At 37.8% G+C, this 72,089-nt stretch overlaps 2 protein-coding genes and 1 long non-coding RNA gene across 5 annotated transcripts; 2 read left to right on the forward strand and 1 right to left on the reverse strand.

Annotated features, from left to right (window-relative positions):
- Positions 1 to 29,427: 29,427 nt before the first annotated feature.
- LOC137959064 (uncharacterized) lies at positions 29,428 to 44,804 on the reverse strand. Of its 3 annotated transcripts, XR_011114038.1 has the most exons (6): positions 44,703 to 44,804; positions 43,700 to 43,822; positions 43,403 to 43,471; positions 42,310 to 42,410; positions 41,772 to 41,872; positions 39,511 to 39,819 (listed from the first exon to the last, which is right to left on the reverse strand). It is a non-coding gene; the product is annotated as an uncharacterized lncRNA (long non-coding RNA). The 3 variants fall into 3 exon arrangements; XR_011114037.1 differs by lacking the exons at positions 39,511 to 39,819; positions 41,772 to 41,872 and adding an exon at positions 29,428 to 29,726; XR_011114036.1 differs by lacking the exon at positions 41,772 to 41,872.
- Positions 44,805 to 44,848: 44 nt separating this feature from the next.
- On the forward strand, positions 44,849 to 46,394 carry LOC137959063 (U-box domain-containing protein 14). Its single transcript, XM_068806343.1, has one exon. It carries the CDS (start codon positions 44,925 to 44,927, stop codon positions 45,843 to 45,845), a length of 921 nt encoding a protein of 306 aa, XP_068662444.1. The 5' UTR covers positions 44,849 to 44,924; the 3' UTR covers positions 45,846 to 46,394.
- Positions 46,395 to 56,422: 10,028 nt separating this feature from the next.
- LOC137959334 (ferredoxin-dependent glutamate synthase 1, chloroplastic/mitochondrial-like) lies at positions 56,423 to 61,563 on the forward strand. Its single transcript, XM_068806739.1, has 2 exons — positions 56,423 to 56,793; positions 61,210 to 61,563. The coding sequence occupies exons 1-2, from the start codon at positions 56,512 to 56,514 to the stop codon at positions 61,561 to 61,563; spliced, it is 636 nt and encodes a 211-aa protein (XP_068662840.1). The 5' UTR covers positions 56,423 to 56,511.
- Positions 61,564 to 72,089: the final 10,526 nt, after the last annotated feature.

Raw genomic sequence — 72,089 nt, forward strand, 5'->3', positions numbered from 1 at the left:
CTTCTTCTGCTTGCTCTTCTCCCTTCTGAGGTTGTTGTCTCTACCGTATGAGATTCATAGCCACCGAGACCGCTTCAAATTCCCCGAGCTCCGACCGTCTGCGACACGGACATGTTTCTCTCTTTCTTTGATTTGGTTTGACATCTCCTTTTGCATCTGCTAAGAGAGAGCTTTCGAGCAGAAACCAAGCATTAGCGGGACAAACTAAGTATTGGGTATTCTCTTCTCTTCCCAATGTTCTTTGCAGATCAAACAGAAAAAAAGCTACGAGAAACAGTCCCTTCATTTTTTCTTTTCGAAACAGTGATTTTATTGCAGTTGATGTCTTCTCTTTCATGCTGAAGCGAGCGATGCATGCCTGTTTTTTTTTTTTTTTATCTCGAATCATTTCTCTTCCTTTCAGTCCGGTGGTCAGATATGTTCTTGAGACAAATACAACGACAAAGTAGGGACAATACCATTAAGAAACAATGACAGTTTTACCGTGACTACCTAGCCAAAAACACATGTAGCTGGGGTTGGCAGGACGCTTCTTCTAAAATATATCCTCTGATTGATGATAACGATGATCTTCTTCTCTAGTCGGAAACAGTGTGGTGGTCGCCCTCGCTGTGGGCACCCACGTAAAAACGAGAAGATCGACGACAAGGATGGCGATGCCGGCGATGAAACCCAGGCGTAGCGTAGAGGCGACGCCGAGGTATGGGAGCGGGAGGGTGAAGGCGCAGACGGAGAGGAGCACTGCACATAAGCCGCCGTAGCAAGGTGAGCAAAAACTAAAATGATGGACGGTGAAGGACAGAAAATTATACAAAGTGGATAACTCAGGTACGAGTCGGCCGACTCACTGTATAGAGTAATGAATAATCAAGACCTGCAACCGATAGTGGTACACAAACCTCACAAGTCACAGCAATTCTCTCCAAAGTTTGATCTTAGCTGAGCCTGCCGTGCAACCAGAGAATGTGGGATGGTCTAAGGTACTTCTGTTGAGGCATACGTTGATACATGTAAGATGCTTGTGTAATAAGAACACTGAAATTAGTCCAATTTATATACTCTTTTCCCCTTATTTGTTCTCTAAAGAAGCTGATCTAACAATTGGATGTCAAGTGGTTAAAATATAAAAAATCCAATATGATCAACTACTAACTTAATGCCTCTTCATGATAGCACTAGGCAATGTGGAAGCTGATCTAACCATTGGTTGTAAAGTAGGTTAAAATATTCAAAAATGGAACGAGAATATTTTCAAATTAATTAAATATTTTATTTTAATTATCTTAGTAAGGGATAGCTACCAAATGCAACCATCATAGATACCATCTCCCTTTAGCATACTAAGATAGGAAAAAAATAACCATATAAATTCATTAAAAATTTTCAATTTATAAATAAATTAAAAAATAATTTTTTTTTCTTCCCATTCCATTGGGTTTGTTAATCCAACCTAAAACTCAAAGGGAATTGAGGTTAGAGAAGAGAAGACAAAAAATCTTAATGGAATTGTGGGGAAAGGTTTTAGGGTAGGGTATTAAACCCACAACCTTGCTTTATAAAGTGTCACCTTTGCCCATTAGTTAAGTTGCCTCCCTTAAACTTACAAAAATATTCCATTTAACTTAATAACTAATGGACCTATTAGTAGAGAATTTTAAAACAAAAATAAAAGATATAAATAACCCTACAAATAAACACCCTTGTGTACATAAAACTAAATCCTTGCACTTATTGGCCTATTGTAAAGATAGAATATATCAATATTCCATGTCTGAGAAGTTGCCTTCTTCGGTAATATGACAAGATCTTCTTGGGTTTGCTTTTTGAAAGCTCATCTTCTCACATTCCTCTTCAAGTTCATCAACCTATTCATTTTCTACCTTAATTTTCATTTCACATTTCATGCCCCATCTCTTGCTCTAAAATAATATTTGGGTCTGCTTCAAATTCCCTAGTCTAAGGGAAACTCATCCTCAGTTTGGAATATAAGTAACATTACTTTCCCCATGGCAGGGATAAATGTTTAACATTAAAGATATATTTTTTTGAAGTGGTGGGAAATTTTATTAAAAGTAGAAAAAAAAAAGATTATGAGGGCCCTCCCTTAACAATGAGAATTGGAGGGATGCCTCATTCTTGGCAAGTGTTAGATTTAGGATCCCATGGTGCTCATAGTAATCGAACAAAGTTAAGAGAGAAGAAGGTAACGGGAGAAAGAAGGAACGAGAGAAGAACAAGTGGAAGAAGAAGATGGAGAAAAGGAAGCGAGAGTGATCGGTTAAAAGGGATTGAGAGAGGAGGGAAGGATGACTAGGTTAATTGATGTCCTAAACTTCCCCCTCAATGTATTTATATTAATGAGAGAGAATAATTACATCATCACCTTTTACCCTAAAATGGGAGAGAAAGGGACAAAAATCAAAGATAAATTACATCATGCCACTATACTTCGAGCTTAACTTCCAACACTTCCCTTCAAGTTGGTGGAGAGAAAACATCGTACATACCCAACTTGCCACATATAGTTGTTTGAAACTTGGATGTGATTGGTTTCGTAAGTATGTCTGCCACTTGTCCTTGAGATGAAACATGTCTGAGAGATAAAATACTGACTTATTTTTTTTCGTATAAAATTACAATCTACCTTAATATGTTTTATTCTATTGTGACAACCAGATTTGAAGCAATATGAATGGCTGCCTGGTTGTCACAATATAATTTCATAAATGCTTCTTTTTAGAACCCCAATTCAGTAAAAATGGATCTCATCCATAGAAGCTCACTAATTGCATGGGTCATAACTCTGTGTTCCACTTTTGCACTGGATTTCACAACAATATTCTGCTTTTTACTTTTCTATGTAACTAGGTTACCTTCAACTAACGTACAATACCTAGAAGTGTTTAAACAAATAGTAGCTGTTAAGAACTCCCATTGCTTTTCTTGAACCAAGATGTCTGTAGAGTAGAGTTGTGCAATTTTCCACTCGTGAATCAACCCTCTAAATTGAGCCAAGTAGTCATGTAGATTTCCCCTTGTTTTTTATTGAACATGTTTTGAAACACGTCATACAACTTCAGTAAATTCTCGATACTGGAATACAACTTGGAATAGGTATCCCATATCTACTTTGTAGTCTTGAGATGAATGATATTATTAGCCACATGCTTCTCCATGTTTTTTATTAGCTAACTGATGTCCAAAGTGTCATTCTTGAGCCATTTAATACATTAACAACCCTCCTCATCAACTGGTGGAGCTGGTTCGGTTAAATGTCTTAAGAGGTCTCGAGTGATGAGAAACCTCCGAACCGATTGGGACCAACTCGATAGTTAGACAACCCTCTCAATGGTATGTGGTAATCTTGAGAAGTTCATTTTTACCACTCATGGAAGAACCAAGACCTAATAATTGAAGCTAGGAAACTTCAACCATGCACTAATTCAAAGAGTTTATTACTCAATGTGTGGGCCCACATAATTCAAAAAAATCTTGTATCTTTCTTAATTAAGAAAGGAAATCAAATCAGGCTTAAAATCAGCTTCTTTCAAATAATGGAAACTTTCCTCTTTGGATAAAACACCACTTGTACCAAAATAATCACCATTTTTGACTTCTCTTCTTTCCTTTATTATTTATGGCAGTGAATATTAAAAAGGCAAGTGAGATTATATATAAAAAAGATATGTTGGAAGATGGGCCCACACCCACACGTCCAAGTGTGGTAGAAGATAGGCTCAAACCCATAGACCAAAGAGAAGGCCCACAAGCCCAAACGTGATGGTATGACAGTAAATAAAGAGTAATCTCATAAAGATGACATCAATACAATTAGTTTAAATTTTAGGGGTATTATTATTACATTACAATCTTATTCATCTATAAATTGAGCCTTAGGGGAGGGTTAAGACATAAGTCCATAACCTCTTTCTTCCTCCTGTTTTCTCCCAACATGCTATGACCTTTTTTCTCCGCGAGCTAAATCCATGGAGTCCTGAAAATCAACATGGTATCAGAGCATTGATTTTTAAAACTCGTAGGTATGCTTTTTTAGAATTCCTATCTTGTTGTCTCGGTTGCTCTTTTAGAGTTTGCCTAACCTTGTGATTTTCTTAACTTCTTCCAATTCCAAGTTTTTATATTAGAATTAATAGAATTAACTCGATCAGTAGCTTTCAAGCCTTCAAGGTGTTGGTTATATCAATCACAAATCGGTAGAGGCATGAGACAGAATCGAATGGTATTTTAACATCTTTAGTTTCAACGAGAGAGACTAGCCACTTGGGCCCCGCATAACATGATTGCTCCACCCATCAGCTCTTATCATTTAGCCACAAATTTTCGAATCTGAAAGGTGAAGGGCCCCATCGCCCAAAGTGGGTGTCCAGAGGAATTGGTCAATGGTCTAAGGTGGTGCGGTCCTCAAGCACCCCACTAGTGGTTTTCTCATAAAGTTTAGCCAGTTTGGATAAGATTGGAAGGGGAGGGGGGGGCTGGGGGGGGAGGGGTTTGAGGTTAGTTTGTTCCGGGGATAGGTTATCTCAGTCCCATCGCACTGGAGGTTGGCAGTTACATTCAACGATAGAAAATGTTCGGGTCGTCCAGAGTGGAGAATATTGGCATAATGTGGTGAAGTTTCTGTTGGTGGGGCGATAGTCTGTGAGAGGGCAGGTGGTGGAGGCAATGAAGGCGTGGGGGGTGATGAAGGTGGAAATAGTTAAGAGTGTCGGAATAGTGGGTGGGAAGGGGAGGAAGTTGGGTGTTTGGTGAGGTTGGGGATCGGTTGGTCGTCTGAAGTGGTGCGAGCAATCAGAGCTGTCGCAGGCGGTTGAGGCAAGAGGCAGTATGTTCTGGTATGTAGAGACGGGCTATGATAGTGTTTCTGTGACATTGGATGATTTTGCATTCTCTCTTGCCACCATAGTTCATTGTAGAGAAGTAGAAAACGAAGCAACCCGTGCAGAGCTCCTTTGATCGCCTTCATGGTTCTGAGTTGGAAGTCAGAAGCTCGAATTGGTTGCCAAAAGCTAGAACCGCCGCAATGGGAATAGAGATGAAGGGGCGCTTGTCTCTTTTTTATGGTGATGTCGTTCCAGAGTGGCCATGGTGAGGGTAGTATTTTCTTATTCAAACTGTAAGCCGTTTTCGGCTGGTGGGTGCCTCCTTCCTTTCACAGGGTTCCAGTCGCCGTAGATATCTTCTTCTTCGGTCCTCAGAACGTCACTATGCCAAGTCTTCATCCCCTTCTCAATCGAGCCGCCATGTCCACTGTCTTCCAAGCAGAGGTAACCAGGGCCCACAGTCATTCCATTGTCGTCATTTCGGTTGATCCTATCGAGGTTGTCCTGCTGGCATTCATGCCTTGCGGGTGGTTCGACGTTGTCTCTAGTCGCCTTCTCTAGTCTACTCCCCAAACATTAAAGATAGTTGAAGTCATCAATTCAAGGGGCAATCTCGATATGTGTTTTCATTAATTTTTTCAAGAATCTCACGTTGTCCAAACTTTCTAGTCAATAGCTTTCTAGGACCATCAACTGAAAACTGGTTAGGGGACCGGACCATCCAAACAAGGTTTCCCACTTTATTTCCACATTTCTCTTGTGCTTTGGCCAATAGTATTGGTTAACCATCAAAACCTAATGTCTTCTCATGCAACTCTTGTAGGGTTAATCATCTCCAAGAACAATTAGGCAACAATATAAGTAGAAGAAAAATATGAATCATCCACATATGTGTTCCTATAGTGTTCAAATCTAAAAACCTTCATTTTGCAACCTCAAGAGCATCCGATACTTTATTTTGTTCCTCCGTCTTGTGTTTTAAGTGTAAAATTAAACTATTACAAATAATTAACCTGTTTAGCATATCTTGCACTTAGGTTTTTTCTATGGAGCTTAGGTGTTTGAATACCTAATGATAATAATAAATGGCAAACTCTTTGTATACCAAATAGTGGTGTTGCTTCAAGGACTTCACTTCAGCAAGCAACTCTATATCATAGGTGTTGTAATTCACCTGAGGTCCACAAAGCTTCTTATTGAAATAAGCTCTGGGCTTCTTTGTGAGCAAAAATAGTTACGGGAGTTGTGTCATAGCTCGCATGTAAGTTGAAGGTGAAGATTGAAGGAGATTCATAAAAACTTTCCCTTATTTTGAATATCGTCTTCCATTCATCCCCTAGTTTGATCATTATCTGATGGTATCCTCTTTTGAGATAAATTTTAGAAAGGATTTGTATCCCACAAAGTTGATCCAACATGTCATCAATAATGATCTTATCAATAGCTCAACTATTTTGACTAGTGTGATAGTGTGACTTGCTTGGTAAAGCAACCTTTGGGACAAAAGTCAACCTTGTATATCTCTATGTGGTGCTAAACGTGTAGGTAATTCATTAGAATTGGTATTTTTGAACTCTTCTAGTAGTTCCCTAACTTCATTTGAAATTTCATGCTTCGAAGTTTAAATTTCCTTCATAAAAAAAAGTAAAACTCAATATCATCCATTTCTCATTCAAAGTCCCTTTCTTTTTATACATTATATGCCAATCCACTTGAACAAGTTATATGTTGGAGACAAGAGGTTGTAACACTATCTTTAATCCATCTTTCCAAAAGGTTTGAGAATTGCTCCTTCCTTTGTGAACAACACTTTTATCATATTTGTTGATTTTCAAAACTCCATAGATTAGCTCAAGGAGAAAAAGGGAGGCGGAATGTTGGAGAGAAAACAAGAGGAAGAAAGATGTTATGGATTTATGTCTTAACCCTCCCTCTAAAGCTCTATGTATAGATTAATAAAATTATAATATTATAATTATGCCCTTGAAACTTAAACTAATTACATCAACGTCATATTTATGATATGACTCTTTATTTACTATCATGCTACCATTGTGTGGGTCTTCCTTGGTTTGTGGGCTTGAGCTCATTGTCCACCTCTCTTGCATGTGTGAGCCTTCCTTGGTTGTGTGGGCTTGAGTCCATATTCTAACAAAATTGGACACGTGGGCCTTTCTTGGTTGTGTGGGATTGAGTCCATCTTCTAACAAACTTGGACGTGTGGGCCTTCCTAGGTCGTGTAGGCTTATGCCCATTTTCCAACACTTCCCCATAAGATGAGGGTGAAAGAACATCATAAACGCCCAACTTGCTGTAAATAGTGTATAGGATCTTTCAGTATTAAATGACACTCCATCATATCTTCTAACATTGCCCCTCAAGAAACCTAGTTGGCATAATAATGGTGAGAGAAAAAATCACTCCTAGCCATAATAATGGATTGCCCTAGTAAGGTTCACTTAGAAGCTGCATAGAGAATATTGAGATATCTAAAGAGGTCACATGGGAAGGGATTATATTCAAACTTCGTGGTCATTTGAAAATATAGGCTTTCTCTAATGCAAATTAGTTTGGCTCTAAACTTGACAGGAAATTCACCACTGGCTATTATTTGTTTTTGGGAGGTAATTTAGTTAGCTAGAAGAGCAAAAACCAAAATGTTATGGCCTGGTCTAGTGTTGAAGTTGAGTATAGAGCCATAGCTTATACAATCAACGACTTGATGTGGTTATTTATCGTTAAAAAATTGAATATACAAAGAGATGATAACTATGTGATGTGATAATCAAACAATTATATTCATTGCAATGATTCCAATATTCCATGAGAGGAGTAAGCATATTGAGGTGGATTGTCTTTTCATCCATGATGTTGTGATCAAAAAGGAAATTTTCAGTCCATCTGTCCGATCTAGTGAAGAAATTGGAGATGTGTTGATAAAGGTTTTGGGTAAACACAAATTTGGGTTTTTCTTTAGCAAGCTGGCCCGCATGGACATGTATGCTCTAACTTGAGGGGGAGTGTCAGGAGAATAATTGAAGGGTAGTTGGGACATTTTACATTTAACTATAGTCTCTAGAGTAAATACTATATTTTTTTAGTATATTTAGATTTGTCTCTAGTTCAATTTTGTTGTAATTTGAGTAGGTATAAACATTACAAGATATAAGGGTTTAAGTGATTGGAAAGAGATAAGAGCATACATGTACTTATGCATGACTTAAGTTATAAAGAGCATGGGGTTGAGCATGAACCCCAACGAGAGTTATTCCTGAACTCTCTCTTCTCTCCTCTCTCTCTCTTTCTCTCTCCTTCTCTTACCTCTCAATTTCTCTCTATATACTCTTCAATTTTATATTTTTTTTCACTTATAAATCAGCGCATAATGTCCAAGTAATAAAAAAGTACTTTGACAAAGCAATTGACCAAATAGAACAAGTAAAAGCAGGCTTTTTCAAACATGTTGGCTTGACTCAAATTTGAGAGGAAAAATTCGATTTGAGTTTATAGGTACCCGAGTTGGTTCCTATGTCCAGGTCGGAAAACCTTGGTTACAGGGAAATTGCAACTCTAATGAGGAAGAATTCCGTGTACTCCTTCTGGGTATCAATGTTTACCGTCAGCATTTTTTAACCTTGTGATGGATTGGCGTTGGGCTTGGTCTCATGATATGCATAGAGCAAATGGTTTAGCAGAATTCTTGGCTCATTTGGGTACCTCACTTCCACACCTTCTTGAGAGTATATCGTACCCATTGGATACCAGACTTGTTTAATTCGCTTGTGCATGGCTTCTTTACCCTGGTGTTTGTTTCACCTCAATTCATTTTTTGTACTTCTTTGTATTTTTTATTTTGGTGCTTTTCTTTATGTGTTTTGTGTTCTTAGTGGCTAGCCTTTGCTTTGGTTGACCTTTATGTCATTTGTTCATGTCTTCCTCTCTTTTCTGAATGAATTTCTCATTATAATCAAAGAAAAAAAAGAGAGTTTTCATCAGGCAAAAGCTCCTCCTCGATATCTTCTTACTTACGAAATGATTAGTGATTTATCTATAGGTCATTTTGGATTTTGAATCATTTCTTTTATAGTGCTAACTCAATGGCTGAAAATCTAGCTTTGTACTTATGACGAGATTCGTGATTTATCGAGTTCACTTCAGATTTTGAATCAGATTTTGTGTTGTGCTAACTTAGTGGCTGTAAATCTAGCACATGTAAGAATTTTTTCACTTCACAATCAATCCTTCAAAATTCTTTTACTTTGGATGTGCATAATTGATGTTTCTCTTTTCCAAATTTTTATCTTTTTATTCTAGAATTTTCTAGTTCTCTAGACATCACATTTCATAAATTTTAATCAAAAGTTAGAGGTAAAAGATGTTGAATTTATGAAAAAGAGCAAAACTTCACTAACATGTTGTAATTTGAGTATATGAGCCGAAATAAATATAATCTAATTACAGTTAAACTATCCTTATCCAATTTAAGAGCGAAAGAGAAGGGTGGTCAAACATTATTTAGCAGACCCCTGACATCTTGTATTTATACACACAAATATCCAAACATGAACCAGTTAATTATGTAGAACTTAGATCTATAATAAACTATGCCCCTTTGAAAGCTTGAAAGAGATGACACAAACAATTAATGATCTAGTGATGGGGTTTTATACATCCATCTAACCGCTAGTGAGACTCAAGCATTTCTGGTGGTTGGTAACAGCGACATCCATCGACAACCTCCTCTTCAGGGTCAATAATGGCTTCGTCAACCGGTATTTCTTCTAAATTCACTTTTGTGGTGATGGTGGTACAACATTGCTGCATTGGAGATAGTGCCAGAAAGACATTTTCTCCTCTTTTATAATTAGGGTTTTAAGTGAAATTTTTTGAAACGATAGAAATAGTCAACAATTCTAAAAAATACATAACTCCTAAAATACATGTCTAAATTGAATAGAAATTGAACTAGTGATAAAGTAAAACATTGTCTACTTAATAGCTATACTATAAAACAAAATCATAGGACAAGGGAACTTATTGTGGAGATCCATTGACAATGGAAACCTATTGTGGAGTAGGACAAGGGAAAAGTTTAGAAAGCTTACCAATCTTCCTAGTAACATGTTTGGAAGCCCTTAAGTTAATGATCCAAGAAGGATAAGAGCTGCAAAGAAGAGTAGATGACATACTTGTGGTGACCATGGTGGCTGAAGAGGTGCTAGGAGAGGTAATGAGCATATTTTCCAACCTAAGAAAGACTTCATAATTCTCTTCCTCTTTTCGTTCACTAACTTCATATTTACCAGCCGACCATGAAGTTTCCAACACTTATCTCATTCATGATTAGACAAGCCACATAGGTGCATGAGTGGGAATATGAGGAATTAGACATACCTCATATATTGTTGAAATTATTAGGAGATCCTTTTCCTTGAGACAACATGGATATGGTTTATAAGTGATTTTGGTCTTCAATCCTTGACTCTTCAATGACTAGAACTCGATACATGGAGGCACAATATAATCAAAGGAAGGTTTAGTTGTAGAACCGAGGATTTGATTTTTTGCCATTTCTAAATATGGCTTCATATAGACTAGGCAAATTGCTCCAACCAATTCTTCCCATTGTTTTTTCTTGAGTAGCCAAATCAGAGGAGTATGGTTGAGCCGACTTCCGAAGTTGCATGTATCCTCAAAATTTTGAAAAAAACTCGTTGAGGTTGCCTTCTTGTTTTGTAGTGTACATGGCATGACAAATATCATAAAGTCTTGGAAGACTATCACTACTTTGTTAGATTCTAGGGTTTCATGTCTGAAAAAGGCTACAGTAAGAGAGAAAAAGAAGTAGAGAATAAGAGGAAAGAAGGAGAGACTGGGAAGAAGAACTTGAGCCTTAGGGAGAGAGTTTCTCATGCAACAAGGATGTTGAAGAGTAGATATGGAAGAGTCTTACATGATTCTCACAGTAAAAAGTCTCATAAAACCATAATCAATATAGTGGAGTCTTATAGGAGTCTCAAAGGAGGAGGTCTCACAGAAGAGACTTAGTTAAAAGTGTTTTAGTTATATTAGTCTTTTATTTATGTTTAGTTTTTCAATTGTTTTAGGACTTATCTTTTATGTTTAACTTTGGGTGTAACTGGGACAATTGTAGTTTAACTGCAATTTGATTCTACCTGTTTGTCTATTATAAATGGAGGCTCATTGTACTCAAATTACATCAAGTCAATGAAGTTTTTCACTTTTTCAAAAATTTAACGTGGTATCAAAGCGGGTTTGGTGAGTTGACTCAATCAACCCATAGAGATAATGTAATATTTTTCTGATATATTATCTCTAGAAGTTTAGGTTCATATTCTATCTTTTTTCTTTCCTTCTTGTCCCAGTACCCATTGTTTTTTCTTGGCATTCACACATCCATACTGAACCTTTCAAATTACAAATTATATATTGATATAAATATCTTCGAATTTACTTTCCAACTCAAAAATAATTTAGCAATCAGAGTTTTCTGCAAAGAGAAATCGATATTTGAAGTACCAAAAGTCCAATCACAACAGAGGTTTTTGTAGCACAGAGAACTTCGATTTTTAGGCATTTTATGCCATCAAGAATGAGACTTTATATAGAGAAATAGATGTCAAAAGAAATGTTGATTTTCAGGACTCTATGGATTTAGCTCATGGAGCAAAAGAGAGAAGGACTCATTGGGAGAAAACAAGAGGAAAAAAGAGGTTATGGACTTTTGTCCTAACCCTCCTCATGAGGCTCAATTTATAGATGAATAAGATTATAATATCATAATAATACCCATAAAAATTAAACTAATTATATCAATGTCATCTTTATGAGATGACTATTTATATACCATCATGTCATCATTGTGTGACCCTGTGAGCCTTCTCCTTGGTTTGTGGGCCTTGAGCTCATCTTCCACATGTCTTGGAAGTGTGGGCCTTCCTTGGTCGTGTGGGTTTGGGCTCATCTTCCATCACTCCCCCTCAAGCTGAGGGTGAGAGAACATTATGACCGCCTAGCTTGCAGCAAATGGTGTATAAGATCTTCCCGTATAAAATGGCAGTCCACCGTATCTTCCAACACTCCCCCTCAAGTTGGTGGTCTCGTTGTTCTTGTACAAGAGACCCTACTGACATAATATTAGAGGGATTAAAATCACTCATCGCTCTATACTCCAGTCATTTGGTTATAGTCAAAAAATACTTTTCGCTCAATTTCACAGGCAGAAAAGTAGCCCTACTATGGGGCACAAAGTCTACCCACTTTCTCAGGGTTGCTAAAAAAACACCTCTTGGGTGAATAGACTTGACTCACGCTAAATGTTGGGCACACTCCTATCCTTTGTAGGTAGTGGTTCTATAGGCATTGCTTGGAAGTGTAGTAATAAATTCCTCTATCACGGTATCCCTCCACAGGGCACCGAATCTCAAATGGTAGGAGTAAAAATGACAAATAAGAGGGGGTAAAAGGTAATCACTGGAAAATAACATTTCGGGGCCACCATGTGCTTTCTTCTTCATCAGAATAACCAATGCTAACCACAAACAGCAATAGAGAAGTCCTTCAATAATAATGTCTCAATTTGAGAAACACAATAGCAACAACTGAAATGGGCTTGGGCCCAAATAACTTGTACCAAATAAGAAAAATACTTAAAAATGACCTGTAAAATAATCCAAAGATAGTCCATCACTAAATAAGGAAGTTGCACTACATAATATGTTGTAACCGAGTAATAATCCTAGATAATAATCCAATCGGAGAAAAGGATTAAGTTGAGTTGAGTCAGGGATCAAACCAATATGGTCGAGTTGTAGAAGAAATAGGTATAAAACTTGGCACCCGGATCCGTATACCAAAGGCAATAAGCAAATGGGCCGAGTCAGATTGACCAGACTGAGTTGACCTGGCTGAGTTAACCCAGAGGCCCATCCCAAATTTACTAGCCACCTTAGAAAGTTGAAGGTATGCTAGATGATGATACCCTAGTTAAAAAGGAAGCATAACTCGAAGACAATGGTTGAGTAAATACAAAATGTGCAACAGGGTTATATATGCATGATTGAGGTTCTTTACGAAGGGCAAAGTTTTAGTGTCATCAGAAGGTCTATACACAATAGGAGAAGGAGGAGGAGAATGTACCTTTTGAACATTTGGAGAGTCCACTAGTTAGTGATCTACAGTCGAAGAGAGAGGAGTCTAAGGTGTTGATGGTACTTCTTTCTTCTAAAACATTGTGATCCAATGAGATAATCAGTAAGGACATCTCTGAAGAAGATGGAAAATCAAAAGGGGAACTATCCGAAAAATATAGTTGATCTTCAAATAATATAACCTTAGCAAAAATAAAGGTTTTCCTCAAGTTAGAAGAGTAACAGATATAACCCTTTTGGTTTTTTTAATAACCTGAAAAGATACACTTGACTGCTTTGGGACTAAACTTACTTAGCAACCAAAGTATGCACAAATGAAACACACCCGAGCCAATGGAAAAGGGGGATGCATTACTAAACAGTTTTGATAAGGGTATGTTCAAGATTAGGTATGGAAAAGTCCTACATGACTCTCACAGTATGAAATCTCATAGAGTTAGAATTAATATGATGGAGTCTAAGAAGAGTCTCAAAGAAGAAGATCTCATAGAAGATTCACAATTAAAAGTGTTTTAGTTATATTAGTCTTCTATTTATGTTATGTTGTTCAATTGTTCTAGGATTAATCTTTTAGTGTTTAACTTTGGGTGTAACTGGGACAAGAGTAGTTTAATTGTAATTGGGTTCTACTTGTTTCCTCTATTACAAATAGAGGCTCATGTAATCAAATCAAGTCAATTAAGTTTTTTTATTTTCCAAAAATTTAACACGGTGTATGATCATGTAACAAACTTGATGCCATATGGCTAATTAGAAAACAAGTTGTAACTACAATATATGGCCAATAATATTGTTGGACATTTATAGATTTCATGAGAGTCCTAGCCACTTTAATGAGATGTTTATTCATCTTTTTGGAAACATCATTCTATTGAGGTATGTGGGCACAAGAAGATTGATGAATAGTGCCCTTCTATTGACAAAAAATCTGAAACTAAGGTGAAAAATATTCTTTAGGATTATCAAACCTAAAAAAGTGAATCTTCTTTTGAAATTGTGCTTGAACCATAACATAGAAGTAATTAAAAATAGCAAACATTTTAGATCAATCTTTCATCAATTATAACCATGTAACTCTACACAATTAACCAAAAATATAAAAAAATACTTAGAATGTGAAATATTTGGGACATGAAAAGGTCCCCAAACATCAGAATTGTTGACTTCAAGACTCCATAATATTAATGTCTTCGATGTTGAGTTGAGGAAGGAGAGAAGGAAGAAAGAGGAAGGAGAAGAGGAGAAGAAGCGAAGATGAGAGATCTCGTCCAAGAGGGAGAGAAACAAGAGAAGAGCACGTTGATGAGAGAAAAGGGAGGAAGATTAGGGTTGTGGACTTGTCAAAACCCTTTCCCTTAATCTCTATTTATAGATTCTAAAGGTACCAATATTGCAACTATACCCTTCACCTAGAAAGAGTGAATAAGAGACAAAAAACACAAACTAATTACATCAATGACACTCCAACTTATTCATATATTCCAACACTCCCCTTCAAGCTGGGAAGTAATAGTAGTGATTGTAGTTTGAAACAAATAAAATAGATGTAGTAATAAGTTTCTCCATCACGGTGACTCAAGGATAAGAATGAAATAAAACATATAGTCTCAAAAGATAAAAATGGGTGATAAAATAAAAGTCAAAACCAACCTTAAAGGATTTCAACAAAAATAATGATAATAATCACGAAAATGGGTAATTCTTATCATTCACATGATGACAATAAAAACCCAAGGGTACCAATAAAAATTCACATTGGACTTCACCCATGTATATAAAGGACCAACTAAAAAATCTCACCGAAAGGGTTGGCCAAAGGGGGGTATGCAAAGTCCGGGTGATCATGTGCTTTATTTTCCTAAGTAATTCAAATTCTTCATCATATGAACTAATGTCGATAATAGTATGCAAATAATGAAACCAAGGCAAACAACCGAGGATTTCTTCTTTAATAATAATGCCTCAATAAAAGAGACAATAGCATATGCAGTAGTGAACCAATGCCTAAAGAACAAATACCAAATATGTTGTTATATAGCAACAAATAATCGGTAAATAGTGAAAGTCCTTAAAAGTAATAAGGACACATGAGATAATCTACAGTGAGTCCATATTTGAACAAGGAAGTTGTGTACCAAGTAATTAGTTGGTATTTGAAGGACCATCAACGGTCTTTTGTGTGGAAATGAGGGAGTGAACTATTGTCATTAATCCCTTAATCATGTCAAATTTACCATGGATCACCTTAGCCATGGGAGTAAGACAATTGGAAGTGCAACTAAATACTTCCAAGGAGTAAATTCCATAGTCCAAAACAGGTGCTAGAATCATCAATAAATCACCCAAAATTTTAAAGGCATGTGCTAGAATTTTCACTAATCAGGTGTAGCAAGGATAAGTACTCTACATCTTGAAGCATAAGAACAACATCATGGAGCTACAGTCTGTAGCTGGTTGGAAGGAAGCATGAGACAACAACAAGTGCAAGCTTCTTCAAGGCAGAGAATTCAACACATAACTTATCTTCATGACAACAGTAAATAGCAGCAAATATAATAGCAACAATTTGACAATATCAAATCAATCAACAGGATTGCACATGTGCTATTGTAACTGAATTACCAATAGCAACTGCTTTCCATATCAAGGCAGGCCCTCCAGGTAGAATTTAACTCATTCAATTGCAACACGGAGGAGGATGCAAATGTAAAGAAGTTGGTTGTTCAAATTATTAGCAACAAAAAATCGCATATATCAATAGTATAATATCAGCAGTAATACCAAACTAGTAATAACGTGAGCTTGGTCTCAATGTAACAGTAAAGGAGAGTTTCCTAGAATCCAATTTAAATAACTTTTTCAAAGCTTTAGATAATCAACCTTTCTGGAAAAGTTGCAACGCGATCAATTGCTGATTCACCAGCAAGATAAAACAATCAAGAACAACAACATGTTGGAGTTATCCTCATGTTGGAATTCAAAAGAAAGGAGCAGGCAACAACTACTTCTCATATCAAAACAGGTGACGGATGCAATATCTGTCTTGACACGGAGAGATTGTTGAGATAACATATGTAAAACTCCAGAATTTATCAATGATCGGAATCTGGAATTAAGAAGGTTTCTCAATAGCTCATTGTACTTGAATATTAACCTCTACAACTGGTAGAATCAAGAGGTTAAAATAAAAAAAAGTCTCTTATTTTGATGGTCCCCAATGGCTACTACAAAATAGAGAGGATAGTGAGAAGAAGCCAACTATTGAAAGATAATCTCTTGATCTCTGTTGTTGCAATTTTCCTGTTGGAAGATAGGGCTTAAGTCCACACGACTAAGGAAGACCTACGTATCCAAGTGTGTTTGAAGATGGGCCCAAGCCCATAAGACCAAGGAAGACCCATATATCCAAGAGATATAGAAGACGGGTTCAAGGCCCACAGATCGAGGAGAAGGCCCATTGGCTCACATACAACGATGGCGGGATGGTAAATAAAGAGTCATCTCATAGATATGACATTGATATAATTAAGTTAAAGTTCCAGGGTTAAAACCCTAAACCTTAAACCCTAAGTTTATGGTTATTATTGTAATACATTAATTTTATTAATATATAAATAGAGATCCAGGGGGAGGGTTAGGATATCAAGTCCATAACGTCTTCTTCCTTTGGTTTTCTCTCAATGAGTCCCTTTATCTTTTTCTCCATGAGCTAAATTCATGGAGTCCTGAAAATTAACACCTCTCAAAAGAAACCAGAGAAGAAAGCAAACTCTGAAGCTAAGCTAACATCATAGCAGAGAACTTAGAGAAGATACGTGATCTGATTAGTATAAGCTACTGCTAGAAGAGTCACGGAAGCATTGTTGTAACTATTCTCAAAATAGAGAAGAGTAAGTATTCAAACAAACTCGTCTTCTTCCTTCTACTGTTGTTAATCGACGTGTAATGTAGAGGTGAAACAGTAATGCTACTGCAGAATTGTTGTTAGAGGGCTAAATCACTGCATGGTCTTTGCTGTATAAAGTCTTCAATGTGTAATTACAGAACTGGCACTAGTTCTGAAAAGCAAGATGAAAATCTAAAGGTAAAGCTTATGACTAGACTAGTATAGGCTGAGCGAGTGCTAGTTTATCCATGAGAAGATAATTATACCAAGTGCTGCTCCAACGTGCTCTTGACAGAAAACAGAAATCAGAAAAACTTTTTAACGTGTTGAAATGTTAAAAAGCTGCAAGGATTACTTAAAAATAAAAAAAAGACACCCACGTTGGGAGTCTGATCCTAGACCAGATTCCATAGATACTTTTTGTAATTAGCAGCATTAAATCAAGTAACTAATTGTTTAGGAAGTTGCCTTAATTTAGAGTAGGAAAGCTTCTTCTCATTGACAAATTAATCAAGGAATGTTTCTAAAAATAAGTGATCTTCTTAATATTCTTTCCAGATATTGTTTAAGCAAGAAATGTACAACTTTCCTTGGATAGAACATAAGCAAGTTTCTGAATTGTGTGAACCAATAATAGCAAGTATCTGAAAATAAAGCTCTGAGATCAAACCTGTAGAGTCCACCTGTTGGAGCCAAGAAGTGAGCAAGAAGAAACCACTTTGGTTCTGATTTTTAGAACTCAACACTCTCCCCTTTTTCCACTGAAGGACATTCAAGAGCAACTAGAAAGAGTGACTTCACCCTGTCACTCGTCATCCACATTTCAACCTCTTAAAATAGCAAATTAAACTACTGATTTACCAAATACAACACTTTGAATCCAGCCATGAAATTCCAGAAATACAAATATCGGTCTCTTTTAAACCAAACAAACAGTTGGTATTCTCATGAACCGAGTTATACAAGCATAGATTAGAATCTCTTCAAGTTTTTCTTCATAAATCTCTTAAAAGAAAAATAAGCAAAAACATCTCTCATACATCCACACATTCAGGTAGAGAGGAAAGAAAAAGAGAGACATAAAGCTTGCTTATCTGTTGTCTTGGATCATTCCAACATCAAATCGAAGGGAGAAAAGCCTTAATCCAAGCACTTGATAATGGAGTCTCGAAGAGGCTGCTCTCATACCATGTTGACTTCAAGACTCCATAATATTAATGTCTTCAACGTTGAGGTGAAGAAGGAGAGAAGGAAGGAGGAAAAGAGAGAGGAAAAAAGTGAAGATGGGAGGTCACATCCAAGAGGGAGAGATATAAGAGAATAACACGTCGAGGAGAGAAAAGGGTTGTGGACTTTTCCAAACTCTCTCTTTAAGTTTTATTTATAGATTTCAAAAGTACTAATATGGCAAGTATACCCTTTACCCTAAAAAGAGCGAATAAGAGACAAAAATTATAAACTAATTACATCAATGACACTCCAACTTATTCATATCGTCCAACAAGAATGAACTAAAGAAAACAAACTATATGACACATTGATTTGTTTGAGTTGAAAATTAGCTCGGTGATGTTTCTCAAACTCACAAAGCTCACAAGCTATGTAGAAATAGATTTAACTAAAGGAACTAATGTTTTTAAACTTGAAGAAGCAGGTCGATAGTAAGGAGAAAAAGAAGCTAAACGAGCGCTAAAGCTGCAAGTAAGCACTAGAGCTAGTTTACTTGCCGTATCCACAGTTGCAGCCTCCGCTTCCCTGCCTGGTACTTGAATTTTGTATTCTGTAGAAAAGGCTACCCTCACAAGGAAGTAGATTCATCTATGCATTTACACATAGAGAAATGGATTCACTAGATTTACCATGTGAGGAAGGGGCATTATTATAAGATAAAGATTTTTGCTGAACGATAGCTTACCTGCTTGGATTGCTTTTCGTGCTATTTTATAGCATAGACTGCTTTTCTTGCTTGGCGGTTTTCTAGTCGTTGGCATACTCACATTGGGCTTGTGTGGGTTCATGGACCAATTAATCCATGGTGCATATCCACTTACCATGAGATCCCACTTTGGTGATCGGCTACCAAAATTCACCAAAGAAGTCATTCCTACGCCTTTCAATAGTGAAATAAGCTAAGGAAATTGGGACTAAGCCTACTATCACCATATTAGAACCCTTATTAATAGAGTTAATAGAGGGGGAAGCAGGGCAAGACCAATCGCCTTGTAGTTGCAAGAAAGCCAAAGTATGCCACTACACTAGAAGCAAACGATTTGATAGTAAAAGCAAAAAATACATGCATAGATAGTGGTCTAATGACAAGGTCTGACTACAATGAAGGGCTACAATGAAGGGTCACCCAGTCGGTTATGCCACTGGAGTGCCTATTTATTTGTGGGTGTTGTTTTTGCTAGGATTTAATGATCTAAGAAATAAAAATCTCCTCTCTAATGGTGGCCACCAATCATCTATTTCGTCTTGATGTCATGAAAAACACAATGAGAAGGATAATTAAGTGACAAAACAATTTAATTTTTCTGTTAGTTAGCTCATGGACATAAGCCTCAATGGGAATTGAGTAACAATTAAAATATTTGAAAGTGAGAGAGATGAACATATAGTAGAAGTACCGGTATCCTAAATCTTTGTATGAGACAAATTGGTCCATAGTACGAGACAAGGAGGATAAGTTTACAACTTTATCAGTAAGGTGTTCAGAGGCTCTGAAGTCCATGATAGGATCATCCATGAATGATTTAAGTTTTCGTATAAAATCATGTTCCTCCTCAATAAGTGTTGAGTACCTAAGGGTAGTTCATAGTTGGTGGTTGTCAACTTAGAAAATGAGCCCTTCTAGGGGTTGAGGACATGGGTCACAATTTTCATAAGCGTTTTGAGCTTCATGCTTAGGTACTTGATTTTGATCTCGTACGATCTCCTAGCTATCTGCCTAAAGACCAAAAGAAAGGCGTCCTGGATGTTTTGCAGCCAATCTTCCTAAAAGTGGTGTGGCCAACTCTCCTTCATATATCGCTTGTGACCCATGAAGGAGGTGCGAAGTATCTCGTTGAGAATGCTTGAGTGGAGGGAAATTGACGTCTTTTTTATGTAAGAAGTGATCTCAGGATTCCCCGGTGACTCTTCTTCCACTTCTGAATTTGCGTAAAACATCTTCATGAGTAATCGATATATATCTTCATTGCATTGCAATAGACCCATATATGATCGGAAGGCCTCCTCAAAGCCAATAATTTCTCTTTCCGAGGTCAACTTTGCTTGGCTTTATTATGATCTTTGAAATAAAGTTCTTGTAGTACTTAACCTTTTGAGCTTTTGTGCGAAAATGCTCCTTCTGGTTAGGATTTCCTCGCATTCATCAGTTTCCCTTACTGGATGATGTTCCTTCTTTTGCAATGCATTTTGTCCTAACTATGATTAAGATTTCGATTTTTGAGTAAAAAAAATGAAATGGGACTGCCTCTAGGAGGTGTGAACAAATCCTTTTTGTGATTTTGAGGGTTTAGGACCATGGGAATCAAAGAAAATCATAGGAAAGGGGTTTTGGGAACAAAGACGATTAGGCCGAAGCTTTTAAAAGACTTTGAATAAGAAGAAATTAGGGAAAAGTCACTTAATATTCTTCATATTCTAATTTTTCATTGTGAGTGATTGATCAATCCTAATTCGATTGATCGATCAAAAGCTTAAGTTGATCGATTAATCTAGTGCATTGATCAATCATGTTCTTCAAGTTATAATAATCGATCATACCTAATAAAGAGTAAGTCAAAAGTGATCTTTTGGCTTTCATATCAATCTCATAACATGAATTTTATGAGATGTTTCATTTTAGCTAAAATTTATCAGCTTATTTAGACAAAGCTAGGTTGCACATGCCTAGTTCTCCTCAAAGCTTAGAGAACCGATCAAATCCTAATGGCTTTGTGAAAATATCTGTCAATTGATTTTTGGTAGGAACAAATTATATTCTAATTACTTTGATTTTGAACCAAATATTAGATGAAGTTGTGTCTAATTTCAATGTGTATGGATTGATAGTGGTGAATTGGGTTCTTACTTAGACTTATAGCTAGCGGTGGCATCAAGTCGAGTCAAGCTTAGAACTGGCATAACTTCGAGCTTGGCTTGACTTGAACGGACTCGAGCTCTGGGTCGAGTTTAGAATTGGACTCAATCTCAAGCTCAAATCAGGTTCGAGTTCCAACTTACATTTAAAACTTTGCATAAACTACATGTCAAATAAGTTATACATGAATTTTGCAAGAAATTGTGCTTGATCTCTACATAAAATTGTTCATAAACTTTGCATAATTTTTTTTATAAACACTACATAAGATTGTGCATAAAGTCAATTAATAATCAAATAAAATTTTAAATGAAATAGCGATATCAAATTTATGATCACCCAAACAAAAACAATAAATCAATTATACATTTGGATTAGTCAAACAAAAATTAAGAAACAAATATTAAACTTGGATTTTGTAATTTTTTGTTCACACTCACAAAATTTAACTAGTTTTAAGAACATAAACCCATTCCTAAGAAACTAAAATGAAAAGAAAAACTCTAGCAGCACCAAATATAGTTCAAGGTTTTATTTATGGTAGTGATTGGATTCTGACTCTCTCCTTCTGATTAGTTAGGGAAGATGGGAGAAGTAGGGCATGGAGAGGAGGAGAGGCTGAGAGCGAGGCTGCGTTTGTTGCCTGCCAATTTTCCCATCTCAAAGTTTTGAACTCTATCTGTTTCACAAAGCCTGAAAACTCCCCGAAGCGCTGACATTTAAGTTAACGAGCCGGCTTGCGAGCTCGCGAACCAAACCAAAGCTTGATCGAGTTCAGCTTGCTTAAATACAGTTCAAGCTTTGATTTATGGCAGTGATTGGATTCTGACTCTCTCCTTCTGATTAGTTAGGGAAGATGGGAGAAGTAGGGCATGGAGAGGAGGAGAGGCCGAGAGGGAGGCTGCGTTTGTTGCCTTCCAATTTTCCCATCTCAAAGTTTTGAACTCTATCGGTTTGGCAAAGCCTGAAAACTCCCCGAAGCGCTGACATTTAAGTTATTGAGCCGGCTTGCGAGCTCGCGAACCAAACCGAGGCTTGATCGAGTTCAGCTTGCTTAACTAAAAGAGCATGACTCTTATCTCAAATTCGATTTGAGATCAAGACACATCTAGCCAAACAGAGTAGGGGATGAGCTGAGCTTAAATATTTCTCGAACCGGCTTGGTTCGATGCCAGCCCTACTGATTGCACTTGTGTTGTTGTAATGGACTAGAATTTTGTTTTACTCTTATTAAATTTATGGAAAAGAGAAATACTTCATTAATTTCATTAACTTATTATAATCAGAGTACATGAACCTCTATTTATAATAGAGGAAGGTAGTAGAGTCCAATTACAATAAAACTACTTTTGTCCTAATTATACCCAAACTCTAATACTTAAACCATAGCATAATTAAATAACTCTATATAGATAAAAGACAAACATAACTCAAACTAGAACTCTTATAAGACGTGACCATAAGATAAAGTTGTCTTTGTGAGTCCTTCTTGATCTTTCAACTTATGTGATAAGAATGCCAACTTCTGGTAATCATGGTAGGTCCTACTTCTTATGTGTTTGGGCCCATTTTGTCGGCCTTCCTTGGTCGTGTGTACCCATGTTATAATACTCTTAGATATGTGGGCCTTCCTTGGTCGTGTGGGTTTGGGCCTATCTTCCAACACTCCCCCTCAAGCTGGGGGTGAGAGAATAACATGAACTCCCAACTTGCTGCAAATGATGTATAGAATCTTTTTTTGTATAAAATGGCACATCTTCCAACACTCCCCTCCCGCTGTTGTGTCTTTCCATGAGGTCATGCTGGCATAATATAAGTGAGAGTAAAAATCACTCCTAGCCGGTAAGACATTGCTCCATACTCCAATCCTAATGTTGGATGTAGGGCACACTCCATCTTCTGTAGGTAGTGTGCCTATCGGCATTGCTCTGAAGTGTCCACCACCATGTCCCTCCACAGGACAATGTCTCTCAAGTGGTAAGACTAATAAAAGCCATTATAGGGGGTTAGTGGATTTATTTATCATGGTGTCCCAATCTAGATACTGACTCTCATGGTATCCCAACCATGATATTTTTTAGAGTTAAATTTATCATGATGTCCCATTCCGGGCACCGACTCTCATGGTGTCCCAACCGTAATATTTTTTAGAGTCAAATAAATTACAGTATGAGAAAAGGTATTGAGGCCACCTCTTCTTCAATAATAATGTCTCATCCAAAGAGACATAATAGCAGCAGTGGTAATGTAACACGACCATCTTCCTACACATATAACACAAACCAAAATAATAAACCTTGTAGAAGGACCCATGAAATAATCATAATCTGATATAAATATTTTTTCTTAGATGCATAAGCTTCATATTTTGTGCTCCCCCTTTCTTGAATAGTTTGGTCACATAAACTTAACCACAACATATGGAATAAAATACCTCTTTCTTGTACTTCTTCTATTTCTCCCCCTCAAGCTGGGAGGTAATGGCAGTGATCCCAGCTTGAACCAAATATCATAGATGTACCAATAAGCCAAATAACAAAGATGTATAAATAAGCCCTCAAACTAGGGATAAGTGAGATATTTTTCTGATATATCAACACAAAAAGTGATGCAAAACAATGGGCTTAAATTTGGAATGTTCTATGCAATAGAATACCAGCATGACCTTTGATTCTTCCAATGCAAATATATCTTAAATTATAGATCAGATTGGCATGAAATGTTTTCCTTCTAAAACTAGACTTAACTAAATTTCATCAAAGTATAACTTCTCTTCATAAAATATAATTATCAGAAGATAAATAATCTGATAGATTTCGGTCTCTATCATCTGGTGATCATTGACTCTTCCAAGATCAATATCACCTTATAAAAAACTCAGATTGAGAATTGGTTGAATAGATAAGAAAATAGACTTACAGATATTGCTTCTTATATATAATTATTCATATAAAGTCTTGTCATTGATAACATAAAATACCTCGAAAGTTGAATCTTTCTATTGCTGCTCAAACCTTTTTTTTCAATCTGACCTTTGCTGTTTCAAATATCGATTTCTCTTTGTAGATAAATTTGATTGAAAATTGGTTGTTTATGTAAGAGAATTAACTTGCATATTTTTCTTTTGATATATATATATCTTCATATAAAGTCTCGTTCTTGATATCATAAAATACCTCGAAATTTGAAGCTTTTTGTTGTTGCTCGAACCTCTTTTGTAGTCTGACCTTCGCTAATTCAAATATCCGTTTCTCTTTGTAGATAACTCCGATTGGAAAAAATCATTTGTCCTTGGAAAGTAGATTTAACTATATTTCTGTAAATATATAATTTACAATATGAAAATTTTAGTATAGAGGTGAAAAACGCAAAGCAAACTATGGGTGTAGAGACTGAAAAAAAAAAACTACGAACCTAGGCTTAGGGTTTAAGGTTTAGAGAAAAGGATCTCTTTATCTCTGTGGTTGACCAAGTCAACTCACTGAACTTGCTCTGATACTATGTTGAAAATATGGAAAAGAAATATACTTCATTGACTTTTTTAACTTATTATAATCAGAGTACATGAACCTTTATTTATAATAGAGGAAAGTAGTAGAGTCCAATTACAATAAAACTACCTTTGTCCCAATTACACCCAAACTCTAACACTTAAAGATAAGTCCTAGAATAATTAAATAACTCAATATAGATAAAAGACAAACATAAGTCAAACTAGAAGTCTTATAGGATGTGACCATAAGATAAAGATGCCTTTGTGAGTCCTTGATTTTCCAACTTATGTGATAAGGATGTCAGCTTGTGGTAATCATGGTGGGTCCTACTTCTTATGTGCTTGGGCCCATCTTGTGGGCCTTCCTTGGTCGTGTGGGCTTGGGTCTATCTTCCAACAACACTAAACCATAATCCTCTATTTATTGTTCTATCCAATAAAGTTGTGATCAACAATTTCCAACCGCTATGTATTCAATGTTGGTGGTAGATAGGGCAAATAAATGTTGTTTTGTGAAAAACCAATAGACAAGCATATTTCCAAGTAATTGACACCTACCACATGTATTTTTTTTCTGTCAATTTTGCAACCTGTAAAATAGACATCGGAGTAACCTACCAGATCTATGGTAGAGGAATTAGAGTATCAAGGTCCTAAGTTTGGTGTTCCAAGTTGGTATTGGAAAATTCTTTTCACTTCTACTAAGTGAAATTCCCTAGGATTTGATTGAAATCTTGCACATAGGCAAATAAAAAACATGATCTCTAGTCTACTAGTTGATGAATATAGTAGGAAACCAATCGAACGTCTATAAAGCTTTTGATTTATGACCCTTCCTGAGTTGTCCAAGTCAAATTTCAAGGACAGATTCATGGGTGTGCTAATTGACTTAAGATTTTCAATGTTGAATCTCTTCTTATGTAATCTTTTAGTGTATTTGGACTGATATTGAAGGTTCCATTTTCAGTTTGCATATTGGGCCATAGAAAAAAACAAAGTGTAGTGGATAGATTGAATGTTGAGGCATAATATAGGGCCCTAGCACATGCAGTAATTGAATTATTGTGGCTCAGATCTCTTATGGCAGAAATTGGTTTCCAATAACCAAGCACATGAAACTACATTGTTACAACCAAGCTGCTAATCATTCTGCAACCATCCCTGTTTTTCATAAAAGAATAAAACTTATTGAAATTGATTGTCATTTTGTTAGAGATAAGTTAGAAGCTGATGTCATATTTATGCTCTATTTTCCCTTAAAAAATCAGTTAGCAAATATTTTCAAGAAGCCCATTGTAGTTTATCCATTTGTTACTACTTGGTCAAAGCATGGAATATTTGATGTTTTTACACCAACCTGAGGAGAGTGTTGAAGTACTCATGACATATCTTATAATTAAGTGATTAAGTGGCATTTTTTATTATTACTAAGTTGTTTATGTTTTTTTTTGCTCATTATCATGTATTAGGGTTTCTACTCATCATTATAAATAAGAAATGTTGGGAGGGCATGCTCATTGACACAAAGCACCTCTTTGTAAAACCCTATCTCTCTCCCCCTTCTCACACTTGTGCTCTCCTCCTCTTAGCTTATTCTTTCCTTTTTTTCTTCTCTTCTACTCTTTAACTCTTTTAACACTTTACTTCAAATACAGGCTGATAATACTTATTAACATATTTCTTACATGGGCATAAATTATTCCACTTGAATAAAGGCATCTACCCCTCCCTTATACTAGTCACCAAATCTACAGACCCCATCGTACATCCCGTGCTTGTCCATGTTAGTTTGACACCTATAAATTCATCAAAACATAAAAATCAACACCAATGTCTATATAGAGGACAAATTCGAGATATACAATAAACTTTAACCTATATTCAACTTATTGTTCACTTAAATCCGTAGCTCCACCTCACCCATTCGAGACTTGGCGTAGTTTAACATTACATTGTTATACTTTAAAACAATTGTTAAAATTTTGCCAACATATCCCTACGCCCCTGATACTATATTGGTACAGTTTGTTCACTTGTATGCACTAAACTTTGCTACCAAAACATGGTGCATACTAGGTCAACAAACAATATACCATAACAAATTCGATTTTCAGGAATATGCAACTAAAATCTATAGACAATTGTCTTAAATCATAACATCAACAACATTAAACAACATTACAAATCCCCAACTATCTTATAAGACAATCAAAAGCTTATACCAATATATTCAATAGTTCTTACTTGGTTATTCTATGTGGGCCTACATAACCCAAAGAATGTTTGACATGAAAATATACTTTGCAAACTTTTGATCAGCTACATTCCATCTAAATAATATGATTCTAGATGATAACTTTATAATACATATGAAATCAATTATACCGTTACTACTTCACCATGACCCATTACAAATCTCAACTTAGTGAGACTGTATTGAGGTTGACTTGCCCTATGACTTGTAATCCTACAATGCCTTTGTAAACTTCCTAGTTTATTAATTGCTTACAATGATGCTTGGTCAAGACTTTTCTTTTATGTTTAATTGGTTGTCAAGTTTTTTTTTTTAAATAATTATGTTGTTAATGCAATTATTGTAGCACATTATGCTGATATTAAAGTTGACTTTTTGTATAATTCTTGATTATGTGTTGAATTAGTGTGAATAGTTGTCATGCTATTTTTTATTACTTAATATAGTTTTTAATTTTAATGATAATTATCATGTGAATCTCATTATTAGAGTACATTGTGCTCATATTATTACAGTACATTATTTACTTTTTTGGTATTAGTAGAGACCTCTTGGTAAAACTTTAAGGAAATTAATTCTACTCAGGTAAACATTTAAAGAAATGATTTATTAGTTAATTAGTTGTTTAATTGGAAAATTAATTATTTAATCATTGGTTAGTTAATTAAGGAATTATTCAATTTCTCAATTAGTTAACTAATTGGCTAATTATTTAGTTAATTAATTGGTCGATCAATTATTTTTAGTTGATTGATTAATTAATTTTTTTTATTATGAGGTTAATTGTTAAGTTATTTGGTTCCATAATTGGTTATTTTTTATTTAATAGGTTAGTTAGTTAGTCAATCGATTAATTTGTTAACTAATTGGAAAATTAGTTATTATTTAGTTAATTAATTGGTTAATTCATGTTTAATTAATTTTATTGTGTATTACTATGTGGATTTTTAATATATTTATTTTTTAACTATTATTAAATTAATTGGTTAATTATTAAGTTTATTTCTTCATTATTTGGTTAGTTATTTTTCTATTAACCAAATATTTAAGATGCCATGATGTGAAAACTATTTTATTTTTATGTAATTTTGGAGAAAATATGATGGGCAAGGACGATCCACTTAGTGTGCGAAAAATGTTGCTATAAAAGTTACTTAGTTTACACAATTATAAGTACAAACAAATTAGGATTAATAAGAAAATCGAGGAAGGAAAGTTCAATCTCCGGATTGATCATCTAATTCAACCTCTATGAACAATTCTTGTCGATTTAATAGTCTAATTGATAATTTAACTTGATCTCCTTGTTTGACTAGTGATTTAATGGCTGAATAGAGTTCAAATGCAGGTTTAATATTTTTTTTTTTGTAAGAATGAGAATAAATTATATGAACAAGTTCAAAATAAGCACACAACCATGAAAAAACACGTATATTTTTTATTTACGATGTTCCCTACTAATAGTCACCTCCAAAAAAATCTTGCTAGGAAAAAAAATCCATTATTCTAGTATTACTAGAAAAATACAAAGAGATTTCGACTCTCTTAGGCGAAGTATAATAATCGATTACACTTTAATTTTCCGATAACTTGACTAATCATAGAGTTTTTTTTTATAAAAAGAACCCCTTTTGTTTTGATCAATGAGTGAGAAGATTGAGTGATCCTTATTTTTCTTTTTTCTTTTTTTATTTAGTTTTCGATTATTGCAGTTACTTCTTCTTGAAAGACATTTCATGAATGGTGTCATTCATATAAGAGTGACATATTTGTGATCCAATTGAAACAAATTGGGGCTCTAATAGGTTGATCTTCTTTTCACAATATACCATCTAAGCGGTTGATAGTGGTCCTGCACTTCAAACTATTATGCTCATGGTCGTTTATTTTAATATCTATAATTATCATTTAAGATATCTCTATTCTTTGTTTAAATATTAAAATTAGAAAATAGATTTATTTATTTATAAATCTGTTAGATATTATAACCTTTAAATTGATACTTTGCCTTCAACTCTCAACCATTGAAAAGTGGAAGGTACTATTATCATTGTTAATATGGACAAAGATATCGAAAAGGTACACACTTCTAATTTGTATTTCACATAATATATGTTTAATTCCTATGTTAATTATTAGCTAAATTTGTTTGATTTTTATTTTATTATTTTAAAAATTTTATATTTAATTTTTTTACATAATTTTTTTATATTTACATGTTAATTTATAATTTGATGTTTTTTATTTAAATGTATACGACAATTTTAGCTATTTATTTCATATTTTCTTGTTTATTTTTATTATTTTAATCCACTTTCTTTAAATTTTATTTTGTAATATCATTTCCTCAACTTCATTCTTCACGATAAACTATTTTTAGGTTAACAATATTATCTTAAATAAGTTTTTACACATTATAGATTTAATTACTATTCTAAAGCTTACGCAAAATAAAAAGGAAATAGTTCTAGTAACAACAACCAACCATAAGTATTTATTACTCACTATTTTTCATAATTTTAACATCATGATATTCATAATATTTATTTAAAAATAATTATATATTATTTGTAATATATTGTTTACATATATACACCGCCCATGCAACAAAACTTGATAATCTACTTGAGAAGGAAGATGGATCACTTGCACAAATACCACAATAAATAAATATAATACTAAAAATAGGGGTGGCATCAAGTTGGGCAGAGCTTGAACCTGCATATGTTTGAACTGGGCTTGATTTAAATATTTCGAATCAAAATAACGAGTCTTATAGCAGGAGAACGTCCCCCTCTTTTCTTTCTGTTTTCTATTTAAACATACGATTAGCTTGAGGTTGCACAAGAGAGCCCATGGGCTTAATTACAATTAATTACAATCTAACCCATCTACTTGATCTACTCCAGAAGGTAGATGGATCATTTGCACAAATACCACAATAAATAAATATAATACTAAAAATAGGGGTGGCATCGAGTCAAGCGGAGCTTGAACCTGCATATGTTCGAACTGGGCTTAATTTAAACATTTCGAATCAAAATAGCGAGTCTTAAAGCAGGATAATGTCCCCATCTTTTCTTTCTTTTTTCTTTTTAAACATAAGATTAGGTTTAGGTTGCACAAGAGAGCCCATGGGCTTAATTACAATTAATTACAATCTAACCCATATAACTTATTAGCCTATATACATGTAAATATCTAAAAAACTAACATTAACATAGATTCCAAAATATGGTAACATCCCCCCTCAAATTGATGCGTATAAGTCAACCAGCAACAATTTGCCAACTAAAAAATTATGTTGTGTTGAGTCATGGCTTTGGTAAAGACATCAACCACTTGGAGATCCGAAGAGATGTGAGGAAGAGATCACTTGACGCTCCAAGGTATCACGAATAGAATTACATTCAACCTCAATGTATTTGGTGCGTTCATGGAAAACAGGATTGGTAGCAATCAGAATAACACTAGTGTTATCTGCATGAACAGGTGTCTAGGTGGTCTGAGGGAACTCAAGTTCTTCAAGGAGACCGCAAAGCCGTATAATTTCATAACACGCAGTAGACATGGCTCGATCGATGACTTGGACACACGATCTTGTTTCTTACATTTCCAAGAAATTAAGGCATCCCCCAAAAACATACACCACCCTGTAGTAGAGCGATGGGTATCAGGGCACCCAGCCCAATCAGCATCATTGTAGGCAACAAGTTGAATAAACGAGCCTGTAGGAAAGAATAAGCCACGAGTAGGAGAACCTCGAAGATAACGAATAATGTGTCGGACTGTAGCAAGATGAAGATGCCAAGGAGAAGACATAAATTGACTGATCTGATGAAGGGCATAAGAGATATTCAGACGAGTCGTGGTTAAGTAGATGAGACTCCCAACTAAACACTGATAGAGAGCAGGATCATCAAGAAGGTCCCCTTCATCTTTCTGGTATTTCACATTTACCTCCATAGGAGTAACAACAGAAGTGTCCACCAAACCAGCTAAGGTAATAATATCTTGGGTATACTTGTGTTGATTTAGGAAAATACCTTTGTCCCAATGATGTACTTCTAATCCTAAGAAGTATGTGAGTTGTCCTAGATCTTTCATATGGAAGGTCGAATGTAGAAGCCGCTGAAGCTTAGTAATCAAGCCAGAGTCAGTGCCAGTAAGGATAATATCATCCACATAGACCAAGAGAAGGACTATGCCCAATGCCGACTTGTGAAAGAATAGAGAAGTCATACTGGCTTTGTGTAAAGCGGTGGAGAAGAAGTGTATCGCGAAACTTCTCAAACCACACCTGGGGAACTTGCTTAATGATACGGTCTCGGATCTGACACGTGGATTCTTTGGGAGGATCTGCAATTTGCCATGGGTTACGGGTCTTCCAAGCATTACCATAGGGGTAGTAGGAAGAAATGGGGAAGACGAAAACGAACAAGCCAAAGGGAAGCTTGATACCCTAGAGCTCGTTGAAGAGAACTCTAAGCCTCTTACGCTAAATTTAACCTAATTCTTAATACTTCAATGCTTCCTTTTCTTATTACTCTTACCCCTTAAATGGGGTTCACCCTGTTAGGGTTTAATAAAATATTACAGAAATATCCCTATGAATAAAATATTCCAAAAATATCCTTATTAATAAATAATTCCAAAAATACCCCTATGCCTAAAACTGAAATAAAATAAAGTAAATTAAATAAAACAACTAAAATAATAATATTATTGCGTGCATAACATTATACCCCCCTTGGAAGACGAGCTTGTCCTCAAGCTCGGAAGTAGTGTTGGTATGCCGATGTCTCCACCGGTGCCGAAGTAGCATCCGCGATAGCTATGACCCCTCTTCAGGACAATAATTTTTTTTTTTTTTTTTGGGCCGGTTCGAGTTAACCTGGGTTGACTCGGTTCAAGAACCCGGTCCGGCGTGCGACTTAGCGGACCAGGCCGATTAAATTTTCCTAAGTTAGGAAAATTTAATCGGGAGTCGTCTTCTTCCTTCGGCACTCCCAAACTCTGCGGCCGACGGATCCTTTCCTCACAGCACCGTCGAAGTCCGGCGACGGACGTCTCCTTCCTCTCTCCCGGCACCGACAGAATCGCCTGATTTTTCGGCGATGAAAAGCAGCCCGTTGGGGCTTCGCTTCTCCGATGGGAGAGTTGCCGAGACAGAGGGCTCTCGGAATATCGCCAACGATTCTGCTGGAATGTCGCCGACGAGTCTTTTGCGGAATTGTCGCCGACGGTCTTCTGCGGAAATGTCGCCGACGATCTTCTGCTAGAATGTCGATGGTAGATGCTGTTGGAATGTCGCCGAACAGGGCGGAATTGTCACCGACGAAGTCTCGTGCTGCTTCTGCGGTGACTAGCAGCCCTTGGAGGCTTCGCCGATTGAAATTTTTTCGAGACAGACTCTAGGAAATATTTCCCGGTCGGAATGGCTGGGAAATTTTTCCCCTCCCGTGCGGAACGGAAATTTTTCCCCTTCCGTGCGTAAAGGACTATGGCTGCGTGCTTGGGTTGCCGTGAGCAGGGGAGGACTGATTTCTATTGTTTTTCTGCGTCCGCCTCTCGAGACGAAATTTTTGAATTTTCTAGCCATGGTCCGTTCTGCCCGTCTGAGATAGAGATTTGAGGTCGTATGACCTGTTTTGCTGTAACAACAAGTTTCTCCCTTCCATAATGTTCAATGGAAGCATCTAACCGTGCTCGTATTTCCTCCAATTCCTTACCCATAGCAATCCATCTTTCTTGGGATATAGAATAACCTATTATGTTCCCGCTCTGATACCAAGTTGTTACGGTCCCGGGTTATGGATCGAGTAACACGACGTAGGATTTGTGAATCCAACACTCAGAATTTACTTACTTCACATCAAGGGTCTGTGTATGAGTATTTCTCCTTAACCAGTGCTTGGCCAGGAGGAAAGATCCTCTTTCGAGGGTCCTACCGAGTTGTTGTGCTAGGTAGAAGACCCCATAGCAATGCTGACCTTGCTAGAGCAAGGTGCTCTCTTTTTTTGGTCACGGCAAAGAGGGTTTGGCCCTCTTTGTTGCTTGAGTGCTGGATTCACAAATCCCACGCCTGTGTTACTCGATCCATGACCCGGGACCGTAACAACTTGGTATCAGAGCAGGGTAACATGGGGGATCATATCAGCAATGAAGAAATCCAAATCAGGATACAAAAGATAGAAGATAGCCTTGAAACAGCACAACCAATGTTGGGAAAGTTTGTGGTTTGGAAAAAGAGATGAGCCGAATCATTAGCATGCTACAGGAGTTGAGGACAGAGAGACATTAGAGTCCAGAGGTGCGAAAGGTTGCTCAACCATATCACAGAAGAGGGGAGCAGTGGCTTGGGCGCATTGCTGTCCAAGCACCTCAGCATGGAGGCACAATCTCAAGGTACACCAAGTTAGAGTTTCCCTCTTTCAATGGTTCTGTGGATCCCATAATTTGGTTGCATAGATGTGAAATTTTTTTTTTGAACCAAGGGACTACTGAATGGGATAAGGTGCAACTAGCTTCTTTCCATATAACAGATGAAGCCATGTTATGGGTGACTCAAGTAGAGAAAGAGAGATCGGGAATGACTTGGGGCGAATTTAAAAATCTATGCACAGTTAGATTTGGGCCTCCCGCCAACAGCAACCCCTTGGGAGAGTTAGTCCTATTGAGACAAACGGGTTCAGTGGAACACTATCAAAAACTCTTTCAGGAAAAGTTGGCTCGAGCTGGAGAGAGGGTATTGGTTGACCAGCAGGTCTCCTTATTCACAGCAGGTCTCAATGAGTATTTACGGCTAGAGGTAGAACTCCTTATGCCCACGGATCTAGCTCATGCCATGAATATGGCCCGAGCAATGGAACAACGACAACAGTTGCAACAACGTAAGTCGGGTTGGTCGAGTGAGAGGAACACTTCCTCCACGTGGCAAGGGCGCCGCTATAATTCATCTCAGGGAGCATCTACAACAGCACCATCCAGACACACTCCGACTACGACTTGGGTAGCCGATCCCCGCCCTGGTAATTCCCTACCGAGCTTTATAAAAAAATTGACGAGTGCGGAGATGGCAGAAAGGCGGTCCAAAAATCTCTGTTATAACTGCGATGAGCAGTATCGGGTCGGACACCAATGTAAACGATTATTTTGGCTCGAGATGGAGGATCCAGAGGAACCAGAGGATATTATCGAGGAGGAACCACCAGAGATATCCTTGCATGCTATTACTGGGCAGAAATCGCCTACCTACTACAATGCAAGTCCGAGCTCCTGTCAGCGACCGAGAACTGGTGGGACTAGTCGACTCGGGGAGTACACACAATTTTCTGAGTTTGACAGCCGCACAGCATCTCCAACTCCAGATACACACTCATCCGACTGCCATCGTCTCAGTGGCCAATGGCGAGAAGGTCCTTAGCTATGGGATTAGTAAAGCGGTAACTTTTTCCATTGGATTTACTTCATTTAATGCGGAATTTTTTGTTATTCCCCTAGCGGGATTTGATATGGTTTTAGGCATTAAATGGTTACAAACATTGGGGCCCATTCTGTGGGACTTTTCGGCTTTAACCAAGAGCTTTGATTTGGCCGGAAGTCGGTTGCTCTTACAGGGCTGTCAGGTGGACAGGACCCACCGCATACACACTTTGCAGACACAGGATCAGCCTGCCAGTACTAGTGATGGTCTGGTTGAGGAGTTCTATGACCTCTTCCAGGCGCCTTCGGGGTTGCCTCCCATGAGGCACTGTGACCACAGGATCTGTTTGAAACCAGGTTCTGAGGTAGTGGTCGTGCGACCATACCGTTACCCACACCTTCAGAAGGACGAGATAGAGCGTCAGTGCCATGAGATGTTGAAACAGGGTCTTATTCGTCCCAGCCGCTCCCCGTTCTCTTCACCCGTCTTACTTGTGAAGAAACATGATGGAACATGGAGGTTCTGCGTGGATTATCGGGAGTTGAACGTGCAGACAGTAAAAGACAAGTTCCCGATTCCGGTAGTGGATGAGCTTCTAGATGAGTTACATGGGTCGTGGTTATTCACTAAACTCGACCTCCGTTCGGGATACCATCAGGTCCGGATGCACGCCTCTGATATCGAGAAGACGGCGTTCCGCACGCACCATGGCCACTTTGAGTTCGTCGTCATGCCGTTCGGGTTATCCAATGCACCCTCCACTTTTCAAGCTTTGATGAACGAGGTATTTAGCCCCTATCTTCGAAAATTTGTTCTTGTATTTTTCGATGATATTTTGATATATAGCAAGTCGGTTGAGGAGCACTTGGCACACTTGAGGATTGTTTTCGACTTGTTAAGAGCACATCAGCTCTATTTGAAACACTCCAAGTATTCTTTTGCGGCTTCACATGTGGGAAATCTGGGACACATTATCTCACATGAGGGGGTTACGGGTGATCCCGAGAAGATCCGAGCTATTCACGAGTGGCCGCAACCACAGTCGTGTTTTGCATTACGAGGTTTTTTGGGTCTTGCGGGCTACTACCGCAAATTTATTCAGAACTATGGGCCAGTGGCAGCACCATTGACGAGTTTACTCAAGAAAAATTCCTTTATTTGGAATGAGGGGGCCACCACGTCATTTGTGGCACTCAAAGCTGCCCTCGCATCCGCGCCAGTATTACAACTTCCCAACTTCGACGAATTGTTCGTGGTAGAGTGCGACGCTTCGAGCGTGGGCATGGGGGCCGTTTTACAGCAGCTGGGCCATTATTTTAGCAGACAGTTGGCAGTCCGCCATCACAAACTGGCAGCCTATGAGCGCGAATTGATTGGGTTGGCCAAAGCGGTCCAACATTGGAGGCCTTATCTTTGGGGCCGGGCTTTTCTCATACGCACGGATCACTACAGCCTTAAATTCTTACTAGAACAACGTTTGACGACGTCGCCACAGCAGCACTGGATCAGTAAGTTGTTGGGGTTTGACTTCTCGGTGGAGTATCGTGCGGGGAGATTAAATAAGGTGGCAGATGCCTTGTCACGGTGTTTTGAAGATCAACAGTCGGTCTATTCTATCAGCCAGACGAGATTTCTCATTATGGACTTGATGCGAGAAGCACATGCTACTAACTCTGCACTGTAGGAACTACATCAGCAGATCTCGGAAGGTACAATGAATGTGAAGTGGTCCATCCAGGATTCACTTATTTATTACAAGCATCGGATTTTCCTTCCACCTGAGTCCGAGTTGATTCCAGCTATTCTCTTGGCCTACCACGACAGTACACACGAGGGGATCCAGAAAACCTTGCACAGAATTCGAGCTGATTTTTACTGGCAAGCCATGAAACCCTCTATTGCGACTTATGTGGGCGACTGTCAGGTATGCCAGCGCAACAAAGCCGAGCACTTGAGTCCAGCCGGTCTTCTCCAGCCTCTGGCCCTTCCTACGCAGGTTTGGGCCGACATTTCAATGGATTTTGTGGAAGGCCTACCCTTGTCAGCCGGCAAATCCGTACTTTTCGTAGTGGTTGATCGATTCTCCAAGTACGGGCATTTTATACTGATGGCTCATCCGTATACAGCAACACGGGTTGCTCAGACTTTCCTGGAGCAGATAGTCCGCTTACATGGCATTCCAGAATCCATTGTGAGTGACAGAGATGCAGTTTCACGAGCACCTTTTGGCGGGAATTGTTTCGCTTGAGTGGGACGAAATTGAAGTTCTCCTCCGCCTATCATCCACAGACAGACGGGCAGACTGAGGTGGTGAACCGCACCATCGAGATGTATCTACGGTGCTTGGCGGGGGATCGTCTGCGGCAATGGGTTCAATGGCTTCCGTGGGCCGAATACTGTTACAACACTTCGTTCCACTCTGCATTGCAATCCACTCCTTTTCGGGTTATATATAGCCGGGATCCACCTCGCCTCCTCTCGTACAACCCAGGGTCCACACACGTGGACACGATTGATCAGGCACTCACAGACAGGGATCTACTGCTATAGAATATCACAGAACGGCTACGATGTGCCCAAGCTCGGATGAAGGATGTATACGACAGAGGCCACCGTGAGGTCTCTTTTGAGGTTGGAAAGTATGTGTGGCTACGGCTCCAGCTCTACTGTCAGTAGTCTCTAGCGGGACCTCCACGTCATAAGCTCTCACCCAGATTTTTTGGGTCGTTTCCCATTCTTCGACGCGTGGGACCAGTGGCCTATCAACTCAAATTACCGGACACAGCCAGAAGTCACGATGTGTTTCATGTCTCTCTTTTGAAGCCGCATTCCGGAGCACAGCCTACATCCACTCCATTCCTACCACCGGTTGATCATGGCGAGGTTATTCTTAACCCAGCTGCGGTGTTACGTGCACGGCTGACCAATGATCATTGGGAGATTCTCGTTCAGTGGATGGACACTGACCCCGAAGCTGTAACATGGGAACGTGTGGACATCTTCAAACAAGTCTACCCAACTTTTGAGCTTGAGGACAAGCTCTTTCTCCATGGGGAGGCAGATGTTGTGGACTCAGTAGCACACCGAGTCACACAACGAAGAAGACAACAACAACTCACTCAATAGGATTTAATTCTTATATTTCTTTGAGTAGGATTTATTTCTTATACTGTTTTAAGTAGGATTTATTTCTTATATTGTTTTAAGTAGGAGTTATTTCTAATTACTTTATATGTAAGGGCATTATGGGGAATTATTGTAACCCTAACCCTAAAACTCCCTATTTAAGGGATAGGTATGAATGAAATAGGTAAGCTTTGAGATTTTAGAATAACCTAGTCTAAATAGGTTGAGATCACCTCTTGATCTCGAGTTTAGGGTTTACTCCAAAAATCCAACCTATCCTTCACCCTCCATTGCCATCCATCTTCACCCAAATTCATCCACCATCATCCCTACTAAGAAAAAGAGCTTCCTGCCCCTTTTCCAAGCCCAAAGAGAAGGTCTATCCTCCCTCTTGGCAGCAGCAGCAAGAGAGGCCGAATTCCTCCCTTACCAAGCAGCAAATTGAGGATTTTCATCCTCAAATCTTGAGCAAATCCTGGTGCAACGTGGGAGTTGATCATAGCATCAAAGAAGAGGTATTAATCTATCCCAAACTCGTGTTTCAAGTTATTTAAGAAAGAAGGATTGCATTCTTAGCTAGAGCAGCAACAAAGAGGGCCAAACCCTCTTTTTCGTGACCAAAAAAAGAGAGCACCTTGCTCTAGCAAGGTCAGCATTGTTGTGGGGTCTTCTACCTAGCACAACAACTCGGTAGGACCCTCGAAAGAGGATCTTTCCTCCTAGCTAAGCACGGGTTAAGGAGAAATACTCATACACAGACCCTTGACGTGAAGTGAGTAAATTCTGAGTGTTGGATTCACAAATCCCACGCCGTGTTACTCGATCCATGACCCGGGACCGTAACACTTAAGCCCATACAGAGGATGGTGTAAGTTGCAGACATCCTGAGGAGAAGAAGTAGTCATACTAGAGGGAAGCGTCATGTAGATATCTTCTTGTAAATCACCATGCAGACATGCCATGCTTCACATCCATCTGATGTAGATGCCAAGACTGTCAAGCAGCAATAGCAAAAATAGTTCGAACCGTGGTCATCTTGGCAACTGGAGCAAATGTATCCTCATAATCAATCTCATATTCCTGCGTGTTTCCCAGAGCTACGAGGTGAGCTTTATAACGATCCAAAGAACCATCCGATCGAAGTTTTACAGAGAAAATCCATTTACTCCCTACAGGCTTAATAGTAGGGGTCAAGTAACAACATGCCAAGTGTGATTCTTCTCAAAAGCTTGAAGTTCTATTTGCATTGCCTTTTGCCAACACTCGTATGCCATTGCATATTTGTAGCAAGAGGGAATTGAAATAGATGATAAAGTAGCCACATGAGAGACAGTGGAGGAGAAATCATACCTATCAGGGGGGCGAGAAGTGCGAGTAGATCGGCAAAGAGTGATGGAAACAGGGGGCGAGAAGAGGATCAGGAGTAGGAGCCAGGTCAGGATCATGAGTGGGCACAGATGAAGTGGGACTGGGCTCATAAAAGCTAGGCAGAATAGATAAAGATGCAGATGGTAGCGACACATTAGAGGGAAAAAATATTGATTTTCAAATAAAACCACATTCCGAGAAACACGTATACGATGAACATGGGGATCATTGCAAATATAGCCTTTTTGTGATATAGCATAACCAAGAAAAACACACTTAACGGATTGGGTTGTAAGTTTATGTCGTTCATGAGTAGGTAGATACACAAAACAAACACAAGTGAATGTCCAAAAGATTCGCATATGTAGGAGAATGACCAAATAGCTTAAAAAATGGAGAAACATGATGCAACGTAGGTGAAGGCAAGCAGTTGATTTAATGAACTGAAGTAGACAACGCTTCACACCAAAAACAAGGAGGAACATATGAATCAAGTAAAAGAGTTTGTACCACATCAGGAAGATGACAATTTTTTCTCTCTGCAACTCTATTTTGTTGTGGTGTCGAATTACACGGACGTTGAGAGATGATACCTTTGCTTTGAAGAAAATCCTAAAACTCATTAGACATGTATTCACCTCCAGAATCAGAGTGTTATACTTTGATGCTAGCAGAGAATTGAGTCTCAAGAAGAACAAGAAAGCATTTAAATATGACAAAAACTTCAGACAACTTGTCGGAAGTAGACCCAAGTAAAACGGTTAAAGTCATCGATAAAACTAACAAAGTATTTATAATGTGCATGAGAAACAACAAGAGCAATGCCCCAAACATCACTGTGAATAATATTAAAACATTGTGTGGCATGAGATCCATGATGAGGAAAATGGACAATTTTATTTTTGCCAAGTTTACACGATGAACAATCAAATGAAAGATCAAGAGAAGAACATGTTATACTTGTTAATAAACTAGATTTAAACAAAGTACTAAGTACATCAAATTTTAGATGGCCTCGACGTCTATGCCACATCTTAGTTCTAGAACTAACAACATTACATGCAAAGGAAAGTAAAGGAGCATGAAGAATACTAGTAGAGAGAAAAACTTGAATGGGAAAGAGTCGTCCCACTTTAGGCCCTTCATGATTATCTTCCCTGACGTTTGATCCTGCACAACATAACCAAATCGAGAGAACAGAACATTACAATTATCATGAACCAACTGACTAACAAAAATAAGATTTGTGGAGAGATCAGGGGACACAAAAACATTAGTTAAGGTAAGAGAAAGATCACCAACAACACTGATAGGCAGAGAGCTGCCATCAATAGTATTAATTTTTAGATTTCCATCATACTTTCTGACATTGCAAAGAGAAATAGCAGTGTTGGTCATATGGTTAGAAGCTCTAGAGTCAACATAACATGGCCGAGTAGACCCTTTATTCTTACGTCAGAGGCCAAAAGTAGAAAGGACATAAATGATCATCTGTTGTACCACTTCAGGAGTGAGTGTACTCGAACTTGTGGAGACTATAGAAATTGTATTTGGAGTAACTGGCATGGCAGGAGGCAATACAGTAGAACTAGAAGCACCTGTGGAGGCATGATAAGCAGTGTCATTCTTCCTTGCTGGGCGAATAGGACAAGCGGCAAGGAGATGACCCGTTTGCTTGCAGCACCGACAAAACTTCTTAGTGCAATCACGTGTAAAATGACCAAATTCTTTACAGTTGAAGCATTGGACAAATTTCATGTCCCTACCTTGATTTCTCCCTTTTGCGACATATGCCACATGAATAGGGGCATCAATATTAGTCCGATGTTCCATGCCGGCTTGTGTGGCAAGAGGTTGTTCCTCCCTTAGAACCTCACTCAAACAAGTATCCAAAGACGGTGTAGGATGACTATTCATTAGATTGGAACGGGCAACGTCAAACTCTGAACGGAGATTCATCAAGAATTGATCTCTCTTGCTTGTCGCATGCACGGCTTGAATATCAGAGAGAGCAGCAACTGGTACATTCTCATTATCGATCTCGACATAATCAGCCCAAAGGTTTAGAAACCTAGAATAATATTCTTCAATAGATAGGCTGCCTTGTGTGAAATTAGCCATTTCATACTCCAATTGAAACCGTCGAATTGTGCTATTTTGGTTGTAAATCTTGAGGAGGTAATTCCACATATCAGCTGCATTTCTAGAGGCCAGCAAATTAAGAACAAAATGTGGCTCAATAGAGCCAATTATCCAGATCATTACCCGAGCATCCATGGTTATCCACTTTGACAAAGTTGCGGCCTCTCGAGGGGTCGAATGACTTCCATCTATATGACCCCATAACTCTTTTTCCATAACAAATAAAAGAAATTGAAATGCCCATGTAGAGTAGTTCTTACCTGTGAAACGAATAAGTAAAACATCTAACTTGTCAAATGACATGATGAAATACAACAAGCCACGCAGAGACACATCAATCCGAGGGCAAACCTTGCTGAAATGCAAGCTTTGAGGCACCAAACTTTCTGAAAAGAAATTGAAACCCCCTTTGCTGAAAACGCCAACTCAGAGTCTAAACTCAGAACTCCAACCCTGAGTTTTTTTTTTTTTTTATACCGGTGCTGGCCAGTCTGGGTTGGGCTAGCCGGTCCGCTTTGAACAGGTGCGGGAGGACCGGTCCTGGTTGAACAGGCATGGCCGGGCCGGTGCTTGATTAGATTTTCCTAACTTAGGAAAATCTAATCTTTCTACAGTGTCGAAACTCCTTCGTCCCCGGCAGCGGAAGCTCCTTCTTCCCCGACAAAGCTCATTCTTCCCTGAAAATAGCGTCAAAGAAATCGAAAAATGTCTCCTTCTTCGGCAACGACGCCTAAAAACCTCGGAATCCGTCATCCTCTTCAAGCCGAACGACTCAAAAGACAGCCAAGTCTCTTCCCCGACAAAGTCTCATTCTTTTCCGGCAATGGCGCCAAACGGCTCAAAAAATGTCTCCTTCCCAAGAAACTATGCTAAACAACTTTGGATGTCGTCATCCTCTTCTCCACGGCGACAAAGAACTCTCGGCGAAAAAAGTCGTCCACAGCAGAACTCTCGACGGGAAAAAAAAAAAAAAACCTCACCCTCACAGCAGAGGAAGAAAGACTCTGGAAGAACAACACGCTGGCTCTGATACCATGTCAAACGAGTTGTTGGAAAGAGCCGCAAAGATCACCAACGATGGCTGACAAAACAACCAATAACGAGAGTCTTAAAAATAGGAAAACGTCCCCCTCTTTTCTTTTTCTTTTCTTTTTCTTTTCTTTTTCTTTTCTATTTAAACATTAGATGAGGTTTAGGTTATACAAGACAACCTAAGGGTTTAATTACAATTAATTACAATCTAACCCATATTACCTATTAACCTATATAGATGTAAATATCTAAATAACTAACATTAATATAGATTGCAAAATATGATAACATTTCGAACTCGAGCTCGAGCCAAGCCCACTCTTGAGCCTCAAATTGGAATCGAGCTCGAGCCAACCCATGAGCCTAAAATTGGAATCGAACTCGAGCCCTATAATTTTAATCGTGTTCGAGCTCTAACTTACATTTAAAACTTTGCATAAAATACAAGTCAAATAAACTGAATATAAAATAATGCATAAGTTTTACCTAAAATTGGGCACGACCTCTATTTAAATTTGGGCACAAGCTCTACATAAAATTGGGCATGACCTCTGTCCATAAACCCTTCATAAAATTGTTCATAAACACTGCATAATATTATGCATAAACTTTAATCAATAATCAAACACATAAATTTAAATAAAATATTAATACAAAATTTACAATCACCCAAATAAAAACTACAAATTCAATATATCCAATAGCAACCAACAACCACGTGATACAACACACAACTAACCAACTATCCAATCTCGAAACAAAATCCACATTAATAAAAGTTAACAAAAGATCCAAATGACCATACCCACGCAATATGTATCCGAAAGTGCAGGCTCTAAGAGATTTTAAGTTTTAAATGAAAATCATACAATCGTAGTAATAGAGTAGGTCACAATTCCAAGCATGATTTTGTTCCAAAAATAATTCACACAACCATATTAATGATGTAAAAGGGTAACTGAAAATTTTACAGATTGGCTCCCCTCATAGGTCAAAGTAGAACAATATCTCACTATTACATAGATTCAAGCATTAGAGACTACACCATACATAATAGCCACCACATGGAGACTTTACCATCATCATAAAAGTATACTCACGTTAGCAGGTATTGTAATACAAATTCAGAAATTGCAAATATATTCATAACCAACAAATGGTTACATTGCTTTAATAAATAAGACTAATCAAGGGTAAAACAAAATATTCAATTTCCACTTTTTCAACCTTTTTTCTTGTTTTCTGTTATAACTTTGCTTGAACGACATTTATTTTTGTTATCTCAGGAAGTTTCTGGAGAAGTTGCTCAAGACTTTGCCAAAGAAGAGCAAGGTTTATCTGCTCCTACCCATGTGTCACATATGTTTTTTTGGTGAAAATGAAGGAAGTGAGAGAACAAGGAGAATGCTCTGTTGCAAACTTTGCAGCAAAAAGTATCATATGAACTGCTTGAAATTGGCTGAATATAGAGGTTTTAGCTACCTCCCTTTGCTGTTATCTCGTCAATTTGCAGATATCAGTGTTCTTCCTTGTTAAAAAATTTGATCCTACGACTCAGCCAGGTCGGGATCAGACTTACCCCTTTTGTTCTAAGCAAATCTCTCCTCAAAGCACCTTAAATCCACTAATTAGAATCACAATTCCCGGCCTACACAGGAAAAATCAGGTAAATCGCTCAATTTGTTCTAAAATCCTTAAAAGCAGGGAAGGAACTGAAAAATCATTAAACCAACATACCCCCATACTTTGACAAAACAAGGGGGAAAAATAAAATCGAAAATGATATATCGAACAGGAGATATAACAACAACTCAACATCAAAATTGAATAAATTACGAACAAAAATCAAGCAGAAGTGAGATGAACAAATAAAAACCTCATGGATCGTATGTTAGCCTTCTTGGCGATGCTGAACTTTTTCCAGGCAGCGGTTTCGAAAGAGAGTTTCTGAGCCTTTTTGTTTCGATTTCGAAAGATTCCCTCCCATCGTTGCCGAGTCCTGAAAGGCGAGGGTTTTTATTTATTAGTAACTGAACCGGCTTGCGACCTCATGGACCGAACCGCAACTAACTCGAGTTCGGCTCGATTACTTAAACGAGCATGATCTACTGTTCAACAAGCCGAGCTCGAGTTATTTATTTATTTATCTTTATCTTTATTTTATTTTCCTATTATTCACTAAAGAGTTAATAATTTTTTAAAATTTCTTTATTTTCAATTTTTATTATTATTTGTTCTTCTTTTTCTCCAAGAGGAACCTCTTCTGAATACGAGTAGCCAATGACGTTGGATCAACAATTAATTACTTCATTGACAGTCTCCCAGCCTATTAATCATTTGTCAACGATGGTGGTTGGCTTCCTACTTTCAACCACTGCTAAGTGGAAGGCGTCGGCAGGCACTACAGTTGCTGCTCGGCTGCGGCGGTGTAGATGTCGGACTCCAATTCCTCTCTTCCTTCTTGACCTGAAATTCAACCTTGACATTGACGGAGGCGGTAGAGAAACTATTCTCTCACAACCAGATCAATTCGGCAATCTGAACAAAGAAACTGCCGTCTCTTTTAAAGAAATATCCTTTGTTTTGAGTTCATTCGCTTTTATTAGGATCACCTCTTGGTTTCCCTCTGGGTTGAGTGTACGGAAAGTAGAAATTTCGATAATTTCCCTTCAATTCAATCTATAACTGCAGTCGCTCTATCCAACAGGAGAAATTTCAGGTACTGGAATTTTTGTTGGAATGAGGGATTTACTGCGTTCATGAAGTTTTTATGAAATCCTATAGGTTTTTATATTTTTTTATTAACCCAATTTTGCATTTAACAGGGAAGTTTGGAAGTCTACAAGTTCTTAGAAAGGATTTCCAAGTCAGATTCTGACCTAACGAGGTAAACCCCGATGACTCTTCGGCTTCTCGTGCGGTTTACCGGACCGGGTCTCTGGACGAATCGGAGCTTTCTCAGTCAAATCGTGTTTGGTGTCGAGGAATTTCCTTCTACCTTCGGTCTTCAACCAAACCTTCCTTCTACCTGCATCTGCTTCTAATCTTCTTCCTGTTTTGTACGGGAAAGAAACGGAGATTTTGGGAAAATTCTTTTGTCGATGGAGGTAAAACGACAGGCAGCTCGGTCTCTCGTGCAGCGTCTATCTTCGGAGTCGGAGCGAATTCGGACCGATGCGACCTGCGAGCTCCGCCTTCTTTCCAAGCACGATCCTGATAGTCGCCTTTTCATCGCCGAAGCCGGTGCAGTTCCCCTTCTTGTCCAGTCCCTCTACTCCGTGGAAGCCAATGCTCAGGAAAACGCCGTCGCCACCTTGTTTAACATCTCCATCTCCCACCGAGAACCTCTTATGTCCATGCCGGTCCTTGTCGATGCGCTAGGGCACGTCCTCCGTCATCCCAAGTCCCCCTCCGCTGCCCAGACCGCCGCCGCTACTCTCCACAGCCTTCTCGTAGTCGACGCCTACCGCCCCATCATCGGTTCCAAGCCCCATCTTCTGACGCCGCTAATTCATCTCATTCAGTACTCTGATTCTCCGACCCGCTCCATTAAAGACGGTCTGAAGGCCCTCTTCGGCGTCTCCCTCTACCCTCTCAACCGCTCGAGATTAGTCGAGCTCGGCGTCGTCCCACCGCTCTTTAACCTTGTTGTCAAAGACAGCCGGATTGGGATCGTCGAGGATTCCACAGCTGTGATCGCGCAGGTTGCCGGGTGCTACGAGAGTGTGGAGGCCTTTAGGCAGGTTGCAGGGGTGAAGGTGCTTGTGGATTTACTGGATGTATCGACGGGGTCCACAATCAGAGTGAAGGAGAATGCTGTATCGGCGCTCCTAAATCTTTTACAATGTGGAGGGGTTGATGCAGGGGAAGATGTCAGGGAGATGGGGTTCGCGTGGGACGGGATTTTGGAGGTGGCTGAAACAGGGAGTGCCAAGGCTAAAACTAGGGCGAATGATTTGCTCAATCTTATTGGGGAGAGAGAGAGGCGATTTGGTACATACCCTGCCTCCTCACCTTCCTGAAACTGTCTGTGTCTGTGTGAGTTGAGCCTCTCCAGTAATTCACTATACATAATCGATTTCAATTTTTTTTTTCATTTTTCTGTATTATATATTTGTTTTAAGCCGAATTTCTCTGTTTTGGGTTCTCCTTCACATTGACTAGCAATGTTTCTGATGAAATGAGTCATGATGAAGGAGAGCTGCTTTTCTTTTTTATCTCTGAAAATACTCTGTTTTGTGAGTTTAGAGACAAATTGTGACTTAGAAATTCATTTTTTTTAATAAATTTGAGTCCAGGTACCCTCCACTGTTATACAGTGACTCGTTTTTCTTATAAGAAATAGGAATTGCAATTCAGCTTCGATGTTTCTCTTCCATACATGTAAATCAAAAGGCAGTTCAGAGAGATTCAGTGGTTGATCTCCTATCTAAATTTGCAGGATTAAGCCACCATCTGAGCCTAACCTGTATCTCATAGGTTGAAGCTTTCCTTTTTGTTTTATTTGCCAAGCTCAAGATACAAATGACCTGTTGAATTCTTAACAACTCAGAAATGTAGAATGGCCTGTACTGAAGGAGCATCAAAAAGTTAACTTTTGTCTGACTTAGTGGCTGTTGGAGCACTAGTTTTACATCCTTTTTTTTACTTTGCCGGTGGATGTGAGGTGAGTTTTCTCCTCAAGGCTGCAATCACAAGTACTGAGATGCTTATCCACAATTGTAATTCTCATGGGAAGGGATGTTTTGTTTGTTTTAGACTTAGAAATTTCTTGGTTTCTGTTAGTCGATAACAATGCATTGGGTTGTGAAAACGGCCATGTAAAGTAAAAGAATTCATGAAATCCCGAATGTTGGAGGCAGTGTTTGGAACACAGAAAGTGGAGAGAAAAAACAAAAGAGGTGTTTTTTTTCGCTTGTTTGGATGCCTATAGAAAATGAGAGAGAAGGAAAATTTCTTCTCCTATTTCTTTTCTTTTCAGTGGGTTCTTAACAGACCCAGAATGTCAAGCAGACAAGAAGAACAGAGTCCTACTGCCTGGCGCCGAATCTACTTCTATTGAATTGAGCGAGTTTTCTTTGGATAAGATGCTTGGACCAGTGATGATGATGATGATTCTTCAGGGCAAAAGGATTGCTCTCCTGTGTAATATTTCAACAAGAGCGAATCACTTACTGCTTGTGTATTTTTGCCCTGTTACAGTGCTTGTAGCTTTTCTCTGAAGCTATATCTTCCATTACAACAGATGTTATCATCTACTGAGAACGATATTTACAGCAACTCTAAAGAAAAACAAACTAAGTGAATATTTCAACACAAAATGATTCCCATAACTTGAATGCCTGGATGCTCTGAAGCCTGAACAATCAGTAATCACACCATCGTTGTAAGCGGAATTCAAATCATCCAGAAGACGCGACCCATTTCCTGCATCCGTGCGCCTCCAGAACTTGGTGGTCCTTTCTGATCTGCCCTATTTTTTTATTCCTTTGACTTCTTGCCTCATTCCGTCGTGGTCATATTTTCAAAATCCAACCACCAAACTCTGACCTCTAAATCTTAACTTTGAAAGATAATTTATTTTAAAAAAAAACGCTCAACTTTGACCTTAAACCCCAACTACTAAATCTGACCTTGTTGAAAAACCATCCCCATCCCATCGGTTTCACACTTTACAAACTCAATTAAAATTATATTAAATAATGGATGACATGAAAAATTATAAAAATGATCACATGCTGTTGTGTGTATGAGATAGTAATTATTTGACCTGTGTATTTAATTGCACAATATGCCTAAATTAAGATAAAGATTAGGACTTAAGTTATAACCTAATTTATACTAGAGCAATTAATATATCTATACCTAAAATAAAAGTTATATTAATGTTAACAAATTGTTATGTACATATGTGGAAATAATATAAGTTATATTAGATTATCATATAAGTTATTGTAACTTCATAGGTAGAAGCTAGAAGATTAATGGCTTCATGTACATACATACCAATATAAATTAATCAAAGTATCAACTAATGGCTTCCATTGATTTATGTAGATTTGGATAATCATGATTGATATAATTAGGTTAAGTTTCAGGGAAATAATTGTAATACTGTAGTTTGATTAATCTATAAATTAAACTTCAGGGGAAGGGTTTCTCTCAATGAGTCATTTTCTCTTTTTCTCCACGAATTAAATCCATGGAGTTTTGAAAATCAACTCCACACATGTGTCAAGTTATCTTGAAAAAACACCCACAAGAGAAGAAACGAAGAATTGAAGATTAGAGTCTAAGTAGTTTAGCGAATCTCAAGAACTCTATTTATGTAAAGAGTGGCCCCAATTCTTCAATCTCAAGATACAATTGAAATTTTTGGAGCTATAGGATAGTTTGAATTCATAACAAGTTTTACCAATGCGTACCTATCTTTCGAACATATTAGAATCACTTAGAAAACAAATCATTATTCTTTGAAGCATAAATTAGAAATTTGGTTATGGCATGATCAATCATTCATTTTGGACTGATTAATCACTCTTGTCTAGGCACTTTAAAATTATGAAGCATGATTGATCATACCTATTGGATTGATTGATCCTACAGAAGTACGCCAATGAGGGACACAATATATGATCAATCATACCCTTACCATTGATTTATCATATATATATTGAACAACCAATAATATTAATGCATGATCGATCAATCAAGGTGCACTAATTGATCAACTTAACTTGTCAAATCCAATAGTCAAATTTTGATCAACCAAATGACTGACAAAAATACAGTTGTTACACATGATTGATCGATCATACCTTTATATTGATAGATCATTATGCTGTCAACTTTTTTTTCAAACAACCAAATAAAGCCTAGTTGGACTTGGAAAACTTATAAATACTCCATCAAACTTGTATTTGAGAAGTTAAAGAGCATTTATTGGCAACCCTACATTAAACAAAGCTTTCCATACTTGAAAATCCCTTCAAAGTCTCTCTTAATAGAGAAAAGTGTATTACTTTTGTAAATTCTTCAATTCCTTTCAAAGTCATTCCTTGCATCATTCATACAACCTCCTAATACATTTCAAATGGTGCATCAAAGTTGGAAGACCTTGAATTCTAGATAGAAGAGTTTGCTAGAGCTATAATCTAGCAAAATCTTTGGGGAAATTGCTTGTAATCCTGTATTTGAGCATACACGTTGCTTAAAAGAGAGTCATAATCTCTTTTATGCAAATTCCACCTTATAGAGCTAAATTATTGGAACTTCCCAAACAAGGGTTATTGGGTGATGAATAACACTTGAGGAACATGAATAAGGAAACATCTTGTGTTAATCGTGGTGTGTGCAAGGTTTATTTTTCTCTTGCTTTAATTTTTAATTTAGAATACTTGTTTTAAATTTTCAAAAACTCAATTCACCCCCCTCTTGAGAAGCTACCTAGGCCAACAATTGGTATCAAAGAGAGTCTTTGTGCATTTTAAATGAATTTCCTACTTGATTTTAAACATTTGATTTTATGACATCTCAAGATAAATTATTCCTTCTTGAAGGATAATCGGTCAAGCATCTTCATTGTTCAATGGTGTGAATTATAGATATTAGAAGGTAAGAATAAAATTCTTCTTCCAATCCATAGATTGGGACATTTGATTCGTGACCAAGAATAACCCATTTGAGCTACAAAAATTAGAAGATAGTCATCTTGTCACCACTAGGGAAAATAAGGAGTAACTCAAAACAAACTCTAAGGCAATTAACTTATTGTTATGTGCCTTAGGTCTCAATGAGTTCGATTGGGTCTCCACTTGCAAAACCAGAAAACAAAATATGGGATAAACTTGAAGTGAGCCATGAAGTGACCACTAGAGTCCAAGATTCTAGAATTAGTTTATTGATAGCCCAATATAATGAATTCAAATAAAAATGGATGAATCAATAGTTGAGATAAACTCTAGGTTCATTCATAACATAAACGAATTGAACTTTCTAGAAGAGAAAATTTTCTTGTATAGAAAGAATATCAAGCTTATTTTCATAAGTTTATGATTGACTTGCTTATAGTTCACTTCATTGACATGGAAACCATAATTAGTATGTGGTGGAAACTTCTAGAAATGTTCTGGTCATTGCAGATCTCTATATATTTATGTAATCTAATGCCCTCAAATTCATTTACAAGTCATAATTTCTTTATTTGACACCCGGGTTATTTGTTCAATTTAATATTTTTTTAATAGTTCCAATCTATAGAAAATGCATTTGGTTATCCGGCTCATCTTAAGCAACTCGAGGACGACAATCGATAACTATTGTCGCTTTAAATAGATAATGTTCAGAGGGGAAGGGAAGAACTGGTAACTATTTAATGACCTGCATGTACTTGTTCAAGATACCTTGACATGGAGTCAAGTTGAACCTATTTTGGTATCCTCTAGCTTTTTATTATTTTGTGACGACACATATTTTAAAAGTATTCAAGATATTTTAAAAGTGACGACACATGTAGAATGTTCATACCTAGAAGCTAGAAGAGTAATGGCTTATTGTACATACGTACAAATATAAATTAATCAAAGTATCAATTAATAACAGTAATATTGAACACAATATGAAGAATGAAAATTTTGAAATATAGTTGAAGTAATAATGATGGTTAAATAATCAAAATAAAAAATTAAAAAAATATCCAATTAAATATGCAAAAGAATATGAGTGGCTAGGAGGTTCTCTTCTTGAAAGGTGAGCCCACATATATCATGAGTACCTCTTTTACAGAAATTTGTGAAGCTACAATATATGAGTAAAAAACTTGGCTGACCCCACCAAAGATCCTAATCATAATTCATTATCTTATTATATTGATTCAGATAAGATTTATCAAGTAAGAGATGTAGCCCATATAAGATTTATCAAGTAAGAATGACCTATTTGAGCTATAAAAATTAGAAGACAATCATCTTGTTACTAAGGAATTTAATGAGCTAACTAGGGAAGATAAAAATCCACTCAAAACAAACTCTAAGGCAATTAACTTATTGTTATGTGCCTTAGGTCTGAATAAGTTCAATCGGGTCTCGACATGCAAAACCGTAAAATAAATATGGATAAGCTTGAAGTCACCCATGAAGGGAGCACTAGAGTCAAAGATTCTAGAGTTAGTTTATTGATAGCCCCATATGATGAATTCAAAATGAAGCAAGAAATCAATAGTTGAGATGGAGTCTATGTTCATTCATATCATTAACAACTTGAACATTCTATGAGAGGAGATTTCCTTGTATACATATACCAACTCCTCCTCAACCATAAACCCATGTGGTTGGTCCATATAAACTTCTTCTTGGAGGTCCCTATTGAGGAATGCATCTTAACATTATGTTGGTGAAGAATCCACTTGAAATTTATAGGAAGGGATATAAGAATACATACCGAAATTAGTTTGGCCACTAGGTAAATTATTTCTTCATAGTCAACATTATAGTACTGAATACAACCTTTAGCCATTAATCTTCCCTTTAATCTTGTAATACTACCATTGACATTGTGTTTGATAGTAAACACCCATTTACATCCCATGGTTTTTTTTTTTTTTTTTGGATGGGAATGCTCACCAAATCTCATGTTTGATTTTCATATAAAGCTGACATTTCCTCTTCAATGGCTGCTTTCCACTCTAGATATTGAAGAACATCCTGCATTGATTGAATAGAGACAAACAAAAGAGCTACAAGGAATGAAAAATAACTAGGAGATAAGCAATGAGAAGACATATAATTGGGCAATGGGTGAGACGTGGATTGTTTTTGAATGCAAGATCTAGGGTCTTTAAAAATTGCATTGGGTTGAGTGTCAAATATAGAACCACATGAACTAGAGCAATAGGAGTACTAACCTTATGTGAATTAGTAGATGACATAGGTGGGTGGTCAACCAAAGGAGGAGTCGCTAGAATAGTTGGTGACTGCATACTTGTGGCTTCTAGCAGAGGATCCTCTAGTGGCACAACTGCTTCGGTCGCACCTATAGTAGAAGAAATCGGGAGGACAATTGTTGGAGGAATAAAATGGTTGATCCTTAATGAATGTAACATTGGTTGAAAAAAGTAGCTTTAGAATGATGGACTATATCAAACATTACCTTTTTAAGCATGAGAGTATCCCAAAAAAATACACCTGAAAGGCCAATGAGCAAGTTTATTTTTGTGTGGATGCATATCATGAACACATTGTGAAGCACTATAGAAGACATACGTTTAATTACATAACAAGCAGTAAGAATTGCATGAGGGCAATAGAATTGAGGTACATTAATACAATGTAATAATGCAAGTGTCTATTTTTTTTTAACAACTCCATTTTGCTACGGAGTGTAAGTACACAAGGTTTGATGAATAATATTACTTTCTATGCAGAAGGATCAAAATTCAGAAGACACATTTTCCTTGGAATTATCTAGTCAGATCACTTTAACCTTGCAATTAAACTGAGTGGAAACTATGGAACAAAAGGATTAAAATATAAGGTATACTTTAGATCACTCTTTCATTAAAATAACCATGTGACTCGAGAGTAGTCATCCAAAAATATAATAAAATATTTCAAATGTGTAATATTGGGCACATGATTGACCCCCAAACATCAAAGTACACTAAAGAAAATGGAATTTTACTAATGCTTTCAATAGTGGAAAATAATTTATGTGGTGTTTACTTAGATGACAAACTTCACAAGGTAAATTTAACACCTGTTTCAATGAAGAGTTTGCACTGAAGACAAAGATGGATGCTCTAATCTATTGTGCCATTTAAGTGTTTGTTATTGCGTTATTGTTGTTGCAATTGTTGTTGTGTTATTCAAGAAATAGAGACTTCCCTACTCATGGACTCCACCAATCACCTACTTGGTCTGCAAATCATGAAAAACACATTGTGTAGGATAGAAGATGACATTACAATTAAAGTTTTATTAATTTCTTACAAACATAAAACTGAGTAGAAATTTGGGCACAAACAAGATATTATATAGGGGAAAAGAAGATGTAAGAGTAGAAGAGCCAATTTTTTGTACGTTTGTCTAGGACCCATCAACTATATATACAAACCTATTAAAGTTTAGGGTTTAGGCAGCATGGAAACAAATATGAAAACACATCAATATTCCCAATCAAATGCTAAGATCCCTTGAATCAATTAACCAAGGTATAGAACTACCTAAAGAGTGAGAAGAGAACGTACTAGTAGTGGAAGTTGCACCAGTAGCAAGTGAAGCTACACCAACATATGTTTCAGCTTCTGAAGGACTTCAAAATCTACACTTTTAGCACTTTTTTACTTCTAGGAGATTCAAATGCCTCCTCGGCCTTGGATGTATTTTTAGTTGTGGCTTGATTAGCCACAACCTAGTTAGGTTTTCTATGTAGCTTTCAACAAGTCTCTGCATGATGATTGATACCTCCACAATATGCACACGTTTGAGTTTGACCAGTTGCTTTATAAAGGAAATTGGTGTTGGTCCTTCCTCCTCTGCTTTTACCTTGATAGTTTCTTCATATACCTCTGTTGGTGTTTCCTCCTTTTCTTCCTTGTGTGTGCATTGTAAACCTATTTGTGGGTGTTGTTGCAATCTCAAGAATCTTTAGTCGGTATACAAAGCATAGTGGCACAAATGTCATCAAATGAAGGTAGAGTAGTGGAGCTAAGTATCAATGCCTTATCCACTTCAAGTTGCGACTCAAATTGCAAAGAAGTAAGGCAACAACCAACATTTCCCGCTATTTTTTTTAAACACACTATCTATGGAGTAGGGTTGGACTAGCTTCCATTTGTGGATATATCCTCTTAAGCGAGCAAAATATTCATGGAGATTGTTCCCCTTTTTGTTATTACACATCATTTGAAAATATCATACAACTTTTCTAGGTTGTCAGAGTTGGAGTATAACTTGGCACACATGTCCCAAATAGTTTTTGCAATTTCTAAGTAAACAATGTTATTAGCGACATGCTATTGATCAACCAAGTGATGACCAAAGTATCTTCCTTGAGCCAATTTTTGTAAGTAGCATCTTCTGTGTCCATAGTAGGTGCATGTTGGGTTAGGTGCTTAAAAAGATCCCAAGTAATCAAGAACATTTTCACAAATTGGGACTAGGCCAAATAATTGGATAAACCTTTAAGAGGAACATTAGTAATCTTCAAAAAGTCACTTTTTTTTCGAACATAATGGTTGTAATTTCTTCTGCCATGGCTCAAGCAAACAGTAGGAGTAATCAAGATGTACTGCTAGAAAAAAAACTTCAATTCACAAGGTTGATCGATCAATTTGACCAGAGTATGATCAATCACATAGAGAGTAGAACATGGTTTTTAAACCATATTATCAATTAGTGTTGTACGGATTGATTGGTCACATAGAACGTAGTTGAGAAGACTTAGAACGTATGATCAATCAAGATGACCAAGGTTGATTGATTAACCAACATATAGCAACCAAGATTTAAAATTCCTAATTGGTCAATATTACCCTAATTGATCGATCATTCATAGTCGCAACAATAGAAGCAAGCATTGATTTTTCAACTCCAGGAGTAAGGTGAGCAAGGATAATTTAGAATAGACTAGGGGGTTCAAAAATTCATTAGGTAGTATAAAAAAACATGTTTTTTTTTCACATATTAAGCCACAACAAAAGATAAAAAAATTTGTATATAAATGATCCCAATAAATCGATATACTTTCACAATTTTCAACTTAGATATAGAAAATGATTTGAGAAGCCAAGATATGGACTCAATTAAGGTAAAATAAAACTCAAATGATGAAGGAGAAAAAAAAATAACTTATCTAAATTTGTATAGTAGTCATAAAAAGCCAATCTTGAAGTAATTCTAGCAACACCAAGTTATACCATTGAACAGTAACAAGAAGACCCTAGAATCCATGCTCTAATACCACTTTAGATTCTAGGGATTCATGATTAAGTGATTTAAACATAGTTTTGAGTGTGAAGTGAGCAGGAATCAAGAAGGAAGAAGAAGAAGGTGAAGAAGATGTACAAGGTGATGGAAGGGGATAACAGTGATAGTGTTACAACATAAGCTCAACCCTAACCTCTCCTCCACTTTATTTCATTAATTTGTATGTAAAAGTTACAATAATGCCCTTAAAATGGGCTGAGAGAAAAAAAAAGGAAGTAGATAAAGAAAAATTACATAAGTAGGACCCTAGAATTAGCTCTTTAAAAAATAAAAGATAAAAATAGAAATTACTACCTGAACACAAAGATAGTAACACTCATAATTCAAAGGGAAGGAGGCGAGAATGCAATACACATACTTCCAAAAAAAAGGGGAGGTGTTCCTCAAATCAATAGATTAATAAAAGTGAGTAGTCTTGACACATAAAAAAAGATTATAAAACTATTAGATTCTAAGGTTTAATCCATAGGAGTTTAGTTTAAAGGAGAACAAGAAGGAAGAACAAGAAGGGTGAAGAAGAGATGAGAAGAGAGAAGTCTAGAGCATGAGTTTAAGAGAGCAAATATTATGGTTTGGAGTGAGCACGTGAGCCTCCTCCCCCTCTCTTTCTTATTTATATCAATGTGGTCTGAATGCCTGAATACATGTGAAAGAAAAAAACACTCAAGCTTTCAATTAATTATAGCTTATGCGACTCACCCTCACAATTACATAAAATATCACTTAATTACTTCAACACTCTCCCTCAAGTTAAGGAAAAAAACAACAAATATTCCCAGCTTGGAGCATGTATCTGTGAGTAACCTTGTAGTAATGGCCTCTGTGAAGATGCCTGCTAATTGACTCTTTAAAGGTACATATTTTATAGATATTATCCCAACTTGAAATTTTTCTCAAATGAAATGGTAATCTATCTCAATATGCTTGGTTCTTTCATGTAATACTATGTTGGTTGCGAAATGGATGGTTGACAATTCGTTTGGCATTTGTGAGTATTTATATTCTTTTTATCTTAAGAGTATTTTTCATCATTAAAAATAAGGAGAATGTTGTTCTAACCATCTTCATTAATCTAATTTTTACTATAACAAACACTTGAAAAATAATTGCTTAGGCGAGAGGCATGACCCAGCTGGTTAGTCAGGTTGCACACGCATAGGCGAAGGGTGAGGGGCATGGGGGAACTGGAGCAGGAGGCAAACGAAGATTTAGTGGCAAGGGAGATGCTCCATCCCTTCTGTATGGGAAAGGCCAGGGCCTGACAAAACGTCAGGAACGAAAAGGCCAAAAACCTTTTCTTTGTATCTCCAAAAAAACAGCCTCTTCTTTCGAGTCGAGTGTCCCTGCGATGCTCGAAAAGTCCTGTTACGATTCTGCTTCGCTTTGCTTGGAAATCCTCCTCGGCCACATTTCTTCCGGTCAGATTTCTCAGGTCCAGGATACTCCCAAAAGATTAAACAAGAGACAGCCACTGCCAGGTGGCAATTGCGTATCTGGATGAACCGGCCACAATCGGTAAGCTTGGACCTCCTCTTGCTTTGTGGCACGTGGTTTAGTTTTACCACTCTCCCCTCCACTCCCTCGTTTGGCTGGACAGGCGACGGGGAACAGGTGGATTTCGCGTCTCTCTGTTTCTTCTGCCTTGGCTTTCTCCACACAAATTGTTAACACAGTATCTCTCTCCTTCTTCAATCTGCAAGTAATAATGACAGCGGTACCGTCATGGCTCCCGCAGCCGCAACTCCTATACCCCAGCACTTCATCTCGAACGACCAATTCCGTTTTCGCGTCAAACCATACTCTGTTTTTTGACGATCTCATGGGTTTCTGCTCTATATCCAAGCGGCGGAGGCATCGGAACACCTTAGCTCGAAGAGCTCGTGAACTTCCTAAACGTTGGTCTGGAGTGAAATCTGTTCTTGAATTGGATACCATCCATAGGACTTCGAAGGAGTCGGATATTACTTCGGGACTCGAAGAAAGGAAGGTGCCTCCATTACTTTGGCCTTCGTTTTGTGAAGTAACGTATTTTTTTTTTTCTGTTTATTCATTTATTTATTTATGTAGCGAACTGTACATTACTTGCGCTGTCATCTGCTATTGTATGTTGTTTCTATTAAACATGCGCATTCTATCATAGTTACTGAAATTCAGTTAAGGAACTCAAGTGACGTGTTTTCGTCGAACAGGAATTTGCTCCAGTTGATGTTTGATATCTATTACGACTGTGATGAACTTATCAACATTTATCTTTTTTCATTTATTTTCTCTAGTTGGGTGAGAGGTAGCACTATGTGGAAGATGAATGCATCCCCATACTTGAGTATGGGAGAAAGAAAACCACGAGTTTTACCCAATGGAAAGAGACTAGCTGTTGTTGCTCGTTTCTTGTTAAGGGTTGCTTTCCGTTTGAATTTGTTGATCGAAATTGACCCTATATCACGTCATTGGATTTTGGCGTAGAGATTTTTGATGATCACCAATGTGAACAAAGTGGAAGGAGTTGAGCTGAGTCCCAAAATTCTGGATCAGATTTGGTGATCAAATCAGTCCAGATGTTTATTAAGAGAAAGGAGCTCAGTTTATCAATAGTTGAGAAAAATGATACTTAATTTGGTATCTATTTACGGATCTACTAAAAAAGATGAAGTGTATGAACATATCTTTGATTAGTAAGTACCAGTATCACTACCACGATCAGTTGAAAGGCAGGGAGAATGCTTTGCTTCAAAACAGTTCCTCTCTAGAGATTGATTATGATCTGATTGCAGTATCACAGGAAATTGCAACTTTTGATGAAATAAGGGCCTTAAGACAAACGGCGCAAAAACTCAAGAGCTAAAAAAATTAAGGGGAAAAGAAGTTCCCTCTACAATCGGTTGCAGCCAATCACCCTCCTAAGTCAAAGAATTTTCCATACAATTAGCTTTGCCAGGCATATGATGTGAAACAACCTAGAGAGAATGGCTAAGAGTACAAATCTTATCATACAATGATAAAAAAGGCCTTTGTCGGTGGTGGTGGTCTTCCTTGATGTGATCCATGATAGAACCACCTCAGAATCACCTTCCACTATAAGGGGGACAAGGAACCACTACATGTAAATTCTTAACCCACACTACTAGGCATGAATTGCAGTATATTAGAATCACAACATCCAGAGGAGGATGAGAAAATATCGGTAGTTTCCTCTGAATGATTACAAATGGCTGTCCTTCCTCTTGGGATCCAGATTACTTTTACAATTTGGGTCCAGTTTGACATCCTTTTGAAGCTGAATGAATCAATAACTGTTTGATTAGATGCCATCTTCTTAACTCGATGCTGTTTAATGAAATCAATCATTGGGAGACTGTGTATAAGTGGCTGTTAGTGTATGGGAAATTCTTTAGTTGCTGTAGCAAAAGTTAAAAAAAGTGATAATTAAGAGAGAAAAAGGAATGAAGGGGGAAGATGGAAGTACACGAAGAAGATGAGAAGAGTGCCTAAGAGAGGGAGCACTTGTTGAGGGCTAAATTTGAGCCCTCTCTATCTTATAAACTCACTTAAAGTGAAACTAGTAACAATTTGCAATAATGCCCCTCTATACATAAAACCCTTGTAACTTTCTGAAAAGATTGAGAAGAAAGAAGGTTGAAGAGAGAGAATGAGAGGGAGAGAAAGTGGAGAAGAGAAAACTGAGAAAGTGACTGCGTTGGGGGATCTACGCGTCCCCCAACCTCTATTTATAATCAAGGTTGAGTACAATTTATAATATTGCTCTTACTTTAAGTGAAAACCCTAATTCTCTATATCTCCTATTTTACGTGTCATCTTTACATGAAATTTGGTCCATAGAGATTGTTTGACATGTAGAACAAGATACATCAAGAAATATAAATAACGACAAGGTAAAATGACCAAAATGTCCCTGTTCTTGTTTTGCAACACTTTCTAAATACAAAAAGAATAAACTAAAAATTGAAACATGGAACTCTAACATGAGGACTAACTTACTACCATCTTAAGAGGGACATAAAAGTATATAAAATGGTCAAAATACCCCTATACATGTATTTTAACACTCCCCTTCACATTGTAGCATATATATCAAATAGTCCACGTTTGTAACAAAACATTGAATGCTCACTTCTTCCAAACGGTTTGGTAAATACATAGCCAAGTTGTTCAGATGACTTCACAAATGGTGTAACAATCTTTTTTTGCTATAAATTGGACATGATCTTTTGCCTCCCAGTACTCTGATATAGGATGGGAGGATCCTCTTTAAGATACTTTGCCTTCCTCTTTGCTTTCAATAAACATAATGATCGATCTAGACCAATTCAAATAATTCCTCACATTTTAATTCACTATGGTAGTCTGGATAGAATGAGCATCTTTACTCTCAGAACTTCTAGAGGAATTAATTGGAGTAATGATTTCCCTAACATCAATTATTTCTACCACAATCAAATACAGTGACAGCCGATAAATTATCGCAGCAAAGATGAGTCCAAAATTATACTCGATATGCAACACAAAACTTGTGTAGATGTAAGTGGGCCACACCCATAGAATTCAACCATAGGGTATCAATCAAACCGTAGAAAAAAACTTCACAACTTCATCTATAATAAGAATCATCATTAGATCCAAATCAGTCCAATTTTTCCAACTTGTCACTTTGCGCAAGCATTACACAAACTTGGACAAATTTGTGTAGGTCCAAATCTGCTCTAGTTCTCGGATCAGATAGGGAAAAACCCTCTAGGGGCAAAATAACTCATAGAAACTACTCAAAGTACAAACTATCAACCAAATGGTTATGGCACAAGAAAGAAAAGAAAGATTCAACCTTTATTCACTTAGAAGTGCAGATTTATAAAAATCCCTCTGATAAAAGTTGCAGGCTTGAAAAAAGGAGAGCAAGAACTGCGGATAACTTCCCAAGCTCGAACTTTATTGTTCTAATACCATGAAAATTTATAATAAAGAGAGAACAAAGAATGAAGGGAGAAGAAGAAGTACACAAAGAAGATGAGAAAGGTGCCTAAGAGAGAGAGCACCCGTTGAGCGCTAAATTCGAGTCTGCTCTATCTTATAAACTCATTTAAGTGAAAATAGTATCAATTTACTATAATACACCTCTATACACAAATCCTTATGATTTCCGAAATACAAATCAGAATAAACTTAAAATTGAAACATAGAGCCCTAACATGATGACTAACTTACTACCATCTTAAGAGAGACATAACAACTATGGGAAATGATCAAAATTCCCCTTTACATGTATTTGAACAAAAGATGTTTATTGTGACTCTTGGGTGAAAGTGATGCATTATGTTTCATGCCGGTGCAATAAATATCTGAGTAAGCTCAGTCATATGAAAATATTAGTTAGACTGGAGGCTTATGGGATACTGTTTTGGACGGTAATCTATGTTGGAGGTTGAAAAGTCTGCCATAACATTGCATGAAGTAACATTATGTCTAAATTTACCTGGACTTGGATGATGAATGATGACGATGGTGATGATTTGATTATCTATCCATGGGAAACCTACATCCCAAAACTTGAAGAGTTCTTTGCATTTGAGAGAGATATATGCTTAAGTCTTGCAGTGGTAAGAAAGGATAAATCTAAAAGATGAATAGAAATAAGAATTAGATGGTCTTTTTGGTGGTGATTCCTTTCTACTCTTGAAGACATTTTGTTGAATAGGCAGCAAAAATTGTTATTGGTATGAAATTGGGCACAATAATGTTACTTGAAAAGTTATCACAGGACTAATGTAGTTTTATTAAGGCACAGAGGAATGAAAGTTTCCAGGATGGTTTTGCAGAGAGAGACATGGTAAAACTGGAGTAGGATAGTGGCAAAGTGTTGAGAAATGCATATTGGGAGCAAATTTGTGATGACCAACATTCTCATGTGCTTTCACTGGACAAAATGATTAGATAATGATAGTAGTTAGGGTACATTGATAAATCTTTAGTGAAATCTTGAGAGGCATACATGAACGATTGATGTTTAATGCTACTCTATTTCTAATGGTCATCAAGCACAGTGAGTAATAATGGAATGATATCAGGCTTTAGTGAAACATGAGTGAACAGTACAATATTCCACTTTTAGTTCCTCTACGTAATAATTGAGCAAGTCACCTTCCACATTTTTGCAGTAGTTCACTAATGGATGCCTGAGTGTTCTCTATGTTTTTTCATTTATCCTTCCTTTATGGAAAACCTCACTCGCTTGCTTGTGGTTATCATTACTTATGTTATGCAAAGTGTACTCACTTATATTACTCAAATTCTTTCGTGTTAGTTCTTCGGTTCTCTAAGTTTCATGGTGACAATACCTATTTGTTTGTGCTTTATGATGATCCATTAATTCCTATGAGGGGCTGATATCTAGGTTGTGAACTTCAAGGATATTATAGCTGAAAGAGGAGCTTGTGGTGTTGGTTTCATTGCAAATCTGGATAATGAAGCATCACATGGTATTGTGAAGGATTCTCTTACAGCTCTTGGCTGTATGGAGCACCGTGGTGGTTGTGGTGCAGATAATGACTCTGGTGATGGGTCTGGAGTGATGACTTCTATTCCATGGGATTTATATAACAATTGGGCTATTAAACAAGGACTTGCTTCTTTGGACAAAGTGCACACTGGTGTTGGAATGCTTTTCCTTCCAACTGATGAAAATTATATCAAAGAATCCAAAACAGGTGATCCTTTTATAAATCTTTGTATTGCCTTATCTGGGTGAACCCTGTATAGTCTATATCAGCATATCTTGTCATTTCAATGGCTCAAATCAAATTTTCATGTAAGAAACCAGTGTGTTAAAATTTAAATGTCCATTTACCTGTCTGATCACTTCTATGAGATTTGCACTTTCCACTTTTGCAGTTATTATAAATATTTTTAAACAAGAGGGTCTGGAAGTTATTGGGTGGAGACCATTTCCAGTAAATATGTCCGTAGTTGGTTATTATGCCAAAGAAACAATGCCTAGCATCCAGCAAGTGTTTGTTAAAGTTTTGAAAGAGAACAATATTGATGATATTGAACGAGGATTGTACATTTGCCGGAAGCTAATTGAGAAAGCAGTAAAACAGGAAAAATGGGGGCATGAGCTATATTTTTGTTCTTTATCTAATCGGACTGTTGTGTACAAGGGTATGCTTCGGTCAGAAGTTCTGGGGTAGTTTTATCTGGATCTCGAGAGTGATCTTTACAAATCGCCTTTTGCCATTTATCATCGAAGGTACAGTACAAATACCAGTCCAAGATGGCCTCTTGCACAACCGATGAGGTTTTTGGGTCACAATGGTGAAATCAATACAATACAGGTTCAGTATCTTTATTTGTTTCTTTTTAAGGCCCTTTTGGTTCTCTTTTACTGTCCTGCTTTTTAAGAAGTTATACTGTGATGGTTATTTAGGGGAAATTTGAACTGGATGCAATCACGAGAGACATCCCTCAAGTCTCCTGTTTGGCGTGGCCGTGAAAATGAAATTCGCCCCTATGGGAATCTAAAGGCATCGGATTCTGCAAATCTTGATAGTGCAGCAGAGGTGTGACTTCTTACCACCCACCTCCAATTTTACTGTATGATCTGCCTTATTAGTTTTGTGGGACTGCTAAATAAGTGAAGTGTTGAGCAAGTCCTAGTTGTGTAGTTTTTTTACTAAAAGAGATTTCAATGAATTGAGCTTATCTCTACTTCATGATTCCTTATCCAGGAACTTTGCAAAATGTTCGAAGTTCAATTAACTTTGCGGAGCATCCAATAAATGATTTCACAAACTAGTGGGGGAAATTCTTTTAGTACTCATTGTTCAAGGCTCTGGTTATGTTGATCCAACTTGATATGATGTAGAAGAGAAAAGAGTGAAAGAGAGGGGAAGAAAGGAGAATGAGAGCCTTGAGCTCATGAGCTTTGAGAAAGGAGGAACTGCCAAAAGAATGGTAGATTGTTATAGAGGCTATGAGTTCTGTAAGCTTCTTTCTATTCAGGGTTTAAATCGTAATTACAAGAATATCTAAAATGCCTCTCTTTTGTACATAGACATAATAAAAAAATTAGAGGGGACCACAATACAGATAAAATTACTAAAAGACCAATGTATCTTCTAATACTCCCTCTCAAGTTGGAGCATAGAAGCCATAGAGCCCCGGTTTGTTACAAAATACAATAAATTCATGTCTTCCAAGTACCTTGGTGGAGATGTCTCCAAAGTTGGTTAGTGGACTTCACATGTGTGCTATTCTCGCACTCATGACTACTTCTCATATAAGTAGCAATCCACTTCAATGTGTTTCGTTCTTTTATGAAAGACAAGATTGCTTGCATTGTAGATCGCTGTCCGATTGTCGCATCCCGTGACCATTGGATCCTGCATCTCAAAGCCAAATTCAACTAGTGTGGAGCAAGCCAAATTCAACTAGTATGGAACAAAGCCAAATTCAACTAGTATGAACCAAAGCCAAATTCAAATAGTACAAACTGTATCCACATAAGTTCTCTTGCAGTATGGGCCATTGCCCTACTGCTATTGTATTGAGCGAACAACCATAGTTTGCTTCTTGCTTTTCTAACTAACAAAGTTGCCCGTAGCTGACATTGTATCTACCTTTCATCGTTGCATAATTTACATTAAAAGAAGGCTTCCTCTCTTGGTGCCCATTTGGTTTAAATAGAACTCCTTTACTTAAGAGTCCCCTTAGGTACTTCAAGATTCTCTGCCTCAAAGTGTACTCTCTTTGGGTTCTCCAAGAAGTGGCTTGCTACCCCTACTGCAAAGGAAATGTTTGGTCTTGTAACAATTGCATAAATAAGCTTTTCGACGAATCTTTTGTACTTAGTTTTATCTTTCACCATGGGCTTTGATCATCATAGAGATTAGGAGTCCCTTCCAATGGGGGTTTCAACTGGTTTTGCTACCAACAACCTATACTATTATAGTAGGTTTGAGATATATTTGTAGAAAAGTACCACACCAGCCTTGCTCTCTCAATTCTAAGAATATTTTAGTTGACCAAGATCTTTATTTATTTTGAAATTGTTTTTTTTTTTTTTGAAACTGGTGAAGTTTCATTGACATGTGTAAAATACAAGTGGCTCAAGCCCCAAAAATTGAGTCTCCAATGTTGAATAATATGATGTAACAAGCTGAGTGAATCTTTGTTTATGATCTTTTTACTTAAGAGTAGTCTCAGAGGCATATATGTAATTTTTTGTTTAACTCTTAATATAAATTCTAAGAGAAAGGAGCTCGCCCTAATTCTGAACCAAAGGGGAGGTCCTCCACGAGTTCTCACACTCTTCACTTCTTCCCTTCTTCTTTCTCTCAAACTCATTAGACCTACATCCTCTCTTCTTCTTCTCTCGCTCTCTTCTCCTTTCTTCTCACTACAAGCTACACCTTAAGGAATTAACAACAATAAAAGGCTTTAATACACCTAATTTTTCTAAAGCATCAATTAGATGATTAGCTGAGTGGAGAATATGATTCCATGTAACTTCAATACCTTGCATAAATGAATAATTTTTTTTTTTTTTTTTTTAAATGATGCTGAATTTTATTAAGACAAAAGCTCAAGAAAGGAAATTATAAAGGGGGGGAAGCTTTCCCAAACAACGAGAGATTGCTAGGAAGTTTCAAATTTTGCCAATTTATCAGCCAAAGAGTTGGCTGATCTAGGAATGAGATTCCAATTACAATGAATAGATGATACAATGGTAGCAATACAATCAATGATAGGTCAGTGGCGCCAAGGGGGGAGCTACTGATGACTGTCTTTGAGTCTCCTTCAATAATTAACTTGAATAATTTCATCATAACAATGTTTATGACACCAAGCAGGGATTGGAAATCTTGAAAACCAAGATAGAAGGGCATATGAATTTCGCTCAACTGTTAATGGAGCTGTAAATTGCTGAATGTAGAACCCAAAACCCTGTAGAAGAGCACTAATCGCAGCTTTAATTGCCACATGTCTTCCTCTAGGACCTTAGAAAAAGAAACCTAACCATTTAACCATGCCATTATGATCCTTAATGACCTCCTAATCCCTATTGGTGCAGGATTACTAGTAGAACTTCCATCAAAATTTAATTTGTAGTGACTAGTCGGAGGGGTTTCCCATATAATCTAGGTGGCCTTGGAAGTATCGCAAAAACCCAATTACTTGAGATGACTGATTTAAGAACTGAAGAAAAAGGCAAAAAATTAAAGTCCATGAAAGGGTGGTGAATCATCTTCTCAATTGAACATCTAACCAAATGTTGGCTTCTCATAGAAGTTCTTGAATTCCTCTTATTTCACAAAATCCAAAGAAAAAATGCAATTGGAGTTTTTATTTTTTAAATGTTGATGATTTTATTTCAAGAAGAAAAAATTACATGAAGGGATACCTCCCCTTACAACAAGAGATTGAAGGGAGAGACCCAATTTAGCACAAGAGTCTGCAGTTGAATTGGCTGATCTAAGAACATGAGACTAGACATAAGGGATAGAGGAGACAGGTGCCAATGATGCCATGGAGGGAGTGAGGAGGAGGAGCACCATCCGATGACCACCTGGGAGTTGCCCTCTACAATGAGCAGGCCACTAAAATGATCTTGGAAGATATGAAGGCCATGGAGAAGAGTTGAAAGTTCTCTCATGGTCTGGTTTGCAATGCCGAGGGGCCCGGGGTAGGAGATAAGAGCAGTGCTGCTGGGGTCAAAGATCACCCCGCTAAAACCAGCCATCCCAGGATTCTCGAGTGTGCTGCCATCAAAGTTGAGTTTGAAATGGCTGGGGCGGGGGTGGAGAGAGAGCAGACATCTTAGCAATTGCCTTCCAGTTGGTGTGGAGAGGGGTGCATGAGAGACTTGAACTCCTTTCTGGTGCAGATCCAGGCAGAGATGAGGCCCGTGGCAATGCAAGTGACTTCAACAACCATGCGGAAGACACAGTCAAATTTTCGAAAGTTCCTCTCCTTCCAGAGGCACCAAGGGATGTAGGCAACATAGGATGATAAGAGGAGCTTACCTAGACTGGGTAGGCGGCCCCAGAGGGGTGAACATAGTGCTCAAGTCATGAGGGAGGCAAAGCTGGAGGCCCGTACTATTGAGGAAAGATGTCCAAACCTGCTAGACAAAGGAGCAATGCAGCAGGATGTGAAAAGTAGTTTCTTCCTCTAATCCACAAAAGGGGCAAATGGGGTCCAAGGAGGAGTTGTCGCGCCGAAGGAGATTGTCAGTAGTGAGGACTCTGTTGGATTTAGGATCCCATGATAAGGTCCTAGACCAAGAGGGTGAGAGAGGAGAGAAAGAAGAAGAGGAGAAGAAAAGGAGAGGAAGAAGGAAGAGAGGAGAAAGGAGAGAGAGGGACGGCTAAGGAGATGAAGAAAGAGATAGAGGGTTTGAGAGAAAAGTCTAAGGACGAATTCAAGAAAGAAGAGGGGAGACTTATTGATCTACCCCATGCCTTGAGTCTCTATTTATACTTGAGGACGGAAGTTTACAATGACTACAATGCCCTTAGGGCTGCAAGCTCTCAAAGGGAAAAAAACATAAATAGACATCCATCATCTTCTTTAATTACACCCTTGTGCCATCCTTATGAAAAGACCATTAAATTACATCTTTTGCCACCTCCTTGATGTGGGGAAGGTATTTACCTTAATGCCATTTTGAGATGTCTTCCAACAGACTCTATTGCGACAAACACTCCATAGGAAGAATCTTACCTGGGGGGCCATGAGACACCAAGCAATGGCGGCCAGGTGAGTGACGGGAGCCCGGGTCCAGCCCATAATGAGCCTGTAGGCGAGGAAACTGAGAAATGATCACTATCATCGGGAAGCCATATCATCCGGTCAGCTACATGAGTGTGAAGCTTAACCTCACTTAGACCATCAATCTAGTCACAAATAGTAATGGCTTCCTTATTAGAGAGGTCACGCCTCAAACGAAGATCCCATGAGCCATTCCCTCAGGCATCGATGACAAAGAGATCACGACAAGTGGTGAGTTGGAGAAGCAGGGGGAAAGAGGAAATGAGAGGGCCAACACCTGACCACCAGCCAGTCCAACAGTTAAGGTTGGAACCATCGCCAACAAAGTAACGGATAGCGGAGCGGAAGACCGGGAATAAGTGGAACATCGCTTTCCAAATGGGGGAGAGATGATACCTACTGCCATCAGTAATCCATCTAGCCCCGAGAAGATGGAGCTTGGAGGTCACCATCAGTTTCCAGGTCCCATCTCCTTAGTGCGTTTGATCCCCAAACTACCCAAGGACTGTGGCATGCAAATATCTTCTCAGCCGATGAGGTGATAATGGAACTCATTACTTGTACCATGCCACATGAATCGCCTGTTGATCATGTCAAAGCATCGGCAAGCCTACCCTTCTAAGTAGACAACCACAACTCAAGCCACCCAAGATTGCTCTGATCGAAATTGCTCTAATCTGAGATAGCATCAAGCCACCCAAGATTACGGGCAAAGTAGAACATGGAGGATAGGTACTCGGCGATAATAATTAAAGAGCAGAAGAGAGGGGGTCCCCTTGCCTGATGCCACGGGAGCCATGAAAGAAGAGCAGATCCCATCTCCTTAGTGTGTCTGATCTCCAAACCACCCAAGGACTTTGGCATGCAAATATTTTCTCAGCTGATGAGGTGATAATGGAACTCATTACTTGTACCATGCCACATGAATCGCCTCTTGATCATGTCAATGCATCGGCAAGCCTACCCTTCTAAGTAGACAGCCGCCGCTCAAGCCACCCAGGATTGCTCCGATCGCTAATCCGAGATAGCATCAAGCCACCCAAGATTGCTTTGATCGCTAATCCGAGATAGCATCAAGCCACCCAAGATTACGGGCAAAGTAGAACATGGAGGATAGGTACTCGGTGATAATAATTAAAGAGCAGTGAGGTACTCGGTGATAATAATTGCCTGATGCCACGAGAGCCATGAAAGAAGTGACAATTAGTGTCGTTGAGAAGCAGAGAGTACGAGGCCGTTGAGATGCAGCTACGAATTCAAAACCTCTGTTGGTCACCAAAACCCATGCATTGTAAGACATCATCAAAGAGGGACCAATTCACGCAGTCAAAGGCTTTTTCGAGGTCGAACTTGAGGACGAAATGTGGGAGACCAAGTTTGACGAGGTGATCATTAATCTTGTGGGCAACCATGGTGGAGTCGAGGATGTCTCTGCCGCGGATAAAAGCACTTTTGGCCTCTGTGGATGATGGTGGAGAGAACAACCTTGAGATGATGAGCTATTATGCGAGCAATGATCTTGTATGGGATAGAGACAAGACTAATCGGCCTAAAATCATGCGGATGCTTGACATTGGCTTTCTTAGGCACAAGTGCAATAAGGGAGGCACCGGCACTTTTAAAAGTGATGCCCCGATCATAGAAGTTGCAAACCATGGAGAGAATGCCCGTCCTCAAGGTAGGCCAATAAAGTCTGTAGAATTTGCAATTATAGCCATCGGGGCCCGGGGACCTATCATGGGGTAGGCCCATGACAACATCCTCAACCTCAAGGTTCGAGAAGGGAAGCTCAATAAAGGCCGCCAAGGAAGGAGAGATCAAGGTGACGTGAAGGTGAGGTAGCCGGGGGTGGTGGTGGCAATCTTCCCTGTATAGATCTATGAAAAAACTGAGAAGAGCATCAATAATAAAGACTTTATCTGAGGTAATTTCATTGTCTATAGACAAAGAAGTGACTCGGTTAGTCCTCCGATGGGCCGAGGCTGTAGCATGAAAAAAAATTGTGTTGGCGTCGCCCTCCGTCAGCCACTTAAAACGGGCCCGCTGCTTTCATTGCACTTAAAAATTGTCTTTGAGATACTTCAACTTGCGAGGAAAGCTCCATCCATCAAAGTTGGTGCTCCCGAGATTGGTCCACCAAGAGTCAATCCGGCTGGCAAATTGCTTGTCAAGCAGCCAAGAGTTATCAAACCGAAAAGGAGCAGTGCCCCATTTGCCAATTTTAGTGTCAATCTGAATGGGCCAGTGATCAGAGCTCGTCCTGCTCAAAACCGACCTACACACGTTCTCATGCAGCCTCAACCAGTCGCTAGTGGCAAAAAAATGGTCTAACTTGGACAGGATGTACCCCTACACTACAAGTCACACTTTGTATCTTTCCACCATCCTGTCTAGATTATGTTAACTGTGTACACCATTGACACCCAATTACACTAGCCCCTTCAGGTGAATCACATTAAGTCCATGTTCTGCAAGAAATCAAGGCATCCATTTCCTTATCCATGGAGATAACCACTGACCTGTTCTTAGAACACACTGTCCCAAGCTACCTATTTGTCATAGTTGTAGAGTCAATTGATGTAGTACCAGTCACTTTATAGCCTGGCCTGTCTAACAGTCATTACCCAATTCTCGAGCCAAACCGACAAACTCTTCAGAAAAAGCCAAACCTATCTTCACCTAACCCCTTTGACCTTCCCCTCAAAACCGACAAGTAACCAACCAAGCCAAGAAGCCACCGCAGAAACCCCTCATTGCCATAATAGCCCAACAATGCCCCTTCCAAATTTGGTCAACGTGGCAGTTTCATGCGACCGTCCCAAAGCCATCAAAGCAACTTCATGTGACCACCCATTCCCCACTTCTGGAATGGATTAGTGTAAAACCCTCCATCTAGCAACAAAAACTCAGCCCTTACTTTCCCTCCACTCCCAAACAACACTTGAGCTTTTTCACACACCTACACCTGAAAAAGACGTAAAATTCAGCATACACCCGAAACCACAAATCACCTCCCCCCTCATAATACTCGGCCAAATCATGGATACCTCCCCAGTTCGAAGTGATGAATCATCTACAAAAACCTCCTTTTCACTGAAAGGATACGAGTTTGAAACTTTCTTTTCAAACAACAATCAGACCAAGACCTGTCAATTCCTGGTGTCAAACTAAAGCGAATCCTTTTGTTAGTTGAGCTAGGTGAGCCCCTTGGCTTCTCCCTTTTGTCTCAAGTGTTTTTCTAATAAAATCTATTTAAAGGGTAATTTAATAATATGCTTTTATTAAGCTCTGCTAATGGTGTTACCTTAATGGTTTATTTGATAGGAACTACAAGGCTGTATTCGGAATTACAATATCAAGTTGGCTAAATTTGGAAATATTAATCAGGACTATATTTGAAAATTACCCTATTATATTTTACTATCAACTATTCTTAGAATATTTTTCTATATTTATTAAAATGGTAAGCTCTTCAAGGTACTTTTAGAGTGGTCTATGGCATATTACCAGTAGTATATGATAAGGCATGTCATTCAAATGACAAAATTTGTCACATTCACATGAATAGAATTTATCACCAATTAAAAAAGAAATCACATAAACATAGGATCAAACAAGAGTAGAATAAATTCACTTCAACCTTATGTTTTAAATGTGGTGCTATACTCGTCTATTGCCTTCTGTTTTTTGGCTTTATCAACTGTTACTTTTGAGTCATGATCATTGTAGGTCTAATTTCCACTGTCCTTGTTAATGTCTTAGGTAAATAAGGAGATTGTCAAGATTCAGAGAGTGGTTGCATCTGTGGGCTGAAGAGCCTCATAGAAGCACATGTGGTACGGACTTCTGATAAACTATAGCAAAAATATTGGACTGTTGAAACACAAAAGAATTATATTTTTCTTTTTTGTAGGAGAGAACTGGGAGCAGCAAAGGGTCTGCGATTTTGCAAGAGTGGGATAAATATCTTGCTCTGTTTTGGCAATTAGTGCCACCTAGTGAAGAAGACACACCGGAGGCCTGTCCTGAGTACGGGAAAGAAGCAGCCGGAGAGATTACCTTGCAATCAGCATAGTGTGATGATATTTATTAAGAAAATCCACAAATGAAGTAAAGCGTTTCTTCTTGAACTGAGGGAACTCCGGTTGGATCTTTGGCAAATATGAAGCCATTCAAGAGAGCGAAGCACTTTGTAGCTGTACTGGGTAACTTACTCCAGAATGGGAGTCCTTACGATGGAGCTCAGAACTGGTCAGTTGACCACACTCAAGGAAAAATTATTGGGAAAGGGGTCCAAGGATGCTTACAAAGCGGAAGGACATCCTTACTGTTTTGTCTTGACGATGTTAGTCAGGAAGTTGGACAGAATTGCTTGCAATCGATGGTGCTTGCATTTGTAATTAGTGTACAAGGTTAAGCACCTATTCTCATGTGAGCATAACAGATTTGAATTGCATTAAGAAAAACTATTTATCCCTAAGTGGGCTGGATAGAGCTTGCCCTATTGAGAAGAAATTTAGAATTGGAGTTTTTAATGTTTATATATTGGTTTTTAGTAAAATATATTTCTTAGTTTAATTTTAAGAAAATGACATTTTATTATTAGTAGATAACACCTCTGAAACAGAACTTCCAACTTATGTTATGTCTTGGCTTATTAAATATTATGGAGTCTAATATTCGAGTCACCAGATTTATTCAGCAAAGAGAAGGCAGTGTTTGAAGATGCTGTGTCCCTAAGTGGTGACTGTAGAGCCAGGCAATTCCAAAAATGAGAAGTAAGAGGCCAAGAGAGGAAACAATATATTCTGTTGCGTGTGGGTTATCTCTGTGTAACTGAAGGGTATTTTAGTCATTAAATGTTATTAAGGGTTAGTATTTCATCAAACACCTGGTTTGTTAGGGCTTGTTAGTGCATGCTGAAGGAAACTGAAAGTCAATTCGAATTTACTTTCACTTATTCAAAATCGTTAGTGATGAACAGCCTCTGTTCATTACTTTGGCAAATTCCTCAGGTTGGTCTCTGTTTTCCATTATTGCTATTAGGAATGATTGGTTCATGGGAAGAGAATTAAACCCCTGGCCATCACTGGTTAGGACTCGGGGCAGCAGGTAATTTGTCTGTGCATGACTGCACACATGTTAGCTTCAATTACTTTTAATCTGGAAATGTAGGGCATTTAAGCTCCATTTTTCTTCATTTGTTGGAGTTCTAATCTCTGTGATTAGATTATAATCATAATTTTTTCTTTCTTTCGATTCTTTATTTTAATTTGTAATTATTGTATTAATTTAGTTAAACTAAAATCTATCTTATTTTATTAATAAAATACCTTATTTAATTATTTATTATATTAATAACTTTAATATTATATTAAATTGTTAATTTAAGAGTGATAATTAAGACATTATAAAAATAATCATGTTTGTTTCGGTATATTATTTTTTATATTAAATTAAATTAATATTTAATTTTAATTTGTTAATTAAAAAATAAATAAA

The sequence above is a fragment of the Aristolochia californica genome, unplaced genomic scaffold (genome assembly GCF_029961685.1).
Source record: "Aristolochia californica isolate CCGP_79_NKW_82.1479 unplaced genomic scaffold, dmAriCali1.0.hap1 SCAF_3, whole genome shotgun sequence".
NCBI lineage: Eukaryota > Viridiplantae > Streptophyta > Magnoliopsida > Piperales > Aristolochiaceae > Aristolochia > Aristolochia californica.

Bases quoted from the DNA above. Each gene is read 5' to 3' on its own strand.
- LOC137959063 (XM_068806343.1), top strand. From the start codon at position 44,925: ATGGAGGTAAAACGACAGGCAGCTCGGTCTCTCGTGCAGCGTCTATCT.
- LOC137959334 (XM_068806739.1), top strand. From the start codon at position 56,512: ATGACAGCGGTACCGTCATGGCTCCCGCAGCCGCAACTCCTATACCCC. The intron at 56,794-61,209 runs GTGCCTCCATTA...GCTGATATCTAG, and splicing joins CGGGACTCGAAGAAAGGAAG to GTTGTGAACTTCAAGGATAT.